Here is a 72,089-nt window from a genome sequence, read left to right as displayed (position 1 = left end):
ATAGTAAATCTATTTAACAACTCATTGATGTGAAATACTTTCACATTTATACCAATACAAATTATATTTGCCTCCATCTTTTCTATACCTTCTCCTTTAGGGGCTACAGAAACCATACAACACCTGGTATTCCCAGGCAGTCTCCCATCCTGGTACTAACCGGGCCCAACCCTGTTTAGCTTCAGAAATCAATTGAGCACATTTCTTCCTTCTCCACAAGCAGTTAGCCTAACACCTTTTTTCTTTTACCGTACCTATACATCTATTTATCTATTTATTTAAGCAAATAAAAAAAGCTCATTTACCTTTTATAGTCTCTTGATTTTGCTATTCTTTTTTCATCTTCTAAAGTTAGCACTTGTACTTCCACAAAAAGAATTCTAAATTGGTGAAAAAATATTTCCATTATTTAAACTCTAGTAAGGACTTCCAACTAGTTTTCTTTAGATATTTATTTATTTTATTATTTAATTCCATAGTTCTCACCTTACAACGATTTTAACTCCCAAGTTCTAAGTTCATCATTGTCACTATTTCTTAATTTATTAAGTTCCCCTTGATAAGGTATGTGAAGAGTAAATAGAACACTTATACATTTCCTTTCTTAAGCCTCAACCTTAAATTTCTATTAGTACTCTTTTGACAGTTAATTTACTAGCCACTCTACCATCTCCCTAATACACTTTATATTAGAGGCAGAGATTATGTCCTTACACTTATACATCCCTTAAAACCAGCAATTCCTTCCCCAAGAAAGTTACAGTTAATCAAGTTAGAGAATATATCATTAGGATCCTCTATCCTTAAATAGTATCAGTCTCACCATAGTGGATACATTATATCCCCACCCTGCACTCTTACCTCCATTCAGGCTGGAAGTCTTCCCGTCCTTCTCCTTCTGAATCCTAGCGCGTACTGAGCACTTTGCTTTACTGCCCTTAAATACCCTCTAGATTGTTTAGTCAGATGGATGGAATACGCTATTAAAAATTGTGATTTTAAATACCCTATGGCAGTACACTTCAAAGAGAACCATAAACTGACGGAAATTGGAGGAATCAGATTTTTTGGAATAGAACAGGTCACCTTAGACAGGAGGGGTGGTGATCTAGAAGGAAAACTACGGAGTAGAGAAACCTTTTGGATCAATAAATTATGTACTGTCCGATATGGCTTAAGTATTGATAGTGAATTATATACTTTATTCTGATAGAATAGACTGAATTCAGAAGAACACATCTATCAAGGTATACATTCAGATCATGAAAAGTAATCACTATTCGAGTGTATAGATAAGCGCTGCAGTGAGGTGTAAAAAGGGGCGTGGCCTCTGAACACCTCTCTGCAACGCAGCTTCATGGCGCATACTGGAGGTACCTGGTGGGCTAGTTTGCCCCCAGGGACCCTCAGGATTGAAGGGGACTTAATCCCCCAATTTACAATGTGCCAGGGGGTGCGTTTGCACACTTGCTATGTCTGGCCCCACTCCCTCCCTGCACCCCTGGCGCATTGTAGATTGGGGGATTAGTTCCCATTGAGTCCTGAGGGTTCCTGAGGGCCAACAAGCTCACCAGGTACCTCCAGTAAGTGCCACAGAGCTGCATTGCAGAGGTGTAAAAAGGGGTGTGGCCTCTGAACACCTCTCTGCAACGCAACTCCCTGGTGCATACTGGAGGTTCCTGGTGGGCTAGTTGGCCCCCAGGGACCCCCAGTATTCAAGGAGAATTACTTCCCCAACTTACAACATGCTAGGGGGAGCATTTGCTGAGTGCTGCAAGGAGGGGGCGGGGCCTAGCCGCAATGCTGGCTATAAAAAAAAAAATTAGGAACAGGGGTTGTGTGGCCCCCTTTCTTTTGCCTTTTTTTGGGCCCTGGGGACCCCATCCCCCAGGGCCTGACCCCTTTTTTTATGAAAACGGAGGGAGGCCGCTTGGGCCCCCCTCCCGTGGCTAATTCCAGCCCCAGGGACCCCATCCCCCAGGGCATGGCCAAATATATTTTTGTATAGGAATGGGGGCTGCGTGGCCCCCCTCCTGAGGCCTCTATTGGCCCCGGGGACCCCATCCCCTAGGGCCGGCTTTTATCAATTTTTTTATTTGGGGAGGAGGGCCGTGTGGATCCCTTCCTCAGGCCAAATTTGGCCCCGGGGACCCCATCCCCCGGAGCCTGGCCTCTCCATTTAAAAAAAATATATATATTATTCACAGGGGAGGGGGGCCATGTGGCCCTCCTCCCGGTCCACTACTGGCCCCGGGGACCTCATCCTTGGGGCCTGGCCTCTTTGTTAGGGACCGTGGGGGGAGCCCCAATGCCCCCATGGTCTCGCCGTCTCCCTGCGTCCTGCAGGAGCCGGCATTGCTTTTCCACATGGGGAGCTGCTAACACGCAGCTCCCCATGTGGAACAGCAATCAGCTTTGGATTTTGGAATTGAGAGCAGGCTTCCCTGCTCTTGCTTCCAAAATCCAAACTAGTTTGCTATGACAGGGCGGGAGCCGCACGGCTCCCGCCCTGTCATAGCAAACAGCAGTGTCCCAGGGTGGGCTCCCCGGGACACTGCAGGAGCCTGCCCTTCGGGGTGGTGTTCCCCAGGGCCATGAAGGACTTCAGGAGGGAGGCCACGCCACCCCCTCCCACTTAATGTACAGCCCCGGGAGGTGGTTGTCCCCAGGGCTCGGGGGACCACCGCATTTGCATATTAGTGCCCCGGGGAGGTGGCGGTCCCCGGGGGGTTTGGGGGGGCTCGAGCCACCACACACTGGTTTAGATATTTTTTTTTAAAACCCAGGGGAGTGGCGGTTCCCCAGGGAAGCGGCGGGGCCGTGTTCCCCTCGCGAATAATCAATAAAAGCCACAGGTGCTTGGGGGGCCTTGAAGGCCACCTACACATTAAAAAAGAAGCCCCAGGGGGCTGAGTGCCCTCCTGCACTCGATATTAAGCAAGCCCCGGGGGTGGCGGTCCCTGGGGCTGCAGGGTCCCCTGCATATATTTATTGCAAATGCCCACAGGACCTGGCCCACCCGGGAGCCTCAATTGAATCAATCTGTTGCCAGCCCCGCAATTCTAAAATGTTCAATAACTAGTCAATCTTTTCACTTTATGTAACTGGCAACGCTCAACTCTTTGTTTCACTGTTGAACTGCCTAGACTCGTAAAATCAATGAAACAGGCGCCGTCTTTTCCTTCATGGTTTCAGTCTAGGAATGCACTGCAACAGCAAGTGTTTTCGGCAGTGCCCGGCTTGAACACCAACATAATTTTGAATGTAAGGGCTCCCCACAGAGCTTCAGTCCCTGCCAAGGGCAGTCAAAGCCTCCCAGCGTTGAACATATAGCGCTGCTGAGTACCCTCCTTATCTGCTGTTCCAATACGTTGTCCGGGGGCACACCAACATCGACATTAGTCATTAGATATGTGTGGCTTTGGGTGGTGTGCACCTAACCGCTGGTGGTGCAAGTAAGAGGCAAATACCACGCAAGCCTTGTTAAAGAAGAAAACTGCTTCTCTCCCATTTCAAAGAAAGCCTGCACTCCAATCCATTAGAAAATCATTTAATCTTTTGGTAGCACATGTCTAGCAGGATGTTTGGCAGGAATGCGTTTCGGCTGTCTGTGCATCCTTTGTCAACCTAAAAATACACTATCTCCATTTCGTTTAAATACTCCCCTCAGGTGCTTCTTAATGCATTGACATAGAAGAGCCACTATGATTTGCATAGGCTTCTCAATTTACAATTTATGCTAAAACAATCTCCTCTGTCAGAGCACAAATAAATGCGTTAATGCCATGTTTAAACAGTTCAAATTGTGAGCAATAAAGTCATGTTTGAATTCCGTGTGCACTGCACTTTCAGTAACCTCCCAGTTCAGTGTGATCCACCTTGTAAAGAAATGCCGGCCGATATTCACATTTTTCTATTTGTCGGTTATAGCAAACTTGTAGATAAATATTATCTTGTTTCGCAACTGTCTGTTGCCAGCCCCGCCATTCTAAAATGTTCAATATATAGTCAATCTTTTCACTTTATGTAACTGGCAGCGCTCACCTCTTTCTTTCACTGTTGAACTGCTTTGACTCGTAAAATCAATGAAACAGGCGCCGTCTTTTCTTTCATTGTTTCTGTTTAGGAATGCACTGCAACAGCAAGTGTTTTCAGCAGTGCCCGGCTCCACACCAATATCGTTTTGAATGTAAGGGTTTCTCAGAGAACTTCAGTCCCTGCCAAGGGCAGTCAGAGACTCCCAGCGTTAAAAATAAATATTTTTAATAATAACCACAGAGCAAATAGTGACCCAGAGAAGGGGGCCAAGCGGCCCCCCTTCCCCGTAAATATTTTAAAAAAGAAGAGGCCCTTAGGGCACAAGGTGGATTTCATCCCTCAAGCAGCACTGCGCCAGGAGCCGCATTTGCAGAGTTGTGTGAAAAGGGGCCATGGCCTCAGACCACTCTCAGCAATCCAGCTGTGTGGGGCTTACTGGAGGTACCTGGTGGGCTACTTGGTGCCCAGGTCCCTCAGGAATGAAGGGGGCTTAATACCCCAACTTAGAACATACCAGGAGGTGTGTTTGCAGAGTGGTGGAGAAAGGGGGTGTGGCCGGTGTCCACCTCTCAGCAATCCCACTGTTTGGGGCTTGTTGGAGGTAAGAGGTTGGCTAGTTGGGCCCTAAGGACCCCCAGCAGCGAAGGGGACTTCAATCCCCATCCAAGAGCGCGCCTGGGAGCGTGTTTTCAGAGTGGTGGGCAAACGAGGAGTGGCCTGCTATGAGAACTTAGCAATCCTGCTGTGTGGGACTTACTGGAGGTAATAAGAGGGGTAGTTGGCCCGAAGGTTGTCCTTGGGGGCCAACACCCCTCCTGTTACCTCCAGTATGTGCCACACAGTGGGATTGCTAAGATGTCTTCTGAGGCCATGCCCCCCTTTCTCCACCACACTGCAAATGTGTCTCCTAGCTGACTACGGGATGGGAGATGAAGTCCACTTTACTCCTAAGGGACTTTGGGGGCCACGGAGCCCTCCTGGTTCCTTCTGTAAGTCCTACGCAGTGGAATTGCTGAGCGCTGGTCGGTGGCCCAGCACCCTTTAGCCACCACTCTGCATCTACTAGTTAAAGAAGTGTTTGCAATGCAATAGGTTTTGCATTTGCGAGAGTTAAAGCTATTGGTGTTGTAAATGTAAACGTTTTTCACTAATGCTTTTTGGAATGGAGTGGATGTACGGTCTGTAGTGGAATTATTTGGTAACTTGTACAGTGAAATTATGTGGATAGAAACTATGTGGTTTTTAGTGTGTAGAAATTATGTAGAGTGGGAATATGTTTTATGGAGAGTAAGTATGTGGTATGGTAGTAATTATTGTGGAGTGGCAACGTCACGTTTAGTCTTCCTTGTTTTCATAGAAGCTCAACTATGAACTCAGTGAGACAAAAAAGAAGGAATCACTGAGGAGCACTTGTGGACCTAGTCAGAAGAATGAGCAGGGCCACTGTAATTATGCGACTGTTTGGCTGCACTGACTTTCGCACAATTATAGATTTTCTGCATTAGCCACATAATCCATCATCTGCTCCCTAATCTGCACATTTGAACAAAAAAATACTTGTTTCTAGCTCAAATGTTACCAAAAATGCAGCGACAAGTGTTACGGCATGGGGGTAGGCCCTGTGGAAACCTAGAACGTATTGCTAAATGTGGGTGTTAAATTGGTAATAATGGTGTGCAAGCCACTCTTCTACTTTCTGCACCTCTCTTCCCATTATTTAAACTCTAGTAAGGACTTCCAACTAGTTTTCTTTAGATATTTATTTATTTTATTATTTAATTCCATAGTTCTCACCTTACAACGATTTTAACTCCCAAGTTCTAAGTTCATCATTGTCACTATTTCTTAATTTATTAAGTTCCCCTTGATAAGGTATGTGAAGAGTAAATAGAACACTTATACATTTCCTTTCTTAAGCCTCAACCGTAAATTTCTATTAGTACTCTTTTGACAGTTAACCAGCAATTCCTTCCCCAAGAAAGTTACAGTTAATCAAGTTAGAGAATATATCATTAGGATCCTCTATCCTTAAATAGTATCAGTCTCACCATAGTGGATACATTATATCCCCACCCTGCACTCTTACCTCCATTCAGGCTGGAAGTCTTCCCGTCCTTCTCCTTCTGAATCCTAGCGCGTACTGAGCACTTTGCTTTACTGCCCTTAAATACCCTCTAGATTGTTTAGTCAGATGGATGGAATACGCTATTAAAAATTGTGATTTTAAATACCCTATGGCAGTACACTTCAAAGAGAACCATAAACTGACGGAAATTGGAGGAATCAGATTTTTTGGAATAGAACAGGTCACCTTAGACAGGAGGGGTGGTGATCTAGAAGGAAAACTACGGAGTAGAGAAACCTTTTGGATCAATAAATTATGTACTGTCCGATATGGCTTAAGTATTGATAGTGAATTATATACTTTATTCTGATAGAATAGACTGAATTCAGAAGAACACATCTATCAAGGTATACATTCAGATCATGAAAAGTAATCACTATTCGAGTGTATAGATAAGCGCTGCAGTGAGGTGTAAAAAGGGGCGTGGCCTCTGAACACCTCTCTGCAACGCAGCTTCATGGCGCATACTGGAGGTACCTGGTGGGCTAGTTTGCCCCCAGGGACCCTCAGGATTGAAGGGGACTTAATCCCCCAATTTACAATGTGCCAGGGGGTGCGTTTGCACACTTGCTATGTCTGGCCCCACTCCCTCCCTGCACCCCTGGCGCATTGTAGATTGGGGGATTAGTTCCCATTGAGTCCTGAGGGTTCCTGAGGGCCAACAAGCTCACCAGGTACCTCCAGTAAGTGCCACAGAGCTGCATTGCAGAGGTGTAAAAAGGGGTGTGGCCTCTGAACACCTCTCTGCAACGCAACTCCCTGGCGCATTCTGGAGGTTCCTGGTGGGCTAGTTGGCCCCCAGGGACCCCCAGTATTCAAGGAGAATTACTTCCCCAACTTACAACATGCTAGGGGGAGCATTTGCTGAGTGCTGCAAGGAGGGGGCGGGGCCTAGCCGCAATGCTGGCTATAAAAAAAAAAATTAAGAACAGGGGTTGTGTGGCCCCCTTTCTTTTGCCTTTTTTTGGGCCCTGGGGACCCCATCCCCCAGGGCCTGACCCCTTTTTTTATGAAAACGGAGGGAGGCCGCTTGGGCCCCCCTCCCGTGGCTAATTCCAGCCCCAGGGACCCCATCCCCCAGGGCATGGCCAAATATATTTTTGTATAGGAATGGGGGCTGCGTGGCCCCCCTCCTGAGGCCTCTATTGGCCCCGGGGACCCCATCCCCTAGGGCCGGCTTTTATCAATTTTTTTATTTGGGGAGGAGGGCCGTGTGGATCCCTTCCTCAGGCCAAATTTGGCCCCGGGGACCCCATCCCCCGGAGCCTGGCCTCTCCATTTAAAAAAAATATATATATTATTCACAGGGGAGGGGGGCCATGTGGCCCTCCTCCCGGTCCACTACTGGCCCCGGGGACCTCATCCTTGGGGCCTGGCCTCTTTGTTAGGGACCGTGGGGGGAGCCCCAATGCCCCCATGGTCTCGCCGTCTCCCTGCGTCCTGCAGGAGCCGGCATTGCTTTTCCACATGGGGAGCTGCTAACACGCAGCTCCCCATGTGGAACAGCAATCAGCTTTGGATTTTGGAATTGAGAGCAGGATTCCCTGCTCTTGCTTCCAAAATCCAAACTAGTTTGCTATGACAGGGCGGGAGCCGCACGGCTCCCGCCCTGTCATAGCAAACAGCAGTGTCCCAGGGTGGGCTCCCCGGGACACTGCAGGAGCCTGCCCTTCGGGGTGGCGTTCCCCAGGGCCATGAAGGACTTCAGGAGGGAGGCCACGCCGCCCCCTCCCACTTAATGTACAGCCCCGGGAGGTGGTTGTCCCCAGGGCTCGGGGGACCACCGCATTTGCATATTAGTGCCCCGGGGAGGTGGCGGTCCCCGGGGGGTTTGGGGGGGCTCGAGCCACCACACACTGGTTTAGATATTTTTTTTTAAAACCCAGGGGAGTGGCGGTTCCCCAGGGAAGCGGCGGGGCCGTGTTCCCCTCGCGAATAATCAATAAAAGCCACAGGGTGCTTGGGGGGCCTTGAAGGCCACCTACACATTAAAAAAGAAGCCCCAGGGGGCTGAGTGCCCTCCTGCACTCGATATTAAGCAAGCCCCGGGGGTGGCGGTCCCTGGGGCTGCAGGGTCCCCTGCATATATTTATTGCAAATGCCCACAGGACCTGGCCCACCCGGGAGCCTCAATTGAATCAATCTGTTGCCAGCCCCGCAATTCTAAAATGTTCAATAACTAGTCAATCTTTTCACTTTATGTAACTGGCAACGCTCAACTCTTTGTTTCACTGTTGAACTGCCTAGACTCGTAAAATCAATGAAACAGGCGCCGTCTTTTCCTTCATGGTTTCAGTCTAGGAATGCACTGCAACAGCAAGTGTTTTCGGCAGTGCCCGGCTTGAACACCAACATAATTTTGAATGTATGGGCTCCCCACAGAGCTTAAGTCCCTGCCAAGGGCAGTCAAAGCCTCCCAGCGTTGAACATATAGCGCTGCTGAGTACCCTCCTTATCTGCTGTTCCAATACGTTGTCCGGGGGCACACCAACATCGACATTAGTCATTAGATATGTGTGGCTTTGGGTGGTGTGCACCTAACCGCTGGTGGTGCAAGTAAGAGACAAATAACACGCAAGCCTTGTTAAAGAAGAAAACTGCTTCTCTCCCATTTCAAAGAAAGCCTGCACTCCAATCCATTAGAAAATCATTTAATCTTTTGGTAGCACATGTCTAGCAGGATGTTTGGCAGGAATGCGTTTCGGCTGTCTGTGCATCCTTTGTCAACCTAAAAATACACTATCTCCATTTCGTTTAAATACTCCCCTCAGGTGCTTCTTAATGCATTGACATAGAAGAGCCACTATGATTTGCATAGGCTTCTCAATTTACAATTTATGCTAAAACAATCTCCTCTGTCAGAGCACAAATAAATGCGTTAATGCCATGTTTAAACAGTTCAAATTGTGAGCAATAAAGTCATGTTTGAATTCCGTGTGCACTGCACTTTCAGTAACCTCCCAGTTCAGTGTGATCCACCTTGTAAAGAAATGCCGGCCGATATTCACATTTTTCTATTTGTCGGTTATAGCAAACTTGTAGATAAATATTATCTTGTTTCGCAACTGTCTGTTGCCAGCCCCGCCATTCTAAAATGTTCAATATATAGTCAATCTTTTCACTTTATGTAACTGGCAGCGCTCACCTCTTTCTTTCACTGTTGAACTGCTTTGACTCGTAAAATCAATGAAACAGGCGCCGTCTTTTCTTTCATTGTTTCTGTTTAGGAATGCACTGCAACAGCAAGTGTTTTCAGCAGTGCCCGGCTCCACACCAATATCGTTTTGAATGTAAGGGTTTCTCAGAGAACTTCAGTCCCTGCCAAGGGCAGTCAGAGACTCCCAGCGTTAAAAATAAATATTTTTAATAATAACCCCAGAGCAAATAGTGACCCAGAGAAGGGGGCCAAGCGGCCCCCCTTCCCCGTAAATATTTTAAAAAAGAAGAGGCCCTTAGGGCACAAGGTGGATTTCATCCCTCAAGCAGCACTGCGCCAGGAGCCGCATTTGCAGAGTTGTGTGAAAAGGGGCCATGGCCTCAGACCACTCTCAGCAATCCAGCTGTGTGGGGCTTACTGGAGGTACCTGGTGGGCTACTTGGTTCCCAGGTCCCTCAGGAATGAAGGGGGCTTAATACCCCAACTTAGAACATACCAGGAGGTGTGTTTGCAGAGTGGTGGAGAAAGGGGGTGTGGCCGGTGTCCACCTCTCAGCAATCCCACTGTTTGGGGCTTGTTGGAGGTAAGAGGTTGGCTAGTTGGGCCCTAAGGACCCCCAGCAGCGAAGGGGACTTCAATCCCCATCCAAGAGCGCGCCTGGGAGCGTGTTTTCAGAGTGGTGGGCAAACGAGGAGTGGCCTGCTATGAGAACTTAGCAATCCTGCTGTGTGGGACTTACTGGAGGTAATAAGAGGGGTAGTTGGCCCGAAGGTTGTCCTTGGGGGCCAACACCCCTCCTGTTACCTCCAGTATGTGCCACACAGTGGGATTGCTAAGATGTCTTCTGAGGCCATGCCCCCCTTTCTCCACCACTCTGCAAATGTGTCTCCTAGCTGACTACGGGATGGGAGATGAAGTCCACTTTACTCCTAAGGGACTTTGGGGGCCACGGAGCCCTCCTGGTTCCTTCTGTAAGTCCTACGCAGTGGAATTGCTGAGCGCTGGTCGGTGGCCCAGCACCCTTTAGCCACCACTCTGCATCTACTAGTTAAAGAAGTGTTTGCAATGCAATAGGTTTTGCATTTGCGAGAGTTAAAGCTATTGGTGTTGTAAATGTAAACGTTTTTCACTAATGCTTTTTGGAATGGAGTGGATGTACGGTCTGTAGTGGAATTATTTGGTAACTTGTACAGTGAAATTATGTGGATAGAAACTATGTGGTTTTTAGTGTGTAGGAATTATGTAGAGTGGGAATATGTTTTATGGAGAGTAAGTATGTGGTATGGTAGTAATTATTGTGGAGTGGCAACGTCACGTTTAGTCTTCCTTGTTTTCATAGAAGCTCAACTATGAACTCAGTGAGACAAAAAAGAAGGAATCACTGAGGAGCACTTGTGGACCTAGTCAGAAGAATGAGCAGGGCCACTGTAATTATGCGACTGTTTGGCTGCACTGACTTTCGCACAATTATAGATTTTCTGCATTAGCCACATAATCCATCATCTGCTCCCTAATCTGCACATTTGAACAAAAAAATACTTGTTTCTAGCTCAAATGTTACCAAAAATGCAGCGACAAGTGTTACGGCATGGGGGTAGGCCCTGTGGAAACCTAGAACGTATTTCTAAATGTGGGTGTTAAATTGGTAATAATGGTGTGCAAGCCACTCTTTTACTTTCTGCACCTCTCTTCCCTCGTCCTGCATGTCTGTTGCCTCTTTCTGCACCTCATTTGCTTCTTTCTGTAACCCTCTTGCCTCTTTCTGTACCCTTCTTCCCTCTTTCTGCACCTCTCTTGCCTTTTTCTGTAACCCTCTTATGTCTTTCTGCAACCTTTTTGCCTCTTTCTGCACCTCTGTCACTTCTTTCTGCACTTCTCTTACTTCTTTTTGTACCTCTCTTGCTTCTTTCTACACCTCACTTGCCTCTTTCAACACCTCTGTTGCTTTTTTCTGCAGATCTCTTGCCTCTTTCTGTACCTCACTTGCCTCTTTCAGCACCTCTGTTGGTTCTTTCTACACTGCTCTTGCTTCTTTCTGCACCACACCTGCCTCTTTCTGCACTTCTCTTGCTTCTTTCTGAACCTCTGTTACTTCTTTCTGCACTTCTATTGCCTCTTTCTGTACCTCTCTTGCTTCTTTCTGCACCTCACTTGCCTCTTTCAGCACCTCTGTTGCTGTTATCCGCAGATCTCTTGCCTATTTCTGCACCTCAATTGCCTCTTTTAGCATCTCTGTTGCTTTTTTCTGCAGATCTATTGCCTCTTTCTGCACCCCTCTTTTCTCTTTCTGCACATTTCTTGCCTCTTTCTGCACCCCTGTTCCCTGTTTCTGCACTTCTCTTGCTTTTTCTGCACCCTTAGCGCCTGTCTCAGCACCTCTGTTGGGTCTTTCTGCACTGTTCTTGCTTTTTTCTGTACCTCACTTGCCTCTTTCTGTACTTCTCTTGCCTCTTTCTACACATCTGTTGCTTCTTCCAGCAATTCTCTTGCCTCTTTCTGCACTTCTCTTCCTTCTTTCTGTACCCCTCCTGCCCCTTTCTGTAACACTCTTGCCTCTTTGTGCACCCCTCCTACCTTTTTCTGCACCCCTCTTGCCTCTTTTTGAAACTCTGTTGGTTCTTTCTGCACCTCACTAGCCTCTTTCTGCACCCCTGTTCCCTGTTTCTGCACCTTTCCTGCCTGTTTATGCACCTTTCTTGTCTCTTTCTGCACCTCTGAGTAAGAGGTAGTTTTAATCCCCCTGCCCTATTATGTACTAGGGCCTTACAGGGGAGGTTATGCTAATCGCAGGGATACCCCAACCCATAATGTACACTAGTGTATGCAGGTGTTTTCACTATATTCGAAGTGTCTTTCAGCATAGCACTGGCTCTGGGCCTGGTTAGTTGGAGTCAGTTACCACCAGTACCAGTCAGTAAAAAGTTGGGGGCACAGGATAACTTTGAAACAAGGCCTCTTTCTGCACCTCTGTTTGTTCTTTCTTCATATCTCTTACTTCTTTCTGCACTTTTCTTCATCTTTCTAGACTTCTGTTGCCTCTTTCTGCATTTCTCTTGCTTCTTTCTGTGCCTTTCTTCCTCTTTCTTCCCATGTCCTATCTCTGTGGGCATAGTTAGAAATTAGAATTTAAAAAACCTTAGAAATTCACTGAAAAAAACATCGGTTTCAGGGACGTTATAGTTAGAAATGATCATTTAATAAACCTTTGAAATTCACTGAAAAAAACATAGGTTTCAGGGACGTTTTAGTTAGTTGGACATTTCGCTCGTATGAAACCAGAGAAATTCAGCCGTTATAGTTAGTTGAGCTAACTATAACTCGCGCCCCCCCAATACACTGCTGATGAAGTCACATATTACATAATTCATTACATGGTCAGTGACATCACTGATGACATCACTGATGACATCTCAAATGACATCACTGATGACATCATCCAGTGACTGTGTGTTTTTGTAAAGTTTAAATATGTTATATATATATATATATATATATATATATATATATATATATATATATATGCCAAGGTGTATTGGAGAATGAGTGGGTGTATAAGTGTCTGAATGGACGATTTAGTAGGTGCATGACTGACTGCATAAGTGAGTGATTAAACGTGTCTTACTGAATGCATGGACTGTGTAAATGTCTGCAATTTTCTTATCTATGTTATGCAGAATACTATCCTTGTGTGTGTGTATACCATATCATCATTCCTCTATTACAGATAAAAAAAAAATATATATAATGTGATAGAGTCTATCATTTATTGAATACATCTACTCTCATTAAAGTTACATCACAATTATTCAGAGAAATACTAACGCAGATTTATATGTAGATAGGCCTTGTGATGAAGACAGTAATGTCTATTGAATTCCTCAACCTATTTTATGCAGAACCTTCTGAAAGAAAATCCATTAGAGGAGTGTGCCAGAGACGTGTTTGCAGAGCGGTAGAGAAAGGGGGCGTGGCTTCCAAAGACCTCTTATCAAACTCACTGTGTTGGACTTGCTGAAAGTAACATGAGGGGTAGTTACCCAAACTCTTACGGAAGCAAAAACTGCTGCAAAACTAGTGCAATGCATAATGTATGACAAGACCCTCTCCAGAGGGATGAATAAAAAATATTCATATAGGATGATGTCCACCTTATGTTATCTTAAAATCTATTATAGAAAATGTTGCCAACTGGCGATCTACCATCAGGGAAGCTGGGGTACCATCTATATCAGTGGCAGCAGCAACAATGCCCAGCCAGAAAGTCCCTTCAGAGGTGCAGACTACAATAACATATATGGCTCCAGATTTTTTAAGAATGGCCACATATTGCATGGACTGCAGTATTGTTATAAGTGCTGGTGAGTAATACTGCAAAAAATCATACATGTAAATTTTTCTCCCCTTTTAGATTTTTTGCAAATTTCTCAGTGTACATTTTTTCAAATTCCTCATGTACCAGTTGCCATTTTTGTTACCATAAAAAAGAACAAAAAAATGTGACAACTTTACAAATGCACTACAATTTATTTTTAAACAAAACAGAAATTCATGTCACCGAGAAATAAAGGGATATCTTTGGATAATACACTTTTCACATAAAAAAATAAGAAGAACACGCCCATTTATCTATCTTGAACATTCTTTAAGAGGAGTTCACAGTGAGCAGATTTGTGCAATGCACAATATGTCACAAAGGGTCAAATAAAAAATATCCTTGCTGGACTATGTCCATGTTTTACTATCTAAAAAGAAACCTTAGCAATAGGGTAAAAGCAGTAAGAAGGCAACGTAAGGCTGAATGACCCTCAACTTTGCTACTTGCTAAGACATCCAACACACTACCTAATTTTATTCACTTTCATGATGACATCATCCAATGAAATATACCTTTATTTTAAATAACACCTCCATTGTAACTGTTTTTCATTTGTAAAGCTACCACATTCTTCTCCATCCTTCTCCTGACTGTTATTTCTCCTTCACTTCAAATTGCTTAGAGTGTAGATTTTGGGTCACAGCTATGTCTATTGAGCTAAAGAGGCTGCAAAAAAGAGAGGTATTGTCAGGGACTTGGGTCTGCCTGCCAAATGTGGAGATTACTTGGTTTGGCCAAAGCAGGTTAACGTTTCATCAGTTGCTGGCTTTGGTTAAATCCATTGTGGATGCCCTAGCTCCTCACCTCATGATTCTGCACTGTAGTGGCAATGACCTAGGCACATTGCATGTGTAGAGCTGGAAATCCTGATGAAAGAAAACTTTGCAGGACTGATGTCACTTTTCCCTCACATTGTCTTGGTGTACTCTAATATATGCCACAGACAAAAATGGAAGTGGTCAAATCAATGCTGTCCACTGATTAACAAAACCAGGAAACATGTTAATAAAACTGTTTGTTTTTGCATTCCTCAGAGACCATCACATGGACTGTATCTATAACAACAATCTGTGTTTTGACATGTATTAAATTTATAGAAATGATGGAGTGCACTTTACAGACAAAGGCAACAGGGTGTTTGTAAGTAACCTGAAACTCTGCATCCGGTCTTATGTGTAGCTCTCATATACACTCAATCAACACAAAGGCTCTTATCAGAGCCACCCAATTTTCTGTAATATTGTTAATTTTATGTAAAAAGATCCCCTTTTTTAGTTTTTGCGCATTTTCATGATGACGTCACAATGGTCACGCAGAGACATCGCAAGAACGGAAAACAAGCACGGACATTCAACGGCCACAAGCACATCCAAAAATAATAAGTAAAAAAATCCATTCTGAACATTGGGCTACACATATTACTACATATATGCTTCTTTAAAAATATGTTTTAACTCATTTTTTGGCACAAAGGGTTTTTGAAATCCATCTTTAAAACCTATTTTCCATTTCGGCCTTTATTCGGAAAGTCGCGACCACACCGTTAACCGTGATGATGGCGCTTTTTCCATAATGTGAAAAACACATATATGCACACATATTACAGTATTTTACACACTAGGGGTTATTTTTCTTGTGTATTTCTAGACCAACCATCCCTAACACCTATTTTCCCTTTTTGCAATAATACTGGAGGTCACGGTAACGTCAGCAATCGCGATCTCAATGGATACAGTGCGAAAGCAGAAAGCGAAAGCAGGAATTCAATAGCCACCACCACATTAAAAAATTATAACTATATAAAAAATTCGAACAATCACACTAGATAACTCACTATCTAAATAACTCTACTAAAACATTTATCAGAATCTCAATATCTCTATAATAATGTGTATTAATAATTCACTGATTTCTTTTTATATTTCCACCAATATTCGCGATAAAGTGACGATAGCTGCAATGCTACATGGGGGGCTGTGCTGGCGGTCGAGGCAGTGTTGCACATATAGCGCACAATTAACAAAAATATTTTTTGGACACATAACTTGTGTCACTAAAACACCCATTTCTCAAACAGGGGGTCAAAGTGTCTCCATCCTGACCCTTTATGTTAGCTTTTACACAAATTTTCAGCCTATGGAACCATTTCCGGATGATAAAATGGTGGCCACAACTTTCTGTTCAGGTTATGTCCAGCCAGAGTATTCCTGTTGGCAAATGCATTCGCGACTCATTGCGAAACCATCATGAAATATCCGCGGCTAGAGATATCTCTATAATTTTTGTCTTAAATTTCTTACAAACTACTGAACAAATTTACACCCACTAACAAAAAGCACAGTCTGTGTAACAACATTTACCTTTCTGCCAAATTTGGTGTAATTCCGTCCAGCAGTTTGGGTTGTAGGTTTGACAACGTGTTCCTAAGGGAAATTACAATACGAATATATTCATTATTCGTGCCCCTATTTCTCGATCCCCACTGCACGGATCACCCCCAAACTTTCCATGTCATACAGAACCTGCTTTGACATTGGTTTGGGAAACTTTCAGGCAGATTGGTGAAACGACACCAAAGTTATAGGCAAGTCAAAAGAAAATGCTTTTCCTATGGAAACTAAGTCCGAACAATAACTACCCACTTGCAACCGCCAGTAGGAGATATATATATATATATATATATATATATATATATATATATATATATATATATATATATATATATATATTATCTACTGGCGGTCGCCAGTAGATAGTTATAGTTAGGACCTATTTTAAATAGGAAATCCGCAACATTCTATTCCCAATAAGTCTGGCGCCGATTTTCGAATCTTCGCGAAATTTTCCAAACTTTTGGCCAGCTCTGCTCCGCTCCTACCCTGAAAGTTTCGTGGTGATTTGTCAAGCGGGGGCCGAGAAAAAAGAGGGTCCCAAATCATCTTTTCCCCATGCAATTTCCCATAGGATCTGTTGTCGCAGCTACAGCCAGAACTGCTGAACGGAACAAATTTGGCAAAGAGGTAGTCCTCAGTTCAGACTCGTGCCTTTTGCATAAATGGTGTGAATCTGTTCAGTAGCTCCTGAGAAAATTAGGGTAAAAAAGTTAGTGATATCTATGGCTGGGGAGGATCCGCGCACCCTACCCGCACCGTAAGTGCACCCTCCCCAAACCGAGCGCGTACCCTGACGATCACGTGCTGAATGCTAATTGGCTGTCGAGTGTCTGTCTACATTCGAAACCAGGAACTGTTGGCGGACATTTTCTGCCTCGGTAGAAGCGAGGCTGAAGAAGCAAGGGGAATAAGTGTGTAAAACATATAAAGGGGGCAGAGTGGAAATACTCTGACCCTCTAGATCTGCTTAGGGAGTCCCAGAAGGACCCCCTGGGGCCCCCTTTTGAAAAAAAAGAAACAGCAAAATGCGCGCAGGGTGCGTGCATCCTATCGCGTTGGGTGCACGGACTCTCTCACGTTGGGTAGGCGGTTCCTAATGCGTTGGGTGCGCAGATCCAAAAAACATGGAAAAAAATATATAAAATAAAGTTTTGAACATATAGTAAAAAAATATTTTTAAAATATAAAAAAAAATGTTTGAAAAACCCAATAAAAACAAATAATATTTTTTAATTTTGAAAAGATTTAAATGAAAAAATAGGTTACAAAAATTGTGTTAAAAATGAATTTTAAAAAAACATAATGAAATTGACACACTGAAATTGAAAAATATAGAAATCCAATGAAAATCATTAAACATGATATCTTTAGAGATAAGTTATAGATAGGAATTAGCTTTTAAAAAACTGTTGAAATTCACTGAAAAAACCAAAGGTTTCAGGGGCGTTATAGTTAGGAATTGGCATTTAAAAAACCTTAGAAATTCACTGAAAAAACAATCGGTTTCAGGGGCGTTATAGTTAGCTGGACATTTCCCTCGTACAAAACCCTAGAAATTCCCCCGTTATAGTTAGTTCAGCTAACTATAACTCGCGCCCCCGCAATGCACTGCTGATGACGTCACTTATTACACACTCATTACATGGTCAGGGACATCACTGATGACATCACTGATGACATCTGAAATTACATCACTGATGACATCACTGATGATGTCATCCATGTGATAAATTAGTGCATCTTCTCACACCCTTTGATATACTCAATCAAAATTTCAGACGTCCATTCTCAAAACCATAGATACTCCAATACCAATAACTACATACCCACTCATTGACTCTTAGATATACACACACATCCACTCACTCACCTGTACAGTCACTCATACTTACAGTCACTCAGTACAGGACTATTATATGCATTTATACACCTACATAGACACTCACACACCACCAATCATCCATAGAGGTACTCTCACACCTAGTCAGTCATGCAAATAATTAATCACACTCCCATTTACTCACCTATGCAGTTATACACACACAAATTCACTTACTCATAAAAATAGTACCACATTCTTACGCTCTTATACAATCATTGATACAAGCACACATTCATCCATACAGCCACTCTCACAATCACACACTCTCACATATACCCACTTATATACTCTTACACACATATATACTGCCTTGCACATATGTAGTTAGTCACACATGTACAACTGAGATATACATTCAATCCCTAACACACCCATACATACACTCACCCAACCATACAGTCCATCACAGATACACTCTTAAAACCATGCACCCATAGAATCACCCACTCACACATGCATGCACAGAGTCACAGACACCCCACCCACACAAACACTCAGGCACCCATACAGATACTCAGACAACCAATCAATAACCCATAGAGACACTCATATAGCTATTCACAAAACCTTGCAGCCGCTTATACACCAACAGACAGACAGATACAGACATTCACACAGTTTAGTCACTAGTCTGCAGTAAGATACGTTTAATGACTCACTTATAGAGTCAGTCACGCACCTACTAAATCATCCATTCACACACTTATACACCCACTCATTCTTCCATAGGTTTTTCCCTATATGTATATTAAACATATTTAAAATTTACAGAAACACACACTCACTGGATGACGTCATCAGTGATGTCATTTCAGATGTCATCAGTGATGTCATCAGTGATCTCACTGACCATGTCATGAGTGATGTAATATGTGACATCATCAGCAGTGCATTGCGGGGGCGCGAGTTATAGTTAGCTGAACTAACTATAACGGGGGAATTTCTAGGGTTTTGTATGAGGGAAATGTCCAGCTAACTATAGCGCCCCTGAAACGTATGGTTTTTTCAGTGAATTTCTAAGGTTTTTTTAATGCCAATTCCTAACTATAACGCCCCCCAAAACCTTTGGTTATTTCAGTGAAAAAAAATAAAATATATATATATATATATATATATATATATATATATAGATTTATATACATAGACATAACTCATATATATACATATATATCCTACTGGCGGTTGCATATATACCTAAATATATATATAAGAGTTATATCTAGTGCCAGATGTGACATGCCATAAAAGGCATGCAGAGGGTTAATATGCCTGCTGCAAAGAACAGATATGTATTATGTGTGGATAGATAAGTGAATTAGTAAAGTTAGGCATTACCAGCACTTTAAAACAAATAAAATGTATGTGAGAGAGGGGCTATCGAGCGATGAGGGGCACCTTCCATGGGAGGTAGAGAGGGAATCCAAGGAGAAGGTCACGGGAAGTGGGGCTCCAAAATGATTGTCGCACTGGGCACCACCAGCCCTAAAAGCTGTGATGATGGACACGTTGCTAGGTGAAGTAATACTGTGTCTTTTTCTGTTTGTTTTTTAGTGTCTTTGGAGAACCTGCTGATTATGGGAAGAGGACATGGTAAGGTGGCCAGCGTTATTTACTGTTGCGCACATCACTCACACACAAACATCCACCAACAATTTTAGAAAAACCTATCTCCCTTCTACGTAGGATAGTGTTTTAGAAGGACGGTTTTAGCGAGTGGCAGAAATGGCATCTCGGCAGATGATTGCTGCTCAAGAAATAACTCGGTTTATGGAGGACAGCTCTACGGCTGCATCAGAGACTGAGACAGCATCTAAGGGAGAGAATAATGTAGCAGAATCTGGAAGTGATTTTCAGTTGGTGGAGTCCCAGCCGACGACTCATCTTCCAGCGATTTTGAGGGACATGATAATGACAGTCATGCTGTCCCTTTGCAAGCACAGTAGTTGCAGCAGGACAACAATTGCAGGTTAGATCAACCCAGAGAGCAGGCATTTGCAACAGCAAGCGCAGACAGAGTGTTCTCTTGGCATCCCCCCAATTTAGTTCAGCCCCAAATGCAGCCTTTCAATGGCAACGCTGGATGTAAAGTCAAAACAGGCAACTTTTTGCCAATTGACTATGTCCATCTCTTTTCGGATGTTTACTTCCTTGAGGAAATTGTGCAGCAAACAAATTTGCTTGCATAACAATTTCTGGGGGAGCATGGAGGCACTCTCAGGCCTCATATAGGGCACACAAATGGACTCCGACTTCATTTGAAAAGTTGAAGACATTTTTGGGCCTTAAGCTCAAAATAGGAATGGTGCATAAACCAACCCTGCTGTCTTACTGGACTACACGCATAGTTTGGGTTGCCAACATAATTGCATCATACATGCGCAGAAATTGTTTATTAATTTTGCAACGCATGCTGCATTTCACTGACAACTCTTATTCGTTGCCCCCAGACCATCTAGACCATGACAGGTTGTTCAAAACTTGGCCTGTCATGGAATATTTGTCTGTCAAGTTTCCAGAAATTTGTACTCCTGGGAAGAATATAATCATTGATGAGTCCTTGATCCTGTACAAAGGGCAGTTGCTGTTAAGGCAGTACAGTGCGAGCAAAATAGTTCAGTATGGCATCAAGCTGTACATGCTGTGCGAGAGCTGTACTGGCTATGTGACAGCTTGAGAGTGTATACGGGGAAGGACTCCACTCTAAACCCTGTAGGTTGCCCTCCCACACTAGGAGTCACAGGGAAGATTGTATGAGAGTTTGTCCAGCCACTCCTTAGCAAAGGTTATAACCTTTATGTGGACAATTTCTATGCGGGACTAGAAATGTTCAGTGAGCTGTACAAAGCTGGCACTGTGGCCTGCGGTACAGTTTGCTGTCTCTGCAAAGAATTCCCGCTTGAGCTTGTTTGTAAGAAGCTCCAGAAGTTCCAGAGCACTGCAATGCATACCAACAAATTGCTCACAGTCAGGTTTTCAGATAGGCGTGATGTGTATGTACTAATTACAATTCATGATGAGAGCACTTCTCCTGTCATGGTTTGGGCTCAGATGGCCGAAGTTCAAAAGCACACCTGTATACTTGATTGTATGGGCAGAGTGGATAAGAACAATCAGGTTCTTTAGCCATACAGTGTGAGTCATAAAACTTGCTCTTGGTACAAGAAACTGTTTACCCACCTGATCGAGATGGCAACATACAATGTGTATGTTGTTTATCGTCAGAAACTCAGGAAGACACATGTTTTTCCTAACTTTCTTTTATCCATCATTGAATGTCTCACTGCTACAGAAACAGCAGTCTCCAATTCATATGCTCTGGAGGATGTGGCAAGGCTGCAGGAGCAACACTTTGCTAATCACATTTCTGCAACACCTAAAAAGACTCGACCATATCATAATGAAAAGTTTGATCAAAGCAGTGAAAGAGGCAAGAGAGTAATTTCTACAGTCCCCAGTGCCTATCTCACCCAGCCCTGTGTTTTCCTGACTGCTTTATATTGTACCATACAAAAGTGAAGTATTGGGAAATTGACTGAGGTGGAGCTTCTCTTACGTACACCTGTCAATGGCTGTGAATGAATACCTACCTTCCATAGGCCACTACTTCACTAGGCAAGCAGCTGTAGAATTTTTGTGCCTCTACTTGAGGAAATCATTGACTTGCTTATGGCCTGCTTGACACCTTTATCCACTGTCAGAACATGGTTGGTGTTTTGTTCGCCGATTGATAGTGTATTATAGTCCCCACACTGCACATAATGGTGGCGGGAACATAAGCCACATTGTCAGGGAGTACTCTGTGTTGCAAGATTGTATAGGCTTGACTATATTGTGAAGTGCGTTTTAGGGAACTTAGGTATACAACACAATGACCACCCTGATTTCCCACGAGAACCACAGTAAGTGTAATAAGTCAAAGAAATGTCCCAGGGGACTTATTCATCAACATTTCTACTTGCTTTGAAAGTGTGGCAACTCAATTAGTAACTTGTGTATCATAACAAATGTTATTGAAAAAAGGTGCACAATATTGTATATGTTGACTGTTTTCACATCTTTAGTATTGCTAATGATGCAGGTTAGTAAATGAGTTTTCACACTTTCAGGGCAAAGTAGTAGTGTCAGTGAATGAGTCCCAGTTTGACTTGTTACTTTAGAGAATGTCATCAGCATTCCCCAGCATGTTGCCTTACTTTCAATGGTTAATATGATTGCTCAGTTTCGCGGAATGAGTTTTTGGAGGAAGGCATATTAAGACACTCCCAACCTGCAGCTACAAACTGGAAAGAGTTGTATTTTGCACAAGAAGTGCGCTGATGGTGCTTGCAAGATACGTTTTCATGAGCTTTTAGTAGCTAAGGATGGCAGGCATTAGTATAGGTTTACTGGCAATTTTACAAGATTAGCCAGGACTCTGATAAGGACAAAGACATGAACATTTATGAAAAGCTTACGGTAGGTATGCTTTACCAGAGATATTGCATGAGTAGAAGGCAGATAGTAAAGGTAGTACAGATACACATGCCCTGACTTTATCTTCACCTATGGATTCAAACCCCTTAGTGCTGAGCTCGCCCAATAGTGGCTTCCAATGGCACATATGTGTAAATGCTTGACCTGCTTGCCATGTTCATCCTTCATCAGAACTTAGTAGATGTGCAGTTTGCTGTATGATAAGTGCATTACAGTCACAGCACTGCACATAACAGTGGATGGGACATATGCTATGTTCTCATGGACTACACTGTGTTTCAAAAACTACAGTTCTTCTTAGTTTATGATGTTTTCTTTGGGAAACTTTGGAAAATTCCACACCATTTTTGCCTTTTCTCAAAGATAGATATGCTCGCTCAGTTCAAGGAATTGGCCTTGGGACATACTTGGACACTCCCAACTAGCATCCACTAGCTGGGAAGAGTTGGATTTAGCACAGTGAGTGTGCTGAAGGCACATGAAAGACGTGCCTTCATGAGCCTCATGTGGCTGTCATGAGAGCCATTAGTAAAGGTTCACTAGGCATGTGTTTGGTAATGTCCAGAAGGAGGGAGTTACTTGACTGGTGGTAAAATGTAGTCATACTGACTTCGTCCTGTGATGTATGAATGTGATGGGCCCTTGCATGGCGGCGGTATGTTAATGTGAGTGCACTGATTTGTTGGATTGGGCCCATGGCCGGTGGCATGAAAATCGTGTGTGTGGTGTGTGAATGGCGTGTGATTGGACCATAAAGCCTTGAAGTGGATTTATGGCTCACCTTCAGAAGGCTTGGTTTCAATATTCAGATAATTTGATAAGTATTTGTGGTTTGAAGCCAGTATTTCTGGAGGTGCTGAAAACAACCAGTACAAATGGTGGATTAACTTGAACACATTAGCACCATATTTATATCTGTGGTGGTGAGATGGCCCTTAGTAAGAACTTTTTTGTCATTATGGGTCCTGTAGATTTTGTGTTCTAGATCAGCAGTCATCTAGGCAAATCTGCACACTTTTTAAAAGTAGACAACCATGGGAGTACAGAGGGGCATTTCTGTGAGTAAAAGTGCTGAAATCTGCAGGCAACCACAAATTCCTACCACCCAATGGTCCCCCCAGGTCTCCCAAGAAAAACTGTGCCTCACTTGTGTGGGGGCGGGGGCCAAATGCCCTAGACAGGAAAGGACTCAAAACGTATTGTGGAGGCATCAAAATTATCTATCACAAAACTACCAGTTTTTGCAAGGGAGGGGGGCATCTTCATTTTTGGTCCCGGGCTCAGCAGTCTTCTAGGGAAACCTACAAAACCCAGACATTTCTGAAAACCTGACACCCGGGGGAGTCCAGGGAGATGGATCCCCCAACATTTTCTTATCCAAAATCCCCTGCTTACAACAAATTTAGCTAAAAAATGTTACGTTTTCCTCACATTTCTGTCTGGCAAAGTTGTGAGATCACTGCACCGGCAAAAATGTTCTACCACCCAGCATTCCCCTCGGTCTTCCGATAAAAATGACACCTCACTTGTGTGGGTGGGCCATGTGCCTGTGACAAAGAATGGGTGTTAGGAAATTTGCGCTGGCCCTGTGATCCCATAACTTTCCCACACAGAATGTGAGGAAACTTTTTTAGCCACATTTGAGGTTTACAGCTGATTCTGGGTAAGAGAATTTTGAGGAATCCATGCAAGCCATACCTCCATTGACTAGTTTTCAGAAATGTCTGGGTTTTGTAGGATTCCCTAGATGGCCGCTGAGCCCAGGACCAAAAATGCAGGTGCCCCTCTTGCAAAACAAGGTCGTTTTGTGATAGTTTTGATGTCTCCACAATACGTTTTCGGCCCATCCCTGTCGCATGCACTTGGGTCACCCACACAAGTAAGGTACTGTTTATATCAGTAGACTTGGGAAAATGCCAGGTGTAAGGAAGTTTGTGGCTCCCCACAGATTCCAGAACTTTACATCACAGAAATGTGATGAAAATGTGTTTTTGTAGTGAAGGTTTGAGGTTTGAGATTCTGGGCAAAAAAACATGGTGAGAGCCACTCAAGTCATTCCACCGTGGATACAAATAGGTGTCTGGTTTCAAAATATGTACAGGTTGGATAGGTTTCCCTAGGTGCCCGCTGAGCTAAGGTTCAAAATGTAGAGTTACCCAAATTGAAAAAAAGAGTCAGTTTTTGTGCTGCATCCATGTTGTGGTTTGGGCCATTTCCTGCCGCAGACCCTAGGTCTACCAACATAAGTGAGGTGCCATTTTTATCAGGAGACTTGGAAAATGCCGGGTTGAAGGAGGTTTGTGGCTCCCCACAGATTCCAGATCTTTCCATGAGAGAAATATGATGAAATGTGTGTTTTAGTGAAAGTTTGAGGATTACAAGGGATTCTGGGTAAACAAACATGGAGTGAGCCATGCAAGTCAGCACACCCTAGATACCCCTAGATATCTCGTTTAAAAAAATGTACAGGTTGGCTAGGTGTCCCTAGGTGCCGGCTGAGCTAGTGTCCGAAACATAGAGCTACCCACATTGGAAAAATGTGTCAGTTTTCGGTGGGAAAATGACCTGCGTCCATTTTGCTTTTTTGGGTGTTTCCTGGCACTGCCACTAGGTCTACCCACACAAGTGCGGTAACATTTTTATTGGGAGACTTGCGGAATGCCAGGTGTAAGATAGTTTGTGGATCCCCACACATTCCAGTATTTTCCATCACAGAAATGTGATGAAAATTGATCTTTTAGTGAAAATGTGAGATTTGCAAGGGATTCTGGGTACAAAACTAATTTCATTTCATTGCGCGCGCTGCATTGCATCGCTGCATTGCAGCGCGCACAATGAAATTTGTTTTATTTATTTAATTATTAACTGAACTCCGTTCAGCCTTAAGCCGGAGTTTACTACGCCCCACCCTGCCCCTTCCCCTCCCCCGACCCGCCCACCGCCCGCAGCACTCCCACGAGGAGCCGCCACTGGCATACAATCATAAATCTCTACATCAGAAGTTATAAAAGATGGTGTAAAGGCACAAGGATGCAATGCTACAAATGATATGCAATAAAGCTCATGTATACAACGCATCAAACTATAATCATGTCACCGGAGTTAATAAGTAATTGAAGGTCGTGTGAACCATTTTGGGAGCATAAACATCTGAGAATACTAAAATATAAAAAAATTATTGTCATTTGTTAGAAAGTGTATTTCAGAAAACTAGGAAAAAAATAAACAATGTAGCATTCTTTGAACAAATTTAATATCATAATTCAATCAGACGCACACGTGTGTGCATTGTGAATAAACTGCTTATTTTTAGAGGCACAGGCAGGCCTATTATCATAATATCATCCTTCAGAGTATCCTGTGTGCACGAGTCACTATTTAATACTATTGCCTAACTAGAAGCATGTTTGCACATAGAAGCTTTCTAGTACACAGTTGTTTGTATACACACACGGTTGAGTACACCTGCCTTCAATGGCTCACTATGGCTGGTGATCAACGCAAATCCGCGAAGCCTGCTTGACGCTGAGGCATGGTTTGAATTGTCAGCATGGCTGCACAGCGCAGCACTTTAGCAAAGACTTAATGACCAATTACATGCTTGGCTGCTTAGAGCAGCATTATGCCAGGGCCTTATTGTTTCAAAACACTTTAAACTTCGAGCTGACGTAATGATTGATCTGCAATGCAAACAACGAGCTTCTGCGTGCCTTTGTGGGCCAGTCAATAAATGGCGCCTAGAGTTCATGATTATGAAATATTTTTGGAGATTATGAACAGATGCAGAGGTGCTGCCCATTGTTTCAGGAAATTATAAATCGTTAATACGTTCTGCTTTATGAAAATGCGGGGGCTTGGGTGATTGTAAACGATGCCACGCAGATTCACAACGGCCTCTTTTTAGCCACAACACACATAGTTACATTTTAAAAGAGGAATAGATGGGGTCTTTTTTTTTTAAAAAAAAACACATAACTGTGCCCTCGTGGGCAAATGTATGTCTCTGACAATACGAGTTTGTGTTTTGGGAAATTAGGCTTGGTCTGTCAACCTTCCAGAGATTAGCTGCTTCATAGGCCACTGTTGATATTGACACGCTGTTGCTAGGCGACGTGTTTACCGCCTCGTGAATAGGCTACTTGGGGACAGCGAAAATATTCAAGGGATTGGCAAATAAGTGAAACGTGCCGTGACTTGATTCCGTCATTATGCACAAAATAAATGGCGGTATTGATAGCTATAATTTTACACTGAAACAACCTTGCGAAAACCAACAGCAATTAGGGAAACCGTCTTGGAAAAGTATATCTTCCCGGTGGTAGGTGGTGAAACATTATCTGCCCCAGGCTCAAAGGCCAACGCCGTAAGGTCTCCCCTTATATCAGTCTCCACAGCCGAGTTTAGCTTCGGGGACGGGTAGGAGGGGACATTAAGCTGCACCACGACTGACAAAAGGCTACTTCATATACACGCTCTTTATTTCAGGTAGTCAGCACCTTCGGTTTTCCCATTATTTTATTAATTAATATTATTTCGAATGATTTGTATTCGAAATTTAGACCCAAAACGACGCGGCTCGTTCTGTAACCCCTGACAAAACTTTTAGGTTGTTCAAAATGCCCCTTCCGGGCACATCTAAATAGAAAATAGGCCTCAGGGTCCTGTTTACAGGAAGCTGCTAAAGCACTTTTAGCCTTCCCATCTGCTGAGTCCCATGTGTGTGGAGTAAACATCGTCGTCTAAAGCTCGCAGAGACCGACAACATTGCTCTCTCCTCATGAAAAGACAGCAAACATTACAAGGTAATTAACGGATGTCATTCAAGATGGTGGCAGAACATGCCAGTCTAATTGTGTGCAATAGCAATTCCCATGACCCAGATAATGCCCTCATTTCATTATCAACTCAATATATTCATTTTCACTGTTAACCCTCCCCCTCCCTTGCCCCCCCCCCATCCATCTCCAGGCCTCTCCAGATCCGCATCTGGCTTCTGCGGTTTTGTACATCATATCTCACAGCGCGCGCTTTACTCACGTCGATCACGAGAGATCACTTTTGTGTTGCGTTACCATTAAAGCGCAACAACGTGAGAAAAAAAAACAGCATGGAAGCACTTCGCAAAATGGTTCTTCGTTCACAAATATGGAAGAAGCATACAAATGTAGCCCCATATTTTTAATCTAATCTTTTATCTTGGAAACGAAGGATGTTAAGCTATGTCCATTTTCTTGCTCTCTTGTTTTCAAAAGCAACTCCCCCCTCCCAAGGTTGTGGCATTGACCTTGTTCCCCAGGAAAAGAGAGACAATAAGCAACGCACTACCTAAAGATCAAAGTAAAAACATAATTAGCTGTATTGTGACCACAGCTGTCAAGACAATTAAGGGTGCATGACACATGGTATGGGGTGAGAAATATCAGAAAGATCTTTAATTTTTTTGGGGGTGGGACGCACCAGATTTTAGAGACAGGCTAGTTAGGGGTTGATGGGGTGGGGGGTGTGGGCATCTGCAGAATATTTTTCAGGGGGACATCATTTTAACATCATCCATCCCACGACTTTTTTTGACAATGTCAAAGGGCAGGGGCATAGTCATTGTCAGATAACGTGCGGACATGCAAAGGGTTGAGAAATCTGATGCAAAAGTTTTTAAATAGAAGGATCTAACTGCCATTGTCTGATTAGCAATTTCTAATCTGTTTTTATGTTACCACTATTGAATGCACCACATTATTCGTACACACATGATCCAGGCACTATATTGAATTATTAAAAAACACACGTTGAATCTGCATTTGGTGTTAACTTGCACAAACGAATTACAATTAAAATATATGATGGATGTATTTATTTTGAAAACGTATTAACTTAAATATATTAAAATAAATAAAATTGAATATGTCAACTTAAATATTATGACAACTGTTCTCATCCAAATTGGAAAATAAACATAAACTTAAACTAGATAGCTGTTGGGGATTAGGAACTGCAATCATCTACACTGTTGCTCAAATTTAACAATCACATTTTTCAGTGAGTAGTTTGGTACAGTTTTTGTTCACTGGTTAGTGATCTTGAAAAAGGAACTGTAAACATCTGTAGTCTTGTGCAAATGTATCATTTACTTTGTCAATCAGTTGTTTGCTCTAATCAATTTTTGCTTGATGTTTGCTCATCATGCACAAACCTGATAAGCGATCATCTGCCATTGTTGAACTCAATCAGGTTTCCACCCTTCTCATTGTGCTGAAAGACCTTTCCACTGTACAAGTGAAAGCAATGAGAATTGCTTGCTGTAATGATGGAAATAAATCTGTTTGCTTTAGCAAATTCAGAAATCAGTTGTCAAACTGTTCATCCTTGGTTAACCAGATCTCAAACCCTTTGACTTCTTTGGCTTCCAGGTTTTCAAATTAGTAAATTTGTCTAGTGTTTGCAGTCTGGCATTTGTATTGTTCAAGTGTTAATTTTGCCAAAGCAGTGATCAAGTCCAAGTATAGCACATAGACAGACTGGTGATAGTATTCGTCCACAGAAGAGTAACAAGAATTAGAATGCAATACTTGCCAGCCACACTGTCTGGGAATACAAAGTTAGTTCTTCAATTTATTTGCCACTGGTTGAACATTTGAAAACATTTCCTTAAATTTCTCTTCTGATTTTAGTCTGTGACCAAAGAACACAGTCAGAAGGCCTTTTACACGTGATTACACACCTTGAGGATATCACGCTGAACAGCTTGGAGAGCCTGGTTTACAGATTCCAATCTTGATGAGTAATTTGAAATTATGGACAAGCAAAAGAGAGAGTTCACTGTGCTTGAGGAACATTGTAATTGATATGCATCCTGTTGTGTTTTTTCCTGATGCTGTAGTACCCAGTAAGCTTAATTGCTTAAAAATCTATTCAAAGTTTGAGCTACAAATTCTAATGCTCTTATATTTTGCTATCCATTGCATTTCACTCAGCAATGGCACATTGGGAATAAGAGATCTTCTTTTTGGACTCTCAAGTAAAAACATGATCATGGCTTTCACTCTGCCAATAGAATTCCGTATATCAGGAACAGCATTTAGGTCATTAACCACCAAAGTAATGTTTATGCGCAGCACAGTGAGCAAAGCAGCTTTAGGATATTTTCTCTTTATGAAGGCTTGAACGCCACCTTCATTTTTTCTGCCATTGTTGAGCATCCATCATATCCTTGGCCATGGAATTTTTCTATGTTTAATCCAAATTTAGAACTTGTATCCATAATCATATTCACAATTGGGATAGCAGCCATTTCTTTTAAGGTTGCGAATCCAAAGAATTCTTCTCTGATGACATCTAGGGTGCTACTTGTGTTTACAAAACATGCTCCAAGTGACATATATTCTTTTCCAGATATGTCAGATCTTTCATCAGCAATGATTGAAAATCCATTTGACATATTTACTATGGACACCAGATCTTCTCTTAAAGTTTCTTCACATAATGTGATCAATTTATTTTCAACTTGAACTGATGTACAATGTGCATTAACTTGTGCATTTTCCAGATGGTTCTTTAGGATCACATATCCTGCTTGAATGCGAAATTGTTACTGACTTTGCATGTTTCCATTGTACTTATTTTCCCATGTCAAGCAATTTCATGTGTGCCACAAAATAAAATTGTGGAAAAAAATGGAAGTAAGTTTTCCAGATTTTCTTCAACTTGCCTTTTCACAGCGCTACTTATTTGGCAAACAGTACTTGTTTCTGGTTTCTTTCTGATCGCCAAAAATTGAGTTGCATCTACTTATGCCTTTTTATGCCAAGAAAATTAAACATAGTTGCGTGGACTTTCATGGAAGTCTTCATATTTAACGAAAGGCATAGTTATGAATGCTAATTGTGCCCACTAAAAATTGCTGTGGAAAAACTGTGCATTACTTGCAATTTTCACCATTCAGTTGTGAAGAGTAGCTAAGCAATGGTGAATATTGATTAATCCACAGATGACAGAAACAGCGTGGTCTGCTGGAATCCTTCTTGAAGCCAAACTTTTCTGGTGGGGTATACATATTTATTAGTGGATTGTATTTAAAATCATCTGTTAGTTTTTTGATGAATTAAAGTCCAATTCAATATAATTTATCATGGAGCATAATCATCTTGGCAGCAAGTTGAAACTCAACCTGCAGAACTGCTTGTGCTTAGTTCTTCTGTCTCCTGTTCAACATGTCTAGATTCATTTTTTGCTTCCTTATCAGATTAGAAATCATCCAATTTTAGTTTTTAAATAATTTGCGAATGTCGATTTCTAAAAAGAAATGTGGATCATTAAATACTCTGCTTATCACCGGGCTGTATTGAATTAACTGTGAGTTGTAGATGAGCTGTAGGGAATTGAAAAAACAGTTTAGATTTCTCTTGCAAAGAGAACCAGGCTTTCCTTGAATAATGGTTAGTTATATTGGTAAGATGAGATGTGTGAACTTCAAATAGCACACCTACAATGCACTATTTATTGAATGCAGGCCTGTGTGTGTGCAATAATAGAAATTTGAATATATTTGAATTTGAATATATATATATATATATATATATATATATATATATATATATATATATATATATATATATATACCGTAGTATCAGATTTCACTTGCCACAGCATCAGACTGACAATAGGTAGCGTCTCCTACATAGGTGATGTCCCCCTGAGCACAGAGTGAGGCCTGCTGGAAGCAGGATCTATAAATCTTGGTAAGTGCTGCGATAAATGAATAAAATAGATTTGTAGCTTGTTTGAAAGGTTTTATTCTTTCGATATTATAGCTCCATATTGAGAATAATTCATCAAAAGATGCATTAATCCATCATGTAGTTCAGACATATCACCTGATGCATTTCGGGCAATGTCAGCCCTTCGTCAGGGGAAAATATCTATAAGGTGAAATCAGCAGAGATATTATTAAGGACACTGAACAAACCGATAGTGGCCCTTCACCTTCAATCCGGGTGCTCAAAGAATAAAACTGCCATAAGGAAAAAAGTCTAGGTGCTGATATAGGAGTCTGTGACTCGGTTGTGTGGGTGAAAATACAATTTAAAAAAAAGGAATGACGTGTGTAGTTGATGATGTGCTGACGCATTGAGTACTGAGTTAGACGAGCTGTTAATGTGGGAAAACTGAAGTGTCAAACCACGGAGTGGTAATAACTATAAAAACTATACACACATTTTTCCTTTTTATTTTATTCCACACCTTTCCCCTCCTGCGGAAACCCATGGTTGGGGAATAAAACTGATTTTTGAAATGATGCAGACCCGGCGAAGTGGATTAAATATGGGAACTGTGAGCTAGAACCCAAAAGTGGGTTAGCATCAATGCGCTAATGAGTTAAAAATTCACACACCCATAGTATTATCATGCTACAATGAGTGGGTTGATAGGCAAAGTGTTTCCATTCATCAAGTGTGCTTTCAAAAAAATGTTTGAAAATCACACCTGAACCTAAAGCTCAAAGGAAGAGAGTGAAGATCGCAGGCGATTTCAAAGACAGAACTGAACTACTCAGAGGACCTGTATCACGAGGAGCTGCTGGTAGGGAGGTTAGGATTGGTGAGCAGATTGAAGCAGGCAGATATAAGTGTGGCGAGTAATTATAGGTTTGACGAATCTTCACAAAAAACAAATACGTGCTTTTTGCTTTGCTTATGTTTCTTTATGGAATGCTTCAAAGTTGTCCATCAAGCATAATCCAAGAGAAAGAGGGGGCCCAAAACACAAACTCCCATAAGGATTTTCGAAAAGGCCTAAAGCAAAAACAGCTGAATGGAATTCCACCAAATTTGTCAGGAAGCTAGATTTTGTTCTAGAAAGTGTGCTTTTTGCTATTTGGTATGAATCCATTCAATAGTTTCTGAGCGTCAACAAAATTTGTATATCTGGATGGGTGGGTTTGAAGGACTCTTACAAGAGTCCTGCAAGGTCAACTTAAAAAAATAGAGCATTCTGATTAGCCTAGGGGGCTTTTTTCCCCTTGGGCCACTTCGCTATCGAGGGAGCGAGTTTTCTGATTGGCTGACCGCAACATGAAACAAAATGTTGCATCGGCCATCTTTACAGTACTCGAAGGATTAAGTATCCTGTCGTGAATATGAGTTGAAAAAATATATATTGGGGCAGGGTAGGGATGCCCTGCTCTATTAGCCCTTGTGGGAGAGGGGGCAAAAGAACGATGGATTAAACCCAGATATTTGTGACTGGGGTGAATGTTTGACATTGTACAGCATTCTGTCCATCAAATGTTCTTTTTGGATTGGTCACCCCAAGTGGAACGAGTATGCCCAGATGTGGGTTCCGTGATCACCATGCCACTAGAGTCAAGCTAGCCTAGCTGATGAGGGGTGGTGCCCCAAAACCGGTCCTAGGATGCTTGCTTCCAGTCCAGGGAGAATCTGGCCTGGCAGTTTGGGCTGGACTGTTCCCATGGGGAGCAGGATCAAGACTGATTTGCGAATGGCTGGGTTTTTGGTGGAACGGCATGGGAAGTAAAAAACAAGGGATTTAGGCCCAGATTTCGGTACTTGGGTGAATGTTTGACATTGTGCAGCATTCTGTCCATCAACTGTTCTTTTTGCATGGGTCACCCGAGTGGGACAGGTATGCTCAAATGTGGGTCCCGTTCTCTCCATGCCACTGGAGTCAAGCTAGCCTGGCTGGTGAGGAGTGATGGCCCGAAACCGGTCACAGTATGCTTGCTTCCAGTTCAGGGAGAACCTGGCCTGGAAGTTCGGGCTGGACTGTTCTCATGGGGAACAGGGTCAAGACTAATTTGCATATGGCTGGGTTTGAACTGGAATGGCATAGGGAGAAAAAAACGATGGATTTAGGCCCAGATCTCTGTACTGGGGTGAATGTTTGACATTCTGCAGCATTCTGTCCATCAACTGTTCTTTTAGCATTATATATCAGATACAGCGCATTCCTGTCCTTTACCCTGAACTAGTGCACAAATGGCTGCCTGGCTCCAACGCAGGCATCCTTGCACCATGGTGTAAGGGTGTCACCATATTAGGAATGAATGTTTTTTTAGTGCAGAAATGGACACCTTTCTGCACAAAAACAATCCATGGAGATGATTTCCTTTTTCTATATGTGCTGCAGAATGCAGCACAAATAATGCAGCACACATAAAAGAGTAAAAAACAGGATTTTTTTTTATTTTTCCTAGTTGTGCGTCCCCTACGCCGCCCCTGGTTAGGCGTATCTTTTTGAAGTATTCCCAGGTTTCAGAAATCTCATAAATGTGGGAATGTGAGAAATGCCATGGGTGTTGATGTCCATGGCACGCCTCCCTATTGCAGAGTGATGCAATGCAACAACCTGCGCTGCTTTGCCTCAGTTCATCTCTACAAGTCCATAAAAGCCCAATAAGGGTGGCTTTACGCTGCCCTGCAGATATGGCTTTGCAGTGGACGCCATGTGACCATCACTAAAAGTGACATTCTGGTGGTTCAGGGTCCTTGTAAATGAGGCCCTCTGTCCCTTTCTAGCTCAACTTGGATGGCACCGTGCTAATCCTATGCTGAAACACTTTGCTAGATAAACAGACATTTGAAGTGAGCAGTATTAGAGTAGTGCTGGTGTTGTATTTCAGTCCCTTAGCGAGGGCAGTTTAATGAGACGAGGGACTGAAATACATCTTAATTGGGTGAGGGGCTGAAATACAACTTAATGAGGCAGGGGACTGAAATACAGCTTAATGGCACAGGTAATTGGAGGCACAGTAGCCGGCTTTATCGCAAAGGACCTCATGGATCATGCTGCATGTGAGTGACATCAGACATTTTATCTTTTCTTTCTATACAAGATGGAATTCAGTTGTTGTCTATAAGAGACTGAGAACTATGAAATAAAATAAAATGCTTTCCATTTGGTTGCAAGCAGTAAAACACACGCTGACATGGCAGCCAACGAGATTGGTATCATGACCGTGAACTTTATCAGTCCTTCTTTGCTAGCAGTGATCATGTGTTTCTCCAATGAAATCACCTCTAAATGTATTTAAACATGCTTTTTGTTTGGTGCTAAGTTGATGAGCACTGATAAAGGCTGGAGCCCGAAAAGCATTTGCTCAAATAAATTTAACTGAAAACGTCCTGTGAGTGCTCCTCATTTGTGTAGCTTGGATTATCTTTATGTGATTTTGGCCTCACGTTAGCGGATAAGAACACTCGCCCAGAGTTCGGCATTTGGGTTATATATATATATCCAAGAAAAGGCTCCTCACCACTCCAGAGAAACCGAAGGGACACAACAGGGGACCAGGAAGAACATCTTTATTTCCGCATAGGAGGCATGGCGCGTTTCGACTGAATGTCTATCAAATGCCTTTACACTGCAAACTGTCACCGCCGCCTTTCAAATGATCCATTCCGCTTCCATTGGTGGAAGCCCAGCGAAGGCGATTGATTGTCAGAACACCATCTTGAAGTCTACATCGGCAGACCACAACTCCCAGAGGGCACCATTCCGGCCATCAGGTAAGCATTTCTGTTGCCTTACATTATCTCCTGGTGAGTTCTGGAGATCGTTGAACAGGCGTGTATGGTGCAGTTATTAAATATCCCAGTGTCTCTGCAGTACAAAGTTCCTCTGTCTGGCCCCCATTGACGCCTCACCGCATGGCTCCAAGATATTGTGGGATCGGGGACTAACAACAATGAGCTTGTCCATCCGTGCAGTTATGGACTGCATCTCGCAGCGAAAATCCACAGTTCCTGGATGCGGGGGCCAAAGCAGACCAATACCTTGGTTAACTCGAAAAACTGCACAGACGCACAGCCTCTACCCTTGTTGCTCTGGCAACAAATGAGATGGGTCCCTCCTGCCCACCCAGGGCTGGCGTGCAAAATATCCAAGAAAAGGTTCCTCACCACTCCAGAGAAACCGAAGGGACACAACAGGGGACCAGGAAGAACATCTTTATTTCCGCATAGGAGGCATGACGCGTTTCGACTGAATGTCTTTATCAAATGCCTTTACACTGCAAACTGTCACCGCCGTCTTTCAAATGATCCATTCTGCTTCCATTGGTGTAAGCCCAGCGAAGGCGATTGGTTGTCAGAACACCATCTTGAAGTCTACATCGGCAGACCACAACTCCCAGAGGGCACCATTCCGGCCATTAGGTAAGCGTTTCTGTTACCTTACATTATCTCATGGTGAGTGCTGGAGATCGGTGAACAGGCGTGTATGGTGCAGTTATTAAATATCCCAGTGTCTCTGCAGTACAAAGTTCCTCTCTCTGGCCCCCATCAACACCTCACCGCATGGCTCCAAGATATTGTGGAATCGGGGACTAACTACAATGAGCTTGTCCATCCGTGCAGTCACGGACTGCATCTCGCAGCGAAAATCCACAGTTCTTGGATGCGGGGGCCAAAGCAGACCAATATCTTGGTTAACTCGAAAAACTGCACAGACGCACAGCCTCTACCCTTGTTGCTCTGGCCACAAACGAGACGGGTCCCTCCTGCGTGCCCAGGGCTGGCATGCAAAATATCCAAGAAAAGTCTCCTCACCACTCCAGAGAAACCGAAGGGACATAACAGGGGACCAGGAAGAACATCTTTGTTTCCGCATAGGAGGCATGACGCGTTTCAACTGAATGTCTTTATCAAATGCCTTTACACAGCAAACTGTCACCGCCACCTTTCAAATGATCCATTATGCTTCCATTGGTGGAAGCCCAGCGAAGGCGATTGGTTGTCAGAACACCATCTTGAAGTCTACATCGGCAGACCACAACTCCCAGAGGGCACCATTCCGGCCATCAGGTAAGCGTTTCTGTTGCCTTACATTATCGGTTTCTCTGGAGTGGTGAGGAGCCTTTTCTTGGATATATATATATATATATATATATATATATATATATATATATATATATATATTACCTACTGGCAGTCGCCATTGCATTATAGAAGGAGTATAGGTTTTGCAGGGTTTTATCAAGGGGATCGAAAAGAAAAGAGGGGTCCCTAAATGTGCTTAATTGCAATGTATTTCACATACAACTTAGCATTTTCTGTTCCGCGATAACCGTCACTTGCATTTTATTACCGTGTTGTAGAATTACATATTATAGCGTCCATTGTTTTGAATATGAGGAAGGGAACTGAAATTTGGTAAAATACAATACAGTACTTTGAACACTCACATTTGCGTAGACCTTTATTTTACATGGTTTTACTTTTTGATTGTGTAATATGATGATGTCATTGTTCCTGCATCGCACGACATTTCTAACTGTTAAACATGCGCATGTACACATCCACCATAAGAACTTTACCTGTTATCTAAATTAATGCCCGAGGGGAGCAATATGAACATGTGTGTATTCTATTTAGTCTTCAAGGGTTTGGACTGAACAGCAGTGGCCCATCCACATGGTTTGAGGGGTCCACGCCCCTATCTTTTTCCAGACAAGAAGAGTGTCAGTCAGTATGACTTAAGGTCAGCGACGAATTTGCCATTGTGAAGTGAGTTAAGAAAAGTAAAATATGAAAGGGACATTTGATTTGCTACCTTTGACAGTATTTCTGAAAAGAAAGTTGAAAAGGTTGCCATTAATGGTTGCTTTGTATAAGAGTTGTATACCATTCTATGCTTAGTTTTTCCATTTTCTCTGAGGTTTCAGTCTAACTGACAACATAAAAAACACCTGCTCACCCAATTCAATTTACAGGTATGTGAATTGCATTGTAATTAAAAACATATTATTGTAAAGGAATGTGTATACATAAGGTTGGTAAAAGGGTGTTTGATATATACAAAAGTATTGTGACTGTGTGCCGGGATCTGCTAGTGGGTGTTTTAGTATTTCTTTGGGTTTATAAATGTGTGTGTGTGCATGTGTGTGTGTCTGTGGGTGTGTGAGTGAGTATGTGAGTGTCTGTCTGGGTCTAAGAGTAGGTGTGTAAGTACTCCTTTCATCATGTGCTGTAATGCAACTGTAGAGTGTGAGTGTGTTGTGTTTCTGCATGGTCGATATTAAAAATTCCTTGCTGAGCTTTAAACTTCTGTTTTACTATGTACTAGTTACCCCTTAGGTAGGGTGTAGGTAAGTCATAGAGCAGGGTGCTATGTGCCTACAGGCTAAGACATGCACTTTAAAGTCTCAGTGAGTCATGTGTACTTTGAGACCCCTAGGCATGGTTACATATACAGTCTTTCACCCTTACTGCAAGGTATATACATATTTTGAAAACCAGAGTTACTCACTTAGCTGTGAGAGAGAGACAGAGGCATGTAGATATTCAGTAACATGCTCATACAGGACTTATGTAGGCAGCAGTAACAGAGGCACTTGCTTATACATTTATAAAAGCCATTGCTCAGTTATAGTGGCAGTAAGTAATATATACAGCCACTTACATAGACATAAAGAGATTGTGACTTAGTTAAATTCACATACACATCCACTTACACACCCACAGAGAGAGTGATACACTTATTTAGATATGTACTGCAGTCGGGATACTCCTAGTCACTCATGCAGACAAGTAGCTCTAAAACATGTGTTGGGCCTGCTACTGCAGAGCCTATGAGTGCAGTTTTACTGATAGGTCAAGTTGGCATTTAAAACTCCTTGTCAATCTTTAAACTTCCCTTCTACTACATATTTCACCCCTAAAGTAGGGTGTAGGTAGGCCATACAGTAGGGTGCTGTTAGACCCGGGATCCCTGGCTGGCTGAGGTAGGTACCTTAGGCCAATTAGGGACCCGTGTTCCAATGTCAGGGAAACAAAGGTCACCTTTTTAGATAGACCCGCTCACCCCCTCAGTAGCTTGGCACAAGCAGCCAGGCCTATCTTCAAGGCAAATGTGTAAAGTATTCGCAACCACGCTCACAATAATTCAATGATGACACCACAAATAGACTCCACACGAGTTGTATAAAATGAGTATAAACTTTATGTGAAAAGATAGACGATAAGACCAAATCAAATCAAAAACAGCTTTATTCAGTGGCAATGAAACAAACACCATAAAAGCATACTAATTTACATATATCTAAAAAGTACTTTCTTACAATTTATCATAGGCAATAATTGATACTAAAAATGATATTTACAAATTTGGGCTTCATGGGGATGATAACATGATAAAGTAGCAAGTACATTATTTTCTGAGGTTTTAAAAAATACAGGCTACCACTATTCATACGATAAAGTGCAAGTGGTGACACACACCACTGGTGTGTGGAGTGTGGTGGACAGTGGACGCAACCATGTCCCCCGGCCAGTGGTGAAGTCAGCGCAAATGTTGCCTTTCATGTCCCCCCCATAAGCGCGAGCGGAGTGGGATTGCCTGGAATACGCCAGGCCAGCGTAGGGGTGTGAATTAAAAGCACATAGCCCTGGGCGTGGTCCACTTCTGGAAAGACCATCATCTCTGCCAGGGCGGCACCTCTCACCACACCATGAGACCAACGACATCCTCGGGAGCGGAGTTGCCTGCAATCCTATGCACCTGCCGGACTCCAGCACGCTGGACCACGAACCTGTCAGGCCCGCCCCTGTGGAGCCAGGCCACACTGATAACCTGCCGACACCGGTGAGTGTCAAGGAGGGTCCACCACGTGCCGGTGCAAGTTCCAAGCACCAGTTTGGTGACTTCTGCGGCCTCCGCAGTCCGTCCCTGGCCCCCCGATGCTGGCCCACATTACTCCTTCCACGAACACATACTACACCGGCGTCCTCTTTGCCCAAGATGGTCCCATATGTGAAACTGTGTCCTGAGGCATAGTTCCATATGGGCATCTTGCGACACGTGGTGCCACTAACCCTGTTCAACGCCAGCCAGCAACACATGGTGCTGCTAACCTTGTTCAATGCCAGCCGGCAACACGTGGTGCCACTAACCCTGTTCAACACCACCTGGCGACACGTGGTGCCACTAACCCTGTTCAACGCCAGCCGGCAACACGTGGATGAGGGCTCATGCCCACCCTGCGGACCAGTAGGTCCCACATCCAGCACCTAGTTGCAAATCACGAATGGGAGACTCCACACCAGTGAACGCATGGAGAGGAGTAAGAGGAAGATGTAGCTCAGCCCGGACGAAACCCAGAGTCACGGAGGTGATCGCAAACTATCAACAACTGACCTGGTGCCATCAACCCTGTTCACCACAAGTCCGCGAGTCGTGGTGCCACCGAACCTGAACTACACAGGCTGGTGGGGCCATCCAACCTAAGCCGGTGACACTAGGTGAATGGCCAATGCTGACCGCTGACTCAGGCCTACACTGCGGTCCAGTATGTCACACATGTGGAACTGTCCTGGCCAAGATGTGGAGGAGCCAACACCATTAGACACGCCTCATTGCAGGCGTCATAACCTACCTACAGTGATGCCATTAACTCTGTTCGCAATGAGTCATGGGCACTATCTGGTTGGACCTTGGTGGCGACCGAGTCCAGAGGCTGGTGGTTTCCTGCATCTTCATCTCGGTGGACCGGACTTGGTGTCCGACATGTGTCTGTTCCATTACTCTCCACCATAGTCACTGTTTCTGCCACTAACTTTGTGCAGCACAAATCATGGAGCCTTTATGGTTGCATGGTTGTGTCCTTTACAATGTACAGTGTTGTCGATTTCTGACTGCACCAGCCAGGTCTTGCCGGCTGGTGTGCACGCACCCCACACACATCCAACACAGGTGTCACTCGATGGGTGTGACTGCTAATAAATGTGGCCGTGCGCATGTGCCTGTAGCCATTCACACCATCTGAGCATGTGTGTATGTGTGTTCATTGTGTCAGCTTGATGTGCACAGGCCCTGCAACATCACAGTGTGCTTTCTTCTGAGGATGTTGCCATGTCACCTCAGCGTTGGCAGTGACCCTGGACATGTAGCCCCGCACCTGCCCCCCTGCATACACAGGCTGCGTGTGCTGGTTCGGCAGGGGGGCAGGCCGTGGTCCGGACCTGGCCAGGTGCAGGAAGTGCGGTAAGTGTGTCCCTGTATTGGGGTGTTTTCGCCACCAGGGCCACAGTACATGATGTTGCAATGTGGCATGTACCAGGAGGGCAGGCCCGCAGGTATGGGAACATGTAGGAGCAATAGAACGCTTGAGCTCTTGGCACATGCATGCCAGGTGTGATGTGCATCAGTTTTGCGGATGCATGAGCCTGTTGCCTGTCCTCTTTCCCTGGGCGGTCCTGGCCAGCCATGGGCTGGACACCTGTGTCCACCCTTTCCGGACCATTGGACTATACCCAAGTGGGTGCACACCTTCGAAGGCCAGCATCATGGTGTTGTTCGCATGGCGCTGGACATGCGCGGACAGGCATTGGAATGGTGTCCCATAGGAGTTTACGTGATGCAAGCGTGCAGCGCACACAAGTGTGGGTGCCCATGGCAGGGTGGAGCAGCTGTGTGGCAACGTGACACACAGTGAGTCAGCTCATGTGCATTGTGCTGGGCAAATCATCCATGATTCCCAGGGTGGCAGACGTCCCACCACACCCACGACCGGCCTCTCTATGTCTCCTGTATGTATGCAGCTGGCGAAGTTTACTTAGGGATGAAAGATGCTTTGTCTGTACTATCAGGCGGTAGCACATCTGCAGCTCCGAGCAGGAACTTGCATGTGCCCAGCACCCCCTGACGAGGGCATTTGCTTGCGACTCCCACACTACGCACTGCCCAGCGTGAGACCAACGTGTACACATGCCACATGCAGTGGTCCTTGGTCATAGTTGACGTGCGTGATATGGCCTTGACACATACTCCCACCCCACCCAAGGCCTGCACCCGTTGCACACAGACACTGCTCATTGCACCGAGCTGTGCCATTTCACCCTCCGGACTGTCTCAGGGCAGGTCAGTCCCGCTTCAAGCAGAGCCACTGATGCAATGGCAGACAATCCCGGACACATGGTCTACTCCAGTCACGTGGAGCTGTACCGTGCACGTCTGCTGCATGTACTGGGCGCACTGCTGTTGGCAGTGCTGCGGATCAGTTACCGTCTGAGTTTCCGCCTTGCGCACGTCACCTGCGTGCAGCCTGTGTTGCATTGTTGCTTGTATATATTCGAGGGGTCCATGGATGTCTGCTTCTCCAACGTAACGGTAGCTGACCTGGATTTCGTCATGTGTGTGCGTCCCCTATTGGACCACGACCAGGGTGACCGCTTATGGCATGCATGGATGTTCGGCAAGCAGGCTGGAAACTTGACATGGGAGATTGCACGAATTGTCGTGGGCAGTGAGCACAATGAGCCACTACCCAATTGGGCTTTGGTGCACATTGAGTCCAGAGGTTAGAGTCAGTACATCTGCCCTGGTCAGCTGATGGATTATGTCGAGGACATGTGAGATGTGGTGGCCGACGATCGCTCATTGGAGATGTTGGCCTACGCTGCTGCACTCGCGTTCATGGACGAGTGACAAGGTACCTGCTGCCACAACTGGATGTGAGTCATTGCACTTGTCACAACACATGGTTGCATGTTGTGAATGTGGTCACCAGTCCAGAGACATCAGTGGACTTGGCTACATTGGCTAGGACTCATGTTCCAGGCGCGGACAACCAGCGCGGGTTGGCACTGACTTCTTTTGGTGGGGGACTCCCCCGAGATGGACATAGGCACTTTCCTATGTTCCTCATTCGGACATGCTGCTGCATTGGTCTACATGTCGTGGCACTTGTCCGTACTGACTCGCACTTGTTGATAAAGTTTCCGCACTTTCACTTGTCTCTATCTATGTTGTGTCTTGATTTGCATGCCAATGTGTGTCACGGACTCTCTGGCTCCCTGCCGTACGTGCATTGCTACCCCATCTGGACTGTGTGTTTGTACATGTGCATTATCATGTCCATTTCGTGCTTTGCCAGATGCGTATGGCCTTTTACCGGCCACAGGCGGGTGCACTTGTGTCCTGTGTTTGGTTGTGCACAAGTTGGTGCTTGTACCACATTGTGTTGGGTGTTGGGGTGCTCTGCCTCCTGTGTGTGTGTGCTGCATTGTGTGTGAGATGTTCCTTCAGCTCTGATTTGGCTCACCCTTCTCCCTTTCAGGCGGTGTTGTGTTCACTTTGGTGCCTGTTCAGTGGTGTGACATTGCTGGGTTGTGTGACTTTGTGCACCTGGTTGGTGTTGTTGCTCGTGGGCATGGTTTGTCTGCTGTTGTGCTGTGCTTAGTTGTGCATGTGTGCCATTGTGCCCATCTCCTACAGTCCCTGCTGGTTCCTCTCCCTGTTGCGTCTGTTGTTTGGTGCATTTTGCGGTCCCCTAGTCCTGCCGCCATCTCCGGACTGATGGGGTGGACCCCATTTCCTCCATGTCATCCAGCTCCTGGTGTGGCGCTGGAATCCCACCTCCGGTGTGCATTGCTGCCTTCTTGTTGTTGGAGTGTTTCTGCTTGTTTGTGCCTTTCGCATCATTGTTGGAGTTCTGGTTTTGTGCCATTGACCTCCTCCGCTCTCAGGATGCATTTATCTGTCCACGTTGGGCTGCCATGTATGATGTTTTGTTGCCAATGGGTTTGGTTGGGATGTCGGCTGGCTCGGGTTGCCTCCATTGTGGTTGACTGTTGTTTTCTATTTGGTCTGTCTTACTTTTTCAGGCTTTGGTTGTGCTTATTCCCGCCTGCCGTGTGTTTCACGGTCCAGGCGGTGCTTATCCATGCTTTCCTCCTCGTGGATGGGCTCATCGCGAGTTTTCTGTTGTTGTGGTTTGTGTTTTTATCTCCGTCGGGGTGGTTGTATCGCATACATTGGCTGCGTTGTCGGCAGACTATCGTATGCTACCTCCGTGTTGTGAATTCCACGTTGACACAGGGTTATTTTCCCACGATGGGCTGCGATATTGAAAGTTGGTTTCCGCTACTCTTGCAGTAGTTATCACACATTCTTGTGAATATCCCCCTGAATCGTATTAAGGCATTCTCACATAAACACCAGTGTGCATTATTTACCTCGGGTCAAGTGTACCCTGCTGCGTGGAGCGGGGAAAATGTATTGATAAAGCTATGCGGACATACTCATTTTTAGCAATCATCGGCAAGTGCTGTGTCTATGGAAAGTTAAAGTAAAAATACACTCAATTCAAAAGAAAGCTACTACTGATTGTGTATATTAAAATTAGTACTCAAATCATTGTCTAGTGCCATAAAAAGGATGGTAATCACAATCTGCCCAGTGGCACAACCTAATCCATGAACATTCCACCCAGAGTTATCAACCCAGGACATTGTTCCAAAAATCATCAATGCAAAAGAAAGAAACGATGAATTAGAATAAAAAAGAGAAAAAAACAAAATATTAATACATCCGTAAACAAAAGAAACAAAAACAGTACTCAAAGTACACCATTCTTCAAGGTACAACTTGCCTACAAAAACTCTTCAATTCTGGCCATCATATCCGAACAAAAATAGTAAAATACTATAGGAGGCATGAAAGGGCTATCATAAATGTAGATGGAGCTCCTCATCCTGGTTGAGGCTACTTGGATATTTGCTGCTGAGTCAAATTTTGTATTCCACTTCCATTTTTCTCAGAGCTTGCTCTCTGTCTCCCCCTTTTGCCTGTACTGGAATCCTGTCAATGCCAAAAATTGAGTTTTTAGAAAAATCATCTTTGCGTGGCCCATGTGTCTGGTTACAATGTTTTGTCATGGCATAGTTTACATCATTATTCTTAATGGCACGTAAATGCTCTAGTATCCTTTTCTTTACCGGGAATATGGTACTCCCCACACAACGTAAGCCACATATACATACCAATAAATACACCACATAATCGCTATTGCAGTTAATGAATTTCTGTATCTTTGCTTTCCTGGCAGCAGGTAAAGGATATTTTTTCACATTAGTGCTATTAGCACATGCTTTGCATTTACCACACTTATAAAACCCCAGGAGTTCTCTCAACCAGGATCCAGAGGTTCACCTCCCTCTGTTCAAATGGCTATGCACCAGCATATCTTTTAAAGAACTGTACTTTTGATATGTGATATGTGGACTAGGGCTAACTGATATACAGATCTGATCTGACTAAATGCCAATATTTCTTAGTAATCTTGTGAATGGACGGTGGCTCACAGTTCAATATGGTGATAAGCCTCAACTCCTTGTTGTCCTCTTCCTCTCTCTTTGGTGGAGGTGTCTGAAGGCTATCTCTGTCAGTGTGTGCTACCTTGTCCATAGCTGCTCTGATTACCTTCGCTGGGTAACCCCTTTTCCTAAATCTACCAACCATTCTCTTCTCTTCGGTTTGGCAAGTGTCACTGGTGCTGCAATTCCTTTTTGCTCTCAGGTATTTCCCTCAGGGATACTCCACTTAAGCTTGTGAGGGGGATGACTCTGGGCATACAGTATGCTGTTTCTAGCTTTGGCTTTCCTTTACAGGCATGTGTGTATGGTGTTGTCCTTTACTTCTACCATCACATCCAAAAAGTCTATGGTACTAGTATGCGTTTTGCTGGTAAACTTAAGATTGAGATCATTATCGGCTATCCTAGTAAGGAAAGCGTCCAAAGATCTCTGTGGGACATCCCATTTCAGAAAAATGTCATCTATATATTGCGTCCAAGGGACGAAACGCTGTGTTCATTCATCTTGACTCTCAGTCCATATATGTTCTGACTCCTACCACCCTATAAACATACAGGCCTAGCTCGGTGCAAAACAAATTCCCATGGCAGTTCCGATTAACTGCCTGTACCATTGTGCTTCAAATCGAAAAAAGCTATGCTCCAAACGGAACCTCGAAAACACAAAGAGAAGATGGACGGAGAGCTGAAACTTTTTAGACACTCACCCCCAGTCACAGAGCTGGGTTGAATCCATCATCGTTCTTTAGCTCACTTCACCTCCCCAGTTCAGACCCAGCTATATGCAAATCAGTCTTGACCCTGCGCCTCATGGGAACAGTCCAGTCTGAACTGCTAAGCCAGATCTTTCCTGGACCAGAAACAAGCATCCTGGGACCGGTTTAAGGATAACACATACCATAAGTCAGGGTAGCTTGAATCCTGTGCAAAGTGAGCAGGGGACCCACGTCTGGGCATACCCTGATAACTTAGGGCGAACAAAGCAAGCACAAGGAGATGATGGACGGAGCGCTGCAACTTTTCAGAAGCTCACCCCGTCACAGATCTGGGTTTAATCTATTATTATTATTATTATTATTATTATTATTATTATTATTATTATTATTATTATTATTATTATTATTATTATTATTATTATTATATTGAATTTGTAGGGCACACAGCTACCCCAAGGGGTTACCCGGCACCAGCCCGGTAGGAAAGCTTAGGTCAAGCAAGGAAGAACCTAAGAATTGAAGAATCAAGTCTTCAAGCTTCTAAGAAATACACCATATATGGTTTCCTCAAGTAGTGAGACAGGTAAAGAGTTCCAATGGGTTGGTCCTAAGTAAGAAAAGGACCGGCCACTCATGCGAGAGAGTTTGAACTTCGGGACAGAGAGCCTCATCTGGTGGGCAGAGCTCAGAAGGCGAAAGGGTTGGTAGAGTTGAACTAGCTTTTGCAAATATTTAGGGGCCACTCCAACTTTAATTTTAAACATGTAACATAGGGCTTTAGATTTTATTCGGTTCTCCACTGTCAGCAAATGAAGGCTATGAAGGAAGCCGGTGTTTGAAGAAGATTTAGGTACCTGACATAGTAGTCTAGCAGCCACATTCTGCACCACTTAAAGTCTTTGGATTATAGCTTTACTGCAGCTCAGATAAAAACATTGCCGTGGTCCAGCCTATAAGTAACTAGGGCATAGACTACCATTTTCAGAGCAGAAAGGAGAATCATCCATAAAAAAAAATTCTGCCATTTTAAAATAGTAAAATAGATGTCAGATATCTTGGTGACTTGTTGTTTCACAGAAAGATGCTTGTCAATGATGAAACCCAAATTACGAACGTGGTGTACTGTCAAGGGCAGCACACCCATTTCCGGGGGCCAATTTTGAAGACTCCAAAGATCATGCTTTTTTCCTAAAATCATAACTTAAGTCTTGGCACCATTCCGTTTGAGCAGATTGATTTGCATCCAAGACGTGACTTTACTCAAACCTGACTGAAGAGCAGAGGGGTCAGACCTCTTAACAGATGTAAGAAAAAAGATGATCTGAGTGTCATCAGCATAGGAGAAGAGGGAGAGATCAAGCTCTTCCACAACATACGCCAGAGGACGGAAATACACATTAAACAGCAGTGGGCTCAGCACAGAACCTTGAGGAACTCCATGTCACGATTCACTCCCTGTGCTCTCGTTCCCACCACCAGGGGACCGAATTATGGGGCTTTCCAGTATTCTAATATGCTTCCAGACTCTCCCCTGTATGCATATCCTGACTTTCCTGAATTTGGACATCATTTAGGAATTGACATCAATTCCCAATCCATGCCAGGTTTGGTGGAAGCCAGTCTGCTCATGCTGGAAACTCCATTACCTTGAAATCTCCTGCTCCATTCTTTGTCTCCACCCCTGCAGGCCAAGGATAGGTAGAAGAATTCAGCTCACCTGCGACTGGCTGCTGCTAGCCTGCTCACACCTGATGTGCATAAGCTCTTTTAATCCCTAGATCCCTTCAGCCCAGTGTTGGTCATTTTAGATGTTTGCCGGTGAGACTGATCCTTGTTTCCTAGCTTGTGTTATTCCTTGATTCCTGAGCTATAGCTAGTCCTTGTGCCTCAATTAGCACTGCCTGCAGTGCTACCTTGGTTCCTGAGCTATAGCTATTCCTTGTGCCTGAATTAGCAATGCCTGCAGTGCTACCTTGTTTCCAGATTTCCTGCGCTATAGTTATTCTTTGTTCCTGTTCCTGGGCTTCAGCTATTTCTTGTTCCTGATTTCCACTGCTTGCAGTGCTCTCTTGACTCCTTGTCTCCTGAGCTGTAGCTATTTCCAGTTTCCTTGAACCAGTACTGCCTGGAGTGCGACCTTGACTCCTGAAGCTTTAGTAAATTCCCTATTCCTGAACTAGCACTGCCTGCAGTGCTACCTTGACTCCTGAAGCGTTAGTAATTCCCTGTTTCTCAACTAGCACTGCCTGCAGTGCTACCTTGACTCCTAAGCCTTAGCTCAATTCTTGTTTCCTACCCCAGCACTGCCTTCTATGCTACTTTGTTTTCTTGATTCCTGAACCTGCACTATTCTAGTATACTCTTGTAGCCACCCCTTCTGTATATCCTTTTCCAGTCCCTGCCTTACTTCCCATTTCCTTGGCTCCAGTTCTAGTTTGCTGTCTTTCCATTCTGCCGTCTTGCTTCTGTTACCTTATATGTTTGTTACCTGCTTTCTGCCAAGTGTGCCCTGTGATTTCCTTCCTTTCCTGTTAAGCAATCCTCCTTGCTAGCTCCTTGTCTATTGTGCTTGTGTTTATTTCTACCCCTTTGGTCAGCGATCCACTGCAAGGCTTCACAGGCCAAGCCCACAGCCAGCAAAGCTCTCAGCAAGATAGAATGAGACACCGTGTCAAATGCGGTGCTAAGGTCCAACAAGATAAGAGCTACTCTTTTGCCCTCATCTAACCTGTGCCTTAAAATTTCTGTAACTCCAAGAAGAGTTGATTCTGTAGAGAAACCAGCTCTATAACCTGATTGAGAGGTGTGGAGAAAATTATGAGATTCCACATAAACGGTCGGCTGACCATTTATGTGCTTTTCCAAAAGGGTCAGGGAGGACTTAGCCTGGCAGTTCGGGCTGGACTGTTCCCATGTATCGGTTGGTGAACAGACGGACGGAGCACGCGAAGAGACTCTTTAGTCCCGAAGCCGGTTGACCTGGAAATTGAAATACAGGAAGTGATGGGTGCAACTACATGTCAAGTCCTGAAGCCATAGGATTTTTTATCGTTCTGAGGGCCATAGCTCCTTTGGCCATGACAACACGGAGTGAGGACTAAGTGTTATCAGTGAGGCAATTTCCCCTGATTGCAATACTTGACTCACCTGGTCCAACATAAGAAGTGGAAGAAGCAATTAAGGGTAGACGTTTTATGCCCCTTTTGCCATCTTTAGTATTGTGGCCATACCGAAAAGGAAGTTGCCACTGGGGACGAGGAATACCCCCCAACTGTAGTTTGTTCTTCTGATAAATGTGTTGGGAGACATTGAATTATATTTCTAAGCCTGAAGAAGGTGGTGAATCTTATTATACCACCGAAATGCGTCGCTTTGGTTAAGAAAAGCACCCAAGTAACATCTGGTCTGAATAGAGGAATAAAAAAAAGAGAAAAGGAGGAATATTATTAAGCATCCTATTAAGATTATCTTTCTATGAACTTGGAGTGCTCACTTAATGCATTTGGTTGTAGTTCCCGTCTTGAAAAAATTTGACACATCCTCCTATGTATTTGTGCAGCATATGCTTTTAACGTGTATATTGAAGATACATATGTCTTTTTAATCCTTTTATATATACATTGAATTTATAAGGATCCTAATAATAAAAATTATGGAATTTCTATTGTTCTTTTTGGTCTCTATTTGGTGCCGGTGAGTGAGTTATCAGAAGTGGTTGAAAGTGGTTCCTGTGTGTTTCAAAAAAGAGCCCAAAGGGATTGTTCTTTTTGACAGAAGTGTCTGTTCCCATGTGGAACAGGGTCAAGAGACTTATTTACATATGGCTAGGTCTGAACTAGAAAGGCATGGGGAGCACAAAAATGATGGGTATAGGCCCAGATCTCTGTACTGGGGTGAATGTTTGACATTGTGCAGCATTCAGTACACGAACTGTTCTTTTTGCATTTCTCACCCCAAGGGGGACGGGTATACCCAGAAGTGGGTCCCGTGCTCTCCATCCCACTGTAGTCAAGCTAGCCTGGCTGATATGGGGTTATGCCCTGAAACCGGGCTCAGAATGCTTGTTTACAGTCCAGGGAGGACTTGGCCTGGCAGTTTGGGCTGGACTGTTCCCGTGGGGGTCGGGGTCAAGACTGATTTGCATATAGCTATGTCTGAACTGGAAAGGCACGGGGAGCAAAAAACGATGGATTTAGACCCAGGTCTCTGTACTGGGGTAAATGTTTGACATTGTGCAGAATTCTGTCCATCAACTGTTCTTTTTGCGCCAAGTAGGACCTAAGCATCTCAATCAGTAGCATGGAGTGGTCGTACTTTTCAGGGAGCAGTTTAATGTATATATATATATATATATATATATATATATATATGTATATATATATATATATATATATATATATATTCCCTGAAAAAACCATAGGTTTCACACATGTTATAGTTAGGAATTAGCATTTAAAAAACCTTGCAAATTCACTGAAAAAACCATAGGTTTCACACATGTTATAGTTAGCTGGACATTTCCCTTGTAAAAAACCAATGAAATTCCCCCGTTATAGTTAGTTCAGCTAACTATAACTCGCGCGCCCGCAATCCACTGCTGATGACGTCACATCTTACATCACTCATGACATGGTCAGTGACATCACTCATGACATCACTGATGACATCTTAAATGACATCACTGATGACATCACTGATGACATCATCCATTGAGTATGTGTTTCTGAACAATTTTAATATGTTTAATATATATAGGGAAAGGCCTGTTGAAGAATGAGTGGGTGTACAAGTGTGTAAATGGATGCTTTTCTGTGGTGCGTAACTGACTCTATAAGTGAGTCATTAAATGTATCTTACTGCAGACTAGTGATTAAACTGTGTAAATGTCTGTATGTGTCTGTTTGTTGGTGTATAAGTGGCTGCATGGTTTTATGATTAGCTATATGAGTGTCTTTATGGGTTATTGATTGGTTATCTGAGTATCTGTATGGGTGCCTGTGTGTTTGTGTGGGTAGGGTGTGTGTTACTCTGTGCATAGATGTGTTTCAGTGGGTGATTCTATGGGTGCATGGTTTTAAGAGTGCATCTGTGATGGACTGTATGATTGAGTGAGTGTATGTATGGGTGTTTTAGGGATTGAATGTATATCTCAATGGTACATTTGTGAGTAACTACATATGTGAAAGGCAGTATATATGCGTGTAAGAGTATATAAGTGGGTATATGTGAGAGTGTGTGATTGTGAGATTGGCTGTATGGATCCGTGTGTGCTTGTATCAATTATTGTATAAGAGCATAAGAATGTGGTACTATTTTTAAAAGTAAGTGAACTTGAGTGTGTTTAACTGTATAGGTGAGTAAATTGGACTGTGTTTAATTACTTGCACGACTGAGTAGGTGTGTTAGTACCTCAATGGATGATTGGCGGTGTGTGAGTGTCTATATAGGTGTCTATATACATATGGTAGTCTTGTATGGAGTGACTGTAAGTATGAGTGACTTTACAGGTGAATGAGTGGAGTTGCATGTAGACCTAAGAGTTAATAAGTGAGTATCTAGTTATTGGTACTTAATTACGAATGGTTTTGAGAATGTAACTCTGAAATTTTCAGTCGGTGTTTGAACGGTTATGTTAGGGTGTGAGAAAATGTGGTAATATATCACATGGATGATGTCATCATTGATGTCATCAGTGATGTCATTTGAGATGTCATCAGTGATGTCATGAGTGATGTCACTGACCATGTCATGAGTGATGTAATATGTGACGTCATCAGCAGTGGATTGCTGATGACATCATCCATGTGATATATTACCACATTTTCTCACACCCTAACATAACCGTTCAAACACCGACTGAAAATTTCAGAGTTACATTCTCAAAACCATTCGTAATTAAATACCAATAACTAGATACTCACTTATTAACTCTTAGGTCTACATGCAACTCCACTCATTCACCTGTACAGTCACTCATACTTACATCACTCCATACAAGACTACCATATGTATATAGATACCTATATAGACACTCACACACCGCCAATCATCCATTGAGGTACTAACACACCTACTCAGTCGTGCAAGTAATTAAACACAGTCCAATTTACTCACCTATACAGTTAAACACATTCAAGTTCACTTACTTTTAAAGATAGTACCACATTCTTATGCTCTTATACAATAATTGATACAAGCACACACAGATCCATACAGCCAATCTCACAATCACACACTCTCACATATACCCACTTATATACTCTTACATGCATATATACTGCCTTTCACATATGTAGTTACTCACAAATGTACCATTGAGATATACATTCAATCCCTATCACACCCATACATACACTCACTCAATCATACAGTCCATCACAGATGCACTCTTAAAACCATGCACCCATAGAATCACCCACTGAAACACATCTATGCACAGAGTAACACACACCCTACCCACACAAACACACAGGCACCCATACAGATACTCAGATAACCAATCAATAACCCATAAAGACACTCATATAGCTAATCATAAAACCATGCAGCCACTTATACACCAACAAACAGACACATACAGACATTTACACAGTTTAGTCACTAGTCTGCAGTAAGATACATTTAATGACTCACTTATAGAGTCAGTTACGCACCACAGAAAAGCATCCATTTACACACTTGTACACCAACTCATTCTTCAACAGGCCTTTCCCTATATATATTAAACATATTAAAATTGTTCAGAAACACATACTCAATGGATGATGTCATCAGTGATGTCATCAGTGATGTCATTTAAGATGTCATCAGTGATGTCATGAGTGATGTCACTGACCATGTCATGAGTGATGTAAGATGTAACGTCATCAGCAGTGGATTGCGGGCGCGCGAATTATAGTTAGCTGAACTAACTATAACGGGGGAATTTCATTGGTTTTTTACGAGCAAAATGTCCAGCTAACTATAACATGTGTGAAACCTATGGTTTTTTCAGTGAATTTGCAAGGTTTTTTAAATGCTAATTCCTAACTATAACGTGTGTGAAACCTATGGTTTTTTCAGTGAATTTCAAAGGTTTTTTAAATGCTAATTCCTAACTATAACGTGTGTGAAACCTATGGTTTTTTCAGTGAATTTGCAAGGTTTTTTAAATGCTAATGTTTTAATTTATTATTTTTTTTGAGATTTGTTTTTTTAACAATATGCTACCTATGTATATAATCATAGATTTACTGTATCCTGCAATATAGAATGGCTCACCTTTTATTTAAAAATGTTCAGATATAGTTGAACAGCATAGTTAATATCTTCTACAAACCTTTAAACATTGTTTTTTTTTTTAAGGGATTGTTTCCGTGCGCGCACCGTAAGCTTACGGTGCGCGCACGGTACGGTACAAGTACGGTGCACGCACATAGTTTGCATGCGTACGTGCTCCGTGTGCGCATGCGTACGCGATTTACGTACGCATGCGTACTTCGTCTGCGATGCGTACGCGCGTCTTATGTACGCGCATGTGTACTTGTACCGTGCGCGCACCGTAATCGTACGGTGCGCACACGGTAAGTCATGTGATCAAGAAACAACACTTTTCATTGGTTTAAAGTTCTTTAATTTCCAGAAACTTCCAACACCACACCCATTCCCCTCATTATTTCTTCTGATTCCCTGGGAGAAGGAGCTGAACTGATTTTGTGATACAATGGCAGAGCAGCAGTCATCTTCTGGGAGTGAGCAGGAGAGCCTTATCAGACAGAGACAGAGGAAACAGAAAGATTCTTTTGTCTGGCAATATTTTACATTTCCAGAGGGGCAGAAGAAAGTCAATGCTCCAAAAGTCACCTGCAAACTTTGTGGGCGTGTCTTATCTAGAGGAGATCCTAAGAAGAAGTACTCTTTTAGTATCTTCACTATGTTCAGGCACATTAGGGATGTACATCCTGCGACTTTTGCTCGAGCTACTAGAGCAACCCCTCCAGCAGCTCAGCCGAGCACATCCGCAGAAGCTCAGCCGAGTACATCATCGGCAGCTCAGCCGAGCACTTCCTCTGCAGTGGGAGCGTCACCCTCTTCTGCTCCTCTGGACATTTACCCTAGGTTTGAGAGGGTGCATATACGGTGCAATACTTGCTATGTTCTTATTGCTTTTGGGGAGTCCAGTATTCCCCTAATAGATAATAAGATACAGCAGCACAAGTGCGGCATCATATAATATTGCCATTCTTTCCTTCCTCTGTCCCTGTATTAACACAACGGCTATTTTTAGAGCCACCTTACCACTTAATTTTTTTTAAAAAAATGTCATCATTTTTTTTTTTCCCGCCGTGCGCGCACGGTGCGCGCACCCCTTGTGTTTTTTTAAAAAATAAAATGTTTTTTTCACCCTTCATGGTCCTTGAGGGACCACAAGGGGAATGAGAAAAGCAGAGTGAGGAAAAGTGAAAAAAAGGGAGCATGAAAGAAAAGGGGTGAGAAATACAGATATTTCAAACTTACCTGACCAACACAATAACTTAATTATAAATAAATGTTTTTTTTTAATTGCTAGAAAAAAGGATTAATTTTCCTAAATTTTCTTTCTCAATCTGAAAAAAAAGAAATAAAGTATTAATATTTAATAACACATTTTAGAATACAGTACACATATTTTCATATTTAACAAAGTAATTTTATGCCCTTTTTTTGCTGTTTTCAGAATATATTGAATTTCACTGCAAATTGTGAAACCAATTGCATTCATCACTTAACAGCGGGCAAAAAAATTAACAATCTGAAAGATTGTTTAAAAAATGCCCAGAATCTCTTCTCAGTAAAACATACCTTTATAGAAATGTAACATATTTAATAAAAATATCATCTAAGAACAATTACTTTTCGCAATAAACATCGTCTGTAAATCTTGTTGCTTAAGCACATACACCAAAATAATATCTGTCAAAGAAGTCCACAAGAGAAATTTTTACCTTTCCATGAGGCCAAATGGTAATTTTTAAATTCTTTTTTGATGAAATATCCAATGGTAATCCAATAAAATCGCAATAATGGTTTGTTCAGATGCTGCAATTTGTATCTAAAATTTTGGTTTCAGAAAAATTAAGTAGGAATTTGGTAATTCTGCAGGCAAACGTTGCTTGAAAATCAATTGAGAATAATTACACAGTGTCCAGCCTTTTTCACATTTTAGATAAACTGTGTAATGACCAGAAGTTATAGAAGGTCCATCATGGAAAATTATTGCAACTGCAACAAAAGTTTTTCCAGATATTGATAATTGATGTCCTGTAAACTTCTTTATTAAAGTGTCCAATTTTGTACCATCAGCTCTACAACGTTGCATCATTAAAATTACATACTGTCCATATTTATTTAAAAATAACGTTGAAAACATGTCTGATTTACATTGAGAACATTCCATGTTGTGATTGGCATCTTTAACTAATTTACTAAAAGTCACTGATTTACTCTCTGGTAATATTAAATATATGAACCTTTCAGAATCAACATTAGAGCTGCATGTGTTGAAACAGTTTTCACAACTATGTTCCCATTTATAAGAGAGACCAAACATATTTTCTATTTCTACCCCTTCATCTTCCAGTACCATAAGCATATACATCAAGAATTCCTGTGCATCTTGCTGGACATTTTGAGTAAACTGTGTACATCCTGAACATACATCTAAAAGTTTTCGAACATCAGAAGCACTTTCTATTTTAGTTTTATCATTACTCAGCTTCTCAAAAAGAAAACTCAGCAGAGAACAGAACCTTTTTACATGATTTAGTATTATCTGCTCTTGCAAACTTTCAAGATAAACTACAACATTCAGCACTACATTAGCGTAGCAGTTGACACCAGAGCTATTTTCAAAATGACAACCAACAACCTCTTCAACATTGTCCTTTTTCTTTTTGCTTAGAATCACATCACTCTCCTTTTGTTCTCTCTTCTGTACATCTTCATTAAAGATATTCTCAATTCTCCTTATCCGACAAACAACACGTTTTTCAAACACAGGATACTGACCTAAATGAGGAGCATAGCTTCTTCTTACTCTATTATATTCCTTTACACAGTTTGCATCAGCACTAACTTTTGAGTCATCAAAGTCTATCATGAATAAACCAGCTAATTCTTTCACTCGTGACAAAGCAACATATGCCATACCTTCTTTAAACACAGTAGATCCAATGTTTACAAAAGCACTATCTACAGTTAATCCTTGAGATTTGAGAATAGTTACAGCATATGCTAGAGAAAATGGAAACTGCTTCCTACGTACATATAAGTCTTTCACAAGCAAGAAACGAACTGAACAACGACAAATGTCTTTAACCTCTTCAATCTGATCAAATTTTATTTTTAAAAATTCAATTCCAACTTTTTTCTGGTAATTAACAAAACCCACAACTCTACCCATAGCTCCATTCACTAAACCTTTCTCTACATCCAAATTACGTCTTAAAATTACTCGACAGTTCATACATACATAAAGATTCTTTTCTAAACCGGCTGTTTTCGAGATGTTTTTCTCTAGAGAATCCAATTTACTTGTCAATTTGCTTGTCAATATAATAGTTATTCCTTCATGTTGTATTTTATCCACAGCTTCCAGTTTGACAATCTCTTCATTTTCCAATTTCAAAAGTTCTTGATTGAATATAGAGCATTCATGTAGTGTTGGCATTAAGCAGATTACAGTATTTTTTCCAGCAATTTCCTTGTATATTTTCTCTGGAACAATTTGTTCTGTTGGGAACAAATTACATAGCAATCGACTCTGTAAAGCTTTTCTGGCATGTTCTGTGAGTAGTCCAATTCTGATATCTTTGAGAATACTTGCATAATCATCATCATTTGCCTGCCGCATATTGGTAATGAGTTCTTTATACTCAAAGTATGTCCAAATATTCACATGACCTAATTTGCTGCATTCTTAAATGCACAAAGGCAAGCATTAAGTTTGATACCATGCTTACCTCATCAATGATGAGATCTTTCATTTTTTTCAATACTCTTGCAACTTCAAAACATGCTTCTCCTGTTAGCTTGTGGTATTGTATTTTGTTCTCGTGCTCTACTGGTAACATTAGCAAACGATGGAGGGTAATTCCTTTTATGTTATATGCTGCTAACCCAGTTGGAGCAGTAACAACACAAGACAAAGTTGAATCTGTTTTTTGCTGTAGGTAGCTTCTAATTACTTTAATCAGGAAACTTTTTCCAGTTCCGGCTTGTCCACTCACATACATTCTAATTGGTTCAAACGATGTGCATGAGCACTCTTTATTTTCATGTAGTAATCCATGATCAATTTGTTTTATGACTTCCACATAAATTTGTTTTTGTTCATCATTCAGTTGCTGTTCCAAACTTGGTAAGTTTATTAAATCTTCCTGAGCTTGATTCATAACTGTTTCCACTTCAGTCATGGCTATTGCAGCTTCATTTTCTACGATTGGTTGTCCTAGGGGATCTTGACTGGGCGTCCCAGAACTTGACTGTCTTGAGAACTGTCTCTAGCTACTTCAGCTGAAATTGTTGCTTCTTGTTCAATTTCTTCATTTAACATTTCTACATAAGTTGTGAAAGTACTGCATTCGATGGTATCTTTGCATGCATTAAAGGAATCTTCATAGCTTTGAAAATGTCCAAGTAATTCATCCTCTGAGCGTCATGGTTTAAACAACTGTAAAAGTGCTAAGTGGTAAAATTCCTTCTTGTCAGTAGTGTCGCAACTCAGCTTTCTGTGATTAATCAAACTTCCTTTTGTTTGTTTTACCAAACATCCTTCCTCACCAATGACTTTATATTTTCCATTGTTGATGTGTTCTGTGGCATTCCGTTTATAAATGTAGTTCTGCAGCACTTCATAGAGACACATGTTGTCAAGATGATGACTTCTCTTTGGGTAATATGTGTCCAACATGTTTGTTCTTAAAATGTCTGTACTTTCAGGTTCGTACTCTGCTAAATATTCAATTTCTCGAATAGATTTCAGTACCCGATTTCTCATTCCTGAAAGGCCTAAACTTACCCAAATTATTCTTCTGGATTTGGAGTACAGACTTGCAGATGATAACCTATCTGAGCATTCGTAGGATCCAATTTCTCGATGCGATAACATCTTTAAACTGAAACTGTATAGCTTTTTACTGACAGTCTATTCGTGAGAAATCTCTTCCCACATTTCTTTCAATTCCGTTTTCTCAGATTTAGTGATGTAAGATGTGACATACCGAGCAACAGCAATAGAATTGTCAGCTACATACTGTATATCCATGTTAGCATTCCACATAGAAAATATGACTGGGTTGTCATTTATATATTTTGACTCTTCTTTTCTTCTTAGGTTGTAGGTATTCTTAGGCGATTTTCTTGTAATAGTATGTCGCACAGCTGACATAAAACTGTTTACTCTTCCTTTTGAAAGAACAGGTCGTGGAAATCCAAATCGACATTTTGTGTAGAATTTATCTTTACTCTTGTACTTTCGCCGACAGTATTTTCCACACCGATGACTTTGGAAATGTAATACTTGCTGTTTTAAGTTTTTTTCTTCTGTGCTTTTAGGTATAGCACATGTTGCATATCCTTCAATGAAAGATAAAACTGCATCATCAGAATCTGTTCCAAATTTTGGAGCATCCTTAATCCACAACAGCATATGAATATGAGGAGCACCTCTTGCTTGGTACTCTTTTCTCCAAAAGAAATCCACAACTTCTCCAAGAGGTGGATTTTTTTTATTGCAGATGAAGGACATCATAGCCTCAAATCTGTGATTAAAATATCTGCAAACATTAACCAGATCCAATGAGCACAATTCTCCTGCTGTCTTGTATTGGATGTTTTCAATATTTGAATTTGCCTCTCGAAGAAAATCCAGTAAATCACCCCAAGCATACTCTGAACAGCTTAGGGTAAGGAACCATGTAGGAGTTCCTAAATTCCGTAACATACATTTCAATTCTCCAATTGCGTCGGTACCAACATTCATTAGTCCCACGCTGACAAGCCATCAGATTTATTAATTGTGATTCCAAATGATCATCTCGCTGTTGCACTTTGTTCAGAAAATCCTTTGCAGACACATTATGTAGATGTACTCCAGTTTTCAAAATGTGATTTACTGCATAAGATAGTGCTGATAAGTCACTTTCAAATAAAAGATGGAACAAATAAGGAATACTTTGACGAAATCTTGGATCTTCTGCATATAACCTTGTAGTCCGATACTCAGAAGCAGGAATCTGTACCGGATGTTCATCATATCGTCCACCTTTTCCTCTAGGAAACAGCTGGGGAAAACAACGAGCTTCCAAGCTCTCCTCCCATACACTTACGGGAGTTCCTTTAGCTTTTTTCATCTGAAAGAGATCAATAGTGTTTCCCATAACTTCTTTAGAATGAAGAGGATGTATGCTAAAATGTTCATAAATTTCTTCTTCTTTTGACTTATCCACTTTTTCAATTTGCCCAGCTGGTATTCCTGAGTCTGCTAGTAAAACTTCTTCATCTTCTTCCATATAAATTGATTCATACCATTTATTATTTATTTTCAAATATAAATTTGCTCTTTGTACTTTTCGTACATCCACCAGCTCCTGCCAAATTTTCTTGTTCTTTGTAGGTACACCATTAACCAGAATAATTAATGGTTCACTTTCCAAACTATCTGCATCAATTGTTTCAATATTTTTTTTTCAAATCTAATGGTAAATAGACAACTCTTCCTTTTAAACCTCTTTGTAAATCTGAAGGAGGTAATTTGTCTGTTTTGGGCTCCATACGAACTATAGTCTGAAAAGGATGGACACATTGAATGAGTATAGACTCATACGTATTTAAATCACTAAGTTCTGCAGGAATTTCAACCAATTCTAAATTATTATGTACAGCTCTTGCTGGCATTTTATTTTCTTCTAACTTGTTATAACAGTATTTACAAATACGGTGATATTCACCCAAATCAAAACAATTTTCCAGAAACAAATATGTAGCAAAATCCATCCATTTAGTATTATTTTCTTTTTCACTTTTTTTATAGAGATTAACATACCTTGATTGATTTTTATAATGGCTTCTCCGGCAACAAATACAAGTAATATTTGGTCTTTCATTAGAGATGTTAGTAAATTTTGTCATTTGATCTTCAAATGTTTTACTAACAGTGGGTTCTACATTCTCTTCCACATTTTCTTCAATAACTGTGTCATTTCCTGCACTTTCTTGCTCTGGACCAAAGTAACAAAACTCAATATCCTCACAAACCTTCTTCACATCTGTTACAGATCCACGGAACAGAGCATTATTCACCTCATTTAACTTTAAAGCTGGACTTTTAGTAAAATACAATCTTCTCACAAACTTTCTCATTTCAGTATGATGAACAGCCAGCATCCTAAAATGGTGAAAAACACTTTGGCAAACTTTCCTAGCAAGACAAGCCAGAGAATGTCCTTGCAAACCAGTATTCTCTCTCACTCTGCATGGATCTAGTCTTTGAAGCACCTTAATCTTCTGTTTTACACTTTTTTTACTATATTCTCTTAGAAAATCACAACATTTTTCAATTGATTCCTGTCGTACAGTACAAATACTACTACAATTCCAAGTGTACACTGGGGCTTTAGGACGTCTCCCCATAACCTCATCAGCTAACACTTCTTCCTCATTTCTTGGAACCATTTTCTCCTTTTCCATTACACAACCATCCTTAACTTCATAAGTTCGACCACTGGTGTCAACTGCATACAGCAAACTATTACTTTGAAGATTACTCTCTTCTTTAAAAAATGGTTCAGTACTTGAACTATGCTTCCATTCTCCTAAGAACACTTTACAAAAGTTTTTTTTTTCACTTCTGTTCTTTTGCTTTTTGACTGCATTACATTCACTAATTTATCTAATGTATGGATCCGGTACAAAATTAAAATGAATAGTTTTCTTTTTAATTCCAAAGCCTTGGCAACAATTGATTCAATATGTTTCCTTTTCTTATAAAATTTGGCTTTCTTCCTATATTTTTTCACATCCTTCAGCAAATTGAACATCACTCTTCTCTCAAACATTTTTCTACGAATGTTTTTAAAATCTATTTTTCTTTTTAAATCATTCTTTCTTACTTCTGATTGTACATTAGCATTTAGTATATTCTGTCGATTGTCTGATTGTTTTCTACTTGAAACACTATTTCCAGTGGATATATTTCTTACATTTTTTCTTTGCTTGAAGATATTTTTTTTAAAAATACTTAGTCTGCTTACCAGAAGGCTTTTTCTTTTTTCCAACATGAGGTTCTTCAACTATTTTTTTTTGTCCTGTTGTCTTCAAATATAGATGTTGTTGCTGTTCTTTTCTCTTTCTTGATTTTATAGGCATCTTTAATTTATTTCAGTGTTGTTCAGTAATACCTGAAAAAAACTAAAAAAAAAAAACCTTTATGTGATTTATATATATTACTATATTTTTTAAGAGCTTTTCAAAACATGTCATATGAGCTATCCCTTTCCTACAACTGCAAGTCTTACACAATAAAAGCTACACAAATTAAATCTCTGACAACAAATTCCTGTGTGCACACAGACTCATGGTGTGATTCTAGGCAGAAAACGATTTTTCATTGGCAATTTCAAAGCACATTTTCAGCTGTGGTTTTGCAAGTGATAATTACTGTAAGAGCCTGACACATTTTCCTTATAGTTTAGAGAGGCAGAAAAGAGCACATGTCCTAACAGCTACTTGAGAGCATGAGCATGTGGAACCTGGGTGAGTGATTAGACTAGAGCATAGGAAATGAGCCTTGGTGATGTTGAATGTGTTAGCGTTACACACTGCTATCTGAAATACCACACAATGCTGAATACTTAGCATGGGAGTGCAGGAGAAGCTACTGCCTGTGTGATAAGAGCGTGCTTCTGGAGACTGTGTATTTTCAGGTGCAAGAGAGATCTGCATGGACGCTTGCAGAACTGCATGAAGACTGCACAGATGTATGTAAGAGTACATGAGGGGTAAGGGTTAATTACAGTTTGGAACATGTAGGATCTACCTCACCCATGGCAGGTGTGGAAGGAAAATCTACCCTATTGTTTTCAAATGTGTTAGCATTTACCTCTCATTTGTGAGATAGTGATTTCTGCTGAATGCAAACCATCACAGTTCAAGAAAACAAGCTGCCCCTTTCCTACGGATGCATGTCTTACAGTACAACAGCAACACTAATTAAATCTCTGACAACAAATTCCTGTGTGCACACAGACTCATGGTGTGATTCTAGGCAGAAATCGATTTTTCATTGGCAATTTCAAAGCACATATTCTGCTGTGGTTTTGCAAGTGATAATTACTGTAAGGGCCTGACACATTTTCCTTATAGTTTAGAGAGGCAGAAAAGAGCACATGTCCTAACAGCTACTTGAGAGCATGAGCATGTGGAACCTGGGTGAGTGATTAGACTAGAGCATAGGAAATGAGCCTTGGTGATGTTGAATGTGTTAGTGTTACACACTGCTATCTGAAATACCACACAGTGCTGAATACTTAGCATGGGAGTGCAGGAGAAGCTACTGCCTGTGTGATAAGAGCGTGCTTCTGGAGACTGTGTATTTTCAGGTGCAAGAGAGATCTGCATGGACGCTTGCAGAACTGCATGAAGACTGCACAGATGTATGTAAGAGTACATGTGGGGTAAGGGTTAATTGCAGTTTGGAACATGTAGGATCTACCTCACCCATGGCAGGTGTGGAATGAAAATCTACCCTGTTGTTTTCAAATGTGTTAGCATTTGCCTCTCATTTGTGAGATAGTGATTTCTGCTGAATGCAAACCATCACAGTTCAAGAAAACAAGCTGCCCCTTTCCTACGGATGCATGTCTTACAGTACAAGAGCAACACAAATTAAATCTCTGACAACAAATTCCTGTGTGCACACAGACTCATGGTGTGATTCTAGGCAGAAAACGATTTTTCATTGGCAATTTCAAAGCACATTTACCGCTGTGGTTTTACAAGTAATAATTACTGTAAGAGCCTGACTCATTTTTCTTATAGTTTAGAGAGGCAGAATAGAGCACATGTCCTAACAGCTACTTGAGAGCATGAGCATATGGAACCTGGGTGAGTGATTAGACTAGAGCAAAGGAAATGTGCCTTGGTGACATTGAGGTGCCGATTCCGATCCTGGGAAAATTTCCCCTGTCCGAATTGAATCTGGACTTTTTTCCGTCCGAATCGTACAAGTAGCGTACAAACTGCCAAGTACGATTCGCATGGGAAAAACTCCATACGAATCACATCGGGACAATTTCCCCACACGTCCTCAGGTCGGAAATTGTGTCCGACACATCCCCGGACGATTTACCGTACGATTGTAAAATATGAAGTCCGACCGCGCAAGTACGATCACTCCCGTCCTTTAGAATTCACAACTGTATGGAAAAAACACCGTACGGACTGAACACCCATAGCAACCATGGAGACACGTGCCCGCATACGCGCCGAACACCCCACCACAGACCCCGCATGTACGCGCAAAACGCCCCCCGGCCACGGATGTATGCGCCCAACCCCCACCAGTGTATGCATGGAGCATACCCCCATCCCACCAGTGTATGTACGGACCGTACCCCCACCCCACCCGTGTATGTACGGACCATACCCCCACCCGTGTATGAATGGAGCGTACCCCCACCCCACCAGTGTATGTACGGACCGTACCCCCACCCCACCAGTGTATGTACGGACCGTAACCCCACCCGTGTATGTACGGACCGTACCCCCACCCCACCTGTGTATGTACGGACCGTACCCCCACTCCACCCGTGTATGTACGGACCGCACCCCCACCCCACCCGTGTATGTACGGACCGCACCCCCACCCCACCCGTGTATGTACGGACCGTACCCCCACCCCACCCGTGTATGTACGGACCGTACCCCCACCTGTGCATGAATGGAGCGTACCCCCACCCCACCAGTGTATGTACGGACCGTACCCCCACCCCACCAGTGTATGTACGGACCGTAACCCCACCCGTGTATGTACGGACCGTACCCCCACCCCACCCGTGTATGTACGGACCATACCCCCACCCCACCCCTGTATGTACGGACCGCTTCCGCACCCCACCCGTGTATGTACGGACCGCACCCTTACCCCACCCGTGTATGTACGGACCGTACCCCCACCCCACCCGTGTATGTACGGACCGTACCCCCATCCGTGTATGAATGGAGCGTACCCCCACCCCACCAGTGTATGTACGGACCGTACCCCCACCCCACCCGTGTATGTACGGACCGTACCCCCACCCGTGTATGAATGGAGCGTACCAACACCCCACCCGTGTATGTACGGACCGTACCCCCACCCGTGTATGAATGTAGCGTACCAACACCCCACCCGTGTATGTACGGACCATACCCCCACCCGTGTATGTACGGACCGTACCCCCACACGTGTATGTACAGACCATACCCCCACCCCACCCGTGTATGTACGGACAATACCCCCACCCCACCAGTGTATGTACGGACCGTACCCCCACCCGTGTATGTACGGACCGTACCCCCACCCCACCCGTGTATGTACGGACCATACCCCCACCCCACCCGTGTCTGTACAGACCACACCCCCACCCGTGTATGTACGGACCGTACCCCCACCCCACCAGTGTATGTACGGACCGTACCCCCACCCGTGTATGTACGGACCCTACACCCAGCCCCCCTTGTATGTACCGTGCGAAACACCACCACCGATGGACGGTGCGGACCAACACCCTGCCCGTGTTTGTACGCACCCTACCCCAGGCCCACACACCAGCACCCTCACCCAACATCGGGCATGTACGAGTTGTACTAAGCCATAGCAAAGGACAGCACTGTACAACAACATGGCCCATGTACGCACCGTACAGAGGCTAAAAACACTCCTACTGAACCAGAACTAACCAAAAAAACACAAGGACAGTCAATCCGAGGCACACAACACCACAAAACATATCCAACAAGGCCAAATACATCCTATACACTGACCTGCAACTGACAAACAGAGAAGCAGAGGCCCAAACCACTACCACTCCTTATAACACATCCACCCAAAGTTCAAACACAGCCACACCCACAAATGGACCAATAAAAAGGCCTAACACACACAAACCATGATCCTTTGCAACAGATCCACTGCTGCCAGACCCCAGAGACAACGCACTGCACCATACTTCAACCATCAATACACCTTACACTTGCACTCCTTCACACAACCACCATCACAAACCCACCCTCATCACATTCACACACACACACACACACACACCTTCACACCCACAACCATCCACACCCACACCCACACCCATCCACCCCCCACCCCCACAACCATCCACACCCACACTCCACACCATGCCCACCAACAAGAATCCAAAGTTCACTAAGGAGGAGCTGGAGGTCCTTGCCGACGAAATCATCAGAGTCGAGCCACAGCTCTTTGGAACATTGGTCAGACGGACCAGCATATCAGAAAAAACTGCCATGTGGGAGAGGATAGGTAATTCCGTGAATGCTGTTGGGGCCACCAGAAGGACCAGGCATGAGTGCCAAGCCAGGTGGTACGATCTGCGGAGGACGGTCCGCCGCAAAATGACGGACGAGCACAACCAGGCCAACATCACTGGAGGAGGTCTGGCCCACAGACCGGTACACTACCATCCCTGGGAGGAGAAGGTGATGGCCACGCTGCCGCCGTTGGTAGTAGACGGACTAGGAGGAGTCCGAGAGCCTGGTGAGTACACAAACAACTCACCTCACATGGGGGGAACGCCATATACAACCCAAATACCAATCATGCACGCAACCCCCCCAAAGCCAGCCCCGGACACAACCACACTCCAAAAACACACACATGCCACTAGCGCCTCCATGCCCCATGCCCCAAACAAGGCCATGCCAAGTCACAGGCCACACAAAACACCAACACAAGACAGGATGTCCCTGATGCCGGGAGGGTGGGCCTCAAAACTAACATAGAGCAACTCTGAAGCACACAACAATGCCCTCAGCCCATATGGCCTAGGGCACAGCCATACAAACAGTGTGTCCCCACACAGTACTGTGTTGCCTGCTAATGGTGGCCGCGTTGCAGGACGACATGGGTATGAAGGCACAATTTGCACATAACAGCAGCTAATGAAGACGCAGCACACTGAAAGAGTGTCAGCACACACCGCCACAGCAGCAGCGCAAACTCAGACACTGCGCCCAATGGGTGCCGGCAGAGAAGAAACAAACCCACATGAACAAGCCAATGGCCTTTGCAAGACCTGCAAACTGTGTGTGCCCAGGAAGCTGGGCTGAGGTGACAGAGGGTGACACACAGAGGGAGGGAGAGGGGCAGAGAGAGGGACAGAGACAGAGGTGGACACAGGGAGACAGACAGAGGGAGGGAGGAGGCTGACAGAGGGAGGGAGAAGGGGAGACAGAGGGAGACGCATAGAGGGAGGAGGCTGACAGAGGGAGGGAGAAAGGGAGACAGAGGGAGACGGACAGTGGGAGGAGGCTGACAGAGGGAGGGAGAAAGGGAGACAGAGGGAGACGGACAGTGGGAGGAGGCTGGCAGAGGGAGGGAGAAAGGGAGACAGAGGGAGACAGACAGTGGGAGGAGGCTGACAGAGAGAGGGAGAAAGGGAGACAGAGGGAGACCAAATCACCCTTGGGTGGTGTGGCCATGTCCGCTCGTCAGCAGGTGGACTGTGTGCATGTAGACAAGGTTTGGCAGTGCCTTAACCCCCCCTTCAACCTTCGATAAACACTAGGCCATGTGTCAATCTGTGCACGAGTACATCCGTGCTGCAGGCACAAACAGAACCTTACACCCAGTATACCTACACACTGTGTTCGTCAGAACCCTGCCACAAATTGTTAAGTTACCTACCTGCATTCTCAAATAGCATGGAATAAACAGCATTTGGCCACGTACAGTGCAACACGTAAGGCGGCTCTGCATGGCTTGCTACGCCCGCTCACTACACTGCTGACTGCGTTCCCAAAATATGCATCAACTAAGATTGTGTCACACATAGGTAAAGTGTCGAAAGCTGTGGCCAAGGGACATACCCATGCACAAGTGCACTGTGTGAGGAATGCTAGCCAAATCCAACCACCCAGAGGAACTGTGCCAAATCAAAAAAGAATGAAACATGGATGTCGCATGTAACACAATTAACACTGTCTCTCTCACACACAGGTCAACGTCATCGATCTCCCCCCAACACTGGGGGGGAAGACTCACAGGACCAGGCTCTGCGTGAAGAGGACACCACCGGCAGCGACGACTCCCACCACTCCGTGGATGACCCAGACCAACCTGGCCCCTCTGGTGTCCAACCACCTGCAGCACCTGCGTCAGGTACAACTGTGCCAACCACCACCCCCATTCCTGCCACATCCCAGGAGACACCCAGGAGCCCTGCCCGCACACAACAACGCAGCCAGTCTGTCCAGGAGGGACAAGGTTCTCCGGGCACCCAGGAGGAGGCAGGTGACACCGCAAATGCCATCCCTCAGGGGTCCCGGAGACCCGATGTGCCCACAACGGCAGGCCAGGCGCAAGTGGGCAAGGGTGGTGGGAGTGGAGGACGGCAGAGGCGCGAACCTGACCAGTTGGCTCACGACCCGGCTATGGCACACGTCAGAACCATCCTGGACGCATACCGGAGTGACTCCAGAGGCATCGCCCAGGTAGTGGGGACCCTCAATGAGATCAAGAACATGCAGGTCGAGCATCATGCCAGGATGGAGGCAGGACAGGCAGAGCTCCTGGCGGTGCACAGGGACGTGAGCCAATCCCTCCGTCAGATCGCCCAAAGCCTGGCAAACCCTCCCTGTGCCACCAGGCGTAGACCAGCACAAGAAACCGGGAGGGAGGAGGAGGAGGATTCATCTGACGGAGCGTCCCTGCCATCGTCAAGGCCTGCATCTGAGGGTCCCCGCAGGAAGGCGGGTCGTGCACGAAAAAGACCGTGAGAGTCAGCGGAACATCACCATCTCACAGGTCACCTGGCCTGGCACCTGGCCCTCTGGCGCAACAGCAGCACAGCACCAAAGGACATTCTCTGCCACATGGCCTTGCTGGTCACTGTCTGACCAATGTTCACAAAGACTGTGGCACAGACTCTGATGACTTTCAACGGCAAGGACACCAACTCCCCCAGTGAACTTTGGATTCTACACTCCCGCCAAGCACCTCTTGTCACCCCCCCAAACACGTACCCCAGCACTAATAAAAATCATCACAATCACAAGATGATGCCGTCATTTTGCATTATTCCACTACATGTGTGTGTTGTAAAGTCAAACCATGCCTGATTTCTGAAGTAACTCCAAACATCCATACCCTGGGGTCTGAGTCTGGCACAGGACACACATGGGTCACTATGTACCATCCAAGACAGACATGGAGCACCATACTCACCCGTGATGGGCCCAACCAGCTGAGGGGGAGCCCGCACAACTGTGCCTACAGACCTATTTAGAAGAGCAACAGTCATGCGCAGAGGTCAGGGATCATGTGGAGTGTCCTGGGGTGGGAGTCCCAGGTATGTGTAGACACGTGGCAGAACCATGTCCTGCATGCTTGAGTCAGGTGGATGTGGAGAATGGTGGGCCAGCCAAGGTTGGATGCATGGAGATGGCACAATTGGCTGTTGGATCACAGTGCCACAAGGTTGTGTTGTGTTTGTGGGCTGCATCCTGAGTGTGTGCGTGGATTGAGAAGGTCATCCTGCAGCTGGCAGTGATCCACTCCCCCCATCTCTGTTTGACGTTGATGTTGCCTGGTTGCCGGATGTAGTAGCAGAGCTGTGCAGATGCACCCTGGATGTGGACAATTACCATGGGATTCGTAACGCACATGTCCGTAGAGTGCAGGGTAGGAGTAGACACGGATGTCATAGTTGACCTGGGGGATGGTCTCCCTCTTGCCTTGAGGTGGATGGAACTGGGGATCTTGTGCATAATGCAGAGTGTGCTGCCGCATGAGGCACAGATGCTGCTGATCAGCATAGCACATGTCAGCAAGCAATCCATGATGAACACCAGCTCGTTTGCGTGGACACTGGGTGCCCTTGCAGCAGGGCCTGCAGCAGCATGCGCCATGTCAAGGAAACAATGCCACAAGTAGCACACAAAGACAAGGATCTCAGGAAGGAACCATGCAAAAGGTGTATGTCAAGGAAGGAATGTCAGGTTCAACATGGCACACACACACACAATGGATTCACATGCGGCACAGTGGCCGTCGGGGAGCCTGACATGCCACAAAACCTACACAGCCATGGACATCATGCACAATACAGAATATAATCCCTGACAAACAGCTTGCATCTTGCTACTCTACACATAGACTCATATGCACCATCTCTGAGAACAATGCCAGACATGCCGCATGCACAGTGGCAACAGACCACCATTGACAGAGATGAGGCACCTTGGAGGCAGAGGGACACCTTTATTACTCATGTGTGTCGGAATGCTAATGCAACTCTGTCAACACATACACAGGTCATGTGGATGAACACGTGGGACCAACACTGGCACCCCCCTTACCACCGCAGATGCTGGAAATCCATGGCACTGGCACACAAGTGACGGATTACAGCTCAACACCCCCTGCTGCTCACGGAGAGCCTGCTATACACCATTGAGCCCCCAATGGGGAATTCACACACCATGTCAACCCGTTGCAACCCGTATGTTTCCGAGGCCAGTGTTACACACATTGATGGCTCCATCACAATCCCATTACAGATGACTGTCACCAAGTCTGACCATCAATTCAGGTGAATTCTGCTCCAGGTCATGTGCCCCATGGTGAATCTACATGTATGTGAAGTATCCAAACTTGAACAGGAGCAGTGCACACACATTCAAAACAAATACCACTCCCAAAAAGCCGTGCTGCATCCCTTACCCGAAGGAGATTTTCGAACTTGTCCGTGCATGTCACGCTGATTCAGCACATGTTGCTGTGTTCATGAGGAATAGCAGGAGCACAACAATGCCACAAGCAGACAGCATGCGCAAGTACCTGTGGATGGGAGACATACCAGAAGTCAGCCAAAAGAAGCACATCCGCATGCATGTGCATGTACTCAACACGTATTAGGTTGTCAACATGCTAGGTGACAATGATGACTCTGGAACAACATTATTCTATTGCACCATCACTCGAGTGACACATCCAAACACCTCAGACTCACTTGGAAGACATGCAGATGGACACACACATTGCAACAAGTGCCACACACAGCCAAATGCGTGCACACTCAGACACTGGAACTCACCACTAAGCAAAGAAGTCGCGTATGAGCCGACTCCGCATGTCCTCTACCGCCTCCTCCTCCTCCACATCACTTGCCTCGTGACCAAGCCCTTCATCCTCCACGGGTGGATGGTCCTGCTCATCTGGATCCAGGATGAGTGGCACAGCTTTCTCCACTGCCATGTTGTGCAGCATGCAGCACACGAGGAATATCTTGCAGACCTTCACCGGTGCATATGGGAGTGCGCCACTGGTCTTGTGGAGGCAACGGAATCGGGTCTTCAGGAGGCCAAACGTCCTCTCTATCACTCGCCTGGTCCGCCCATGGGCGTAGTTGTAGCGGTGATCGGCAGCCGTGCTGGGGTTGCGGAGAGGCGTGATCAGCCATGGCATGTTGGGATAGCCAGCGTCCCTTACATGGAAACATCATGGACAAGAGTGGGTCAGGAGAAGCAGTAAGACAGGAAGATGACGTTAAATACAGGACTGGCAGAGTATACCCACCAACAATACATGCCCGTTCGTTGCGCAGCTGCAGCATCATTTCAGGCACCCTGCTACGCCTCATGATGTACGCATCGTGTGCTGATCCTGGGAAACGAGCACAGACATGTGAAACCACCATGTTGGCAAGACACACCGCAAGGGCATTAATTGAGTGGTAATGCTTGTGGTTATGGAAGGCTACCTCCTGTGCCTGTGGTGGTACCAAAGCCACATGTGTTCCATCTATGGACCCAATGACATGGGGCATCCCTCCCAGGGCATAGAACTCACGCTTGACAGCTGTCAACTGCTCAGGAGTTGGGAATTTTATGAACTCATCAAGGTGCTCCAACATGGCCTCTAAAAAATCATGCAGAACACGGCTTAACATGGTTTGGGACATCCCACCGACATGGGCAATGGTATGTTGGAAGGTACCCGTGGCCAAGAAATGTAGGGCTGCCATCACCTTCATCTTGGGTGTCAGTGCACCAGGATACCTGTGTAGCGGTTGGAGGTGTGCTGCCAGCCGTGTCGTCAAGTCCACAATCAAACGCTGGGGGAAGCGGTAGCGGCGTATACAGTCATTTTCCCGCATGTCAGCCAAGTCCGGAATTGCCTGAGGGAGAGGCGGAGCCCTGCAGTGAATTAGAAGGGACAACGAAGAGTGAGTACAGTACACCACCACTGTCAATGTACTGAGCACATGGTCAACAGGCAATACACATATGCTACATACAGAGTCAGGTCTGTGCAATATGCCCTGGACACATATGCCAGCCATGTGACACTCCTACCAAGAGACAGCTCCAAACGTTTATTCTCAACCTCATTATGCCATGCCATGAAACTAGCTGTAGGCCAGTGTAAGTGAGCAGGCAGACGCATTACAGGAGTTACAGACAACCAAATATGTGCAGAGGAAGGATGTTTATTGTACAGACAGGTTGCGGAACACTAGTGGCACAGGTCACATGTAATAGAAAAAGGATAGACCACACACCTTGCCATGAAGGATTACATCTCAAGAATGATCACACATACATTGGTATGCGTAACACTGTGCCATGGCCATCTACACACAGACACATGTTGGTTGCAGCAACTGCAGATGCATTTGACCAAACACCTACAGCAAGCTAATGGGAACACACGACACATACATGACATAGTCACATCGTGCAACGCGGGTAGTCACATGTCAGGTGTGAAAACCCCAGTAGCTGGCATAAGAGGACAGTTGCGTGTGTTGTTGACTGTGCCATGGCAGTGATGCTTTTCACAAGTGTTCTGTACTACATGCACACATGTCAAAGGAGTGAAGGGGATGTCTGGCACATAGTCCACCATCACACATGACATCTGTACACATCTCATCATACATCTATTGCCCTCACAACTCAGGAGTAATGTGCCACATTACAGCCTGACACACCTGTGCCCCACACATGTAGTACTGCACAGACAATGCCTTGATGTCCAGCCTTGGACAAGTATGTCAGCTCTATTCCTTTCTGTGTGCTGCCTGTCACCACTGTCAGGTGTGAAATGCACCGTACATGCGCTCTGAGGGCGTGTGTACGTTCCCCATCACTATGGGAGTGCTGCCGTAGGCCTACCCATAGTGATACGGAGCGTACACACGTGTGTACGGGGCGTATCAATATGGGTACGCATACGCGAGCAAACCCATAGTGATACGGCCCGTACACGCATGTGTATGGGCCGTTTCACTATGGGTTTGCTCGCGTATGCGTACCCATAGTGATACGCCCCGTACATGCGCGTGTACGGGCCATTTCTAAGCATTTGGGGTGCACTAGGGCCCTGGAACTCATTGTACCTGTGTGTGAATGTCCAAATTACATAGGGGACACATGAGGGACAAGTATAAAGCCCTACATGCATGCTGGTTGTCATGGAGACCGAGTTTAAAGTTTGAATTTTTTTCATCAGGTGCCCAGCTAAAGTCGGTTTGAAAGAATCTACTTTGTTGCAAAGTGGTTGTTGAGTTGACATC

The sequence above is a fragment of the Triturus cristatus genome, chromosome 3_1 (genome assembly GCF_964204655.1).
Source record: "Triturus cristatus chromosome 3_1, aTriCri1.1, whole genome shotgun sequence".
NCBI lineage: Eukaryota > Metazoa > Chordata > Amphibia > Caudata > Salamandridae > Triturus > Triturus cristatus.
The sequence above is the reverse complement of the archived record's forward strand: the minus strand, read 5'-3'. Positions refer to the sequence as shown.